Genomic DNA, 54,101 nt, shown 5'->3' with positions numbered 1-54,101 from the left:
TATGCCCTGTGTTCAAGATGGACCCAGGAGACGTTCGGTGGCCATCTCTTCTCCGCTACCTCATATAACCACTTCATCTCCAAGTTGTGCCAATTGTAACCTCCAGAGCATGTCCAAATGCCACTCATTTCTCTGCCTGCAGTGTCAGCTACCACCCTTGTCCTAGTGGTCATCACCCTTCACACTGCCTGGGCCCCCTCGGTGAGCTTTCCAATTCCATGCTTCCCCCTTGCAGGGACCAGACGACATTTTAAGATGTAAATCACATCAGCCACCTACTTAGAACCCTTCGATGACTTCCCATTTCCCTTAGAATAAAATACAGACTTCTCACCCAGCCTCAGGTAGCCTCCTGCGATCTGGCCCTAAGTATTTGTCCGCCACATTCCCTGCCTCCCTCTCCTCAACCAGATACCCTGGTCCTCTTTCTGTCTCTCTGATGGCCCACGTGCTGTCCTGCCGCAGGGCTACACACCGCTGCCCACTTTCTATTTTTTGGTTTTCTCTTACTGATCCTTCCTTTCTCCAGCTGTATCTTCCTTCTTTAGAGAGATGCTCCCTAACTACCTAATCAGAACTAGCTTCTCCCAGGCAATCTTTTTAGGATCAGTTTTTAGTTGTGGCAACCATCATCATTTGCAGTTGTATGTTAATTTGTGTGTAAGTGTTTAATGGCTGCCTCTCACACTCTGATGATAATGTGAGGGACTTTGGATCCAGTACCTAGAAGTGACTGGCACATAGTAGGTGTTCATGAAGCATGTGGTGAAGAACTGAATGCCATTTTCACCTGCATTCTTGGAAAGTATCTCAAGGATTTCTTTCTTGTCAGCAGGTGAATTTCCTATAATAGCCTTTCTATTCTTTACTGACTGCATACGGATTTTAATTCTGTTATTGCCTTAGGAATTTTCTTACAGTCTTCTTTGAGTCAACTACATTTTCAACTTTTGTTCTTCATGTACCTATGACCTTTTGCTCCTTGTGCACAGAGGTTATGGTTATTTGCAATCTTTTGAAGATGCCAAATAATTTGTACTTTTTCTTCTGGCTCTGAAAGCCAGTAATTTTCCAGAAGTATTTCCTTTCTTTCAATCTTCCAACTATTTCTTTTATGCCATAATCTTTGTTTGTAGACCCCAATTTGTTTTTTTTCTTTAATCCATACACAAATAGGGGAAGACCCTCCCAGACTCAGTGTGTCAACAGAATGTGTGGGTTGCCTTTAGTCCCAACTTGTATGCATTTGGGTAGTGTTTCCACCCCCTTGATAAATCTGCAGCTGGAAAGTGGGTTAGTTGATGGGCATGGCTTCCTGTCCGCCTTCCAGCTTCTAACAGGCTTTCCCTTATTGTACCTCCTTGTGCTCTTGTGGTTATCACCTTCCTCTTGTCGTCTTCGTCTATGGTACTGGGAGCCAATGACAGTAAGTGAAACAGTTCTTCCTATGTCTGTGGTTGCCTACAGTGAGTGAGTAATGGGGGAGGATACGTTTTATACCACGGCCAGTCTGCCCTTACTTCCTGCCTAGTTGATTAACAGTTTCAATGTAAAAATGTAAAAAGGCAGTGGGTAGACTAGAGGGCGTGGGGCCTGGGAGGCTAGAGTGGGCAGAGGGGATGGGACTAGAGGTGGGCAGAGGACACAGACAGGTTTCAAGCAAGGAGCAAAACTCGGGAACAAAACTTCCTGCCTCACAGTATAGCTCATTGGGATCAATAGCTAAGAATGACCAGTCCTCTGGCTAGTAAAGGCCCGAATTTCTGCACCAGGACACAGTTGGTGTAGTAAGAACAATGTACCTTAAAAAAACAAAACAAAACAAAAAAAACAACCACCTTTTTCTCCAGTTGTTGTCTTTCGTGAAGGGAAGCCTGAGTATTCCGTAGGAGGTGAAGTATGCATCTCTTTCTCAGTCTAACTCTGTTTGCCTTAAAATTATTTTCAAGGCTATTCACAATTTTATATTATGTTGTCCGTCAATCTCTCATTATTTTAATGAATTTTTATTATTTTTCTATAAGGTCATGGGATGTTTTAATGAAAAGTTGTGAGGAGTTTTACTGGTGGACTGTAAGATCCAATTTTTCTCTTATCCTCCTTCAACAAAGAAATCTGCAGATCCACAGAATATTCATGAATATATATATATATATTTTTTTTTTTTTTGCTTAACATCTGCTCCCATAGCTCTGTCAGTAAGGAATTCATCATTCCCAAAGCATTCCATATGCTTTTCCACTCTGCATTTACCCATGCAATTTCCCCTGGCACAAAACCTCTTCATTTCTTGGCCTCTAGCAACTCAAGAACAGGATGTTTCGATCCTCTTCTTGTTTTGAGCCCGAGGACACTGTGACTCCATGTTTGTTAGTACAAACATTCTAATCAGAATCATGCCAACACCGAAGAAATTTTAAGAGGAACATATTTTCCCAAGCAAACTCAAATCACTTTAATTCCTTGAGATCAATTCTCTACATAAGGCAGATAAAGTGTTTCTAGTACTTTTATTTGTATTTTAATGCAATTACTTTCATCTGGAAAATTCTTATTCATAAAAATGTCACTATGATTTGTTTTAAAATTTGTCCAAATAAAAAGTTTTACATTTTAACCTCTTACAAGTGATTTCACTTTTATGGCAATTAGGTCCCGTGTTGCAAATTTTGTGGGCCTAAATGTTGTCAAGAAAATGTGATTCTTCCAATTGTTTTGAATCATTAACACACGTAGTAGATAGTAGTGGTGATCCACCAATATCCCCCCAGCACTCACCCTTCAGTACACAAGAACGGTGGTTGGCTCCTGAGCACAAACACCTGCAACTCCCCACAATTCTAAGCCAATGACAGATGGAAGTTGGAGGGTAAATACCCCAGCTTCCATGTCCTCTGGTGGGATGACTCTCAGGTGTGTTCTACACGGTTTTTCCTAGTTCCCCGGGGGTGTGGGAGGAGGATCGAACCCAGTTACCTCCAGTGGGAAACTGCTTGAAGATGTACCCTTTACTGGCTCTTCCCCTTCCCGGTCTTACTACCCCCTCCCTAACTGATGATGCTTTCTGGAATGACCTCTTAAGTAAATTACTTGTATTCTCATTCCCCTCTAGGAGTCAGCTTCCAGGGCCTCCATCTTAAGACTACAAACGTATAAAGTTTTGCCATTGTCAGTTTTATTGTGTCATTTTTTATGGAGTCTAAATTTTCTATGGTCAGTGTTTTTTTTTTTATTAATTTAGTTCTCAGTTTAAAAAAATTTAATGAGTTAAAATAAGTCTTCAGCCATTTTTTTTCATTCATAACATATATCCTGTTTTATGTTGATTATTTCTACCAGTACTAGCATCCACTTGTAGAGAAGACTGATAGATTAGAGAAAGACATGTATCATATGACCTCACTGATATGAGGAATTCTTAATCTCAGGAAACAAACTGAGGGTTGCTGGAGGGGTGGGGGGGTGGGAGGGATGGGGTGGCTGGGTGACAGACATTGGGGAAGGTATGTGCTATGGTGAGCGCTGTGAATTGTGTGAGACTGATGAATCACAGACCTGTACCTCTGAAACAAATAATGCAATATGTTAAAAAAAAAAAAGAAGAAGAAGATAGCAGGAGGGGAAGAATGAAGGGGGGAAATCGGAGGGGGTGACGAACCATGAGAGACTGTGGACTCTGAAAAACAAACTGAGGGTTCAAGAGGGGAGGGGGGTGGGGGGATGGGTTAGCCTGGTGATGGGTATTAAAGAGGGCACATTCTGCATGGAGCACTGGGTGTTATGCACAAACAATGAATCATGGAACACTACATCAAAAACTAATGATGTAACGTATGGTGATTAACAACAAAATAAAAAAAAAATAAAAGGGCTTTAAAAAAAAAAAGAAGACTGATAGATTGGATCTGGGTGCATGCTTCATGTGACCTCCTGTGCTTTTTCTGCACATCCTTTCTTGAAACCCTTTTGTGTATTCTCCACCTAGAGAGATATTAATCGCCATGACGAAGTAGAAATGCCAATCCCTCCATGAACCTTTCCTTGATTCTCATCAACAGTAATTGTAACTTCGAGCTCCCACAGCATCCTGCTTTTCCCTCTAATTTACACCTTTTCTTGCCTTCAGTGATTGTTTCCCCATTACACTGAGAGCAGAGTGGATCTTGTTTGTTTTCACTCCCACCTAACTTCACTCCTACCAGCACACATTGAGGTGTTCAGCAAAAGTTTGAATGTAGGGGCGCCTGGGTGGCTCAGTCGGTTAAGCGGCTGCCGTTGGCTCAGGTCATGATCCCAGGGTCCTGGGATCGAGTCTCGCATTGGGCTCCTTGCTCAGCGGGGAGCCTGCTTTTCCCTCTCTCTCTGTAGCTCCCCCTGCTTGTGCTTGCTCTGTCAAATAAATAAATAAAATCTTAAAAAAGAAGTTTGAATATATGTTTCCATTACAGAAGATGGAACTCTTACCAAGAAAGCTCTCATACTCTTCATCTAAGAATGCTGTTTAACTTTTGAGGTCTTTTTAAATCTGTAATGTATACCATGCCTTTCTCACTATCTTTATCAGCCTATATCTATCTCTTAGATATATTTGATTGTTAATCATTTTGCTCTATCAATACAATTCCCATCTCTTTTGTTTTCTCTAAATTGTTTTATTTGCTTTTCACATTTACTGAAATTTAATTATATGATTTAATTGCTCCAGTATTTAAAGATACCTAGTCATCGTTTGGAATAGTATGCTCAAGCGTGGCAAAGCCTAGCTGATGAGGAATCCTTCCAAATCCATAACAAAACACCAAAATACCATTGAAAGATGCATAAACGCCATGTACAGGAATTCACAGAACATACGTAGCAAACAGATGTGAAAAATTACTCAACATTCACTGTAATCAAAGAAACTGAAAATATAATTTTCACCTATTACATTGCTTATGTGATTGATTTCTTTTAGTACAGGGTATGATAAAGAAACTCATATCCACTGCCGATGTGGGGTATGTTGTACAACTTTCCTGAGCTTAATCTAGCAATATTTCTCAGGGACTTTAAATAGTTCATTTTCAAGTTTCATCTTTAGGAAATTATATCAAGGAAATAATCAGAAGTTTGGACACTCTACATGCTTGTGTGTGTGTGTAATCAAATCAAAGAACTTTAAAATGTTGTCTCACAATAGAGGCATGGTTAAATTATGGTATAGCCACATTATGGAACACTAAACACTCACTAAAAATATTTTCAAAGAAATTTTAATGAGCTGTGAAATTGTTTCTAATAAAATTTTATGTGAAATAGAGGACACAAAACTATAATTATACTGATTTCCATGAACACTCTGATCCCTCAGAGCTTGTTTTCTATTGACTCCTTATCCTCCTAGGTATGGGTCACACTTTCCTGTTCTTTGCATGTCTCATAATTTTTCGTTGGAAACTTGACACTCTAGATAATATATGGTAGCTACTCTGGATTCCGTGTGGTGTTTTTGCTATTTTCTGGTTTGTAGTGTGCTTTGTGATCTGCCTGGAGGAATTCTGCTGACTCTGTTCCCCACCCATTGCCCCCTCCCCAACTCGTGTACAGTCATTGATGTCTCGGCTCAGCTTTTTAAAAATTTTTTTTCTTTTTAAGTTTGGATTCCCAGGGATCACCCAAGTCAGCATAGCTTAGTGGTCAGCCAGTGATTAATCAGAAGTTACACTTTAACACCTTGAGCCAATAAGGCTTCCACCCTTGGCTAATGAATTTGTGTGGCCTGGGGAATGCATTCAAAGTCCGAGTAGTTTCCAAGTCTATTCCAGCTTTTATTTTGTGTTTGCAAGACCTCACATCCATTCAGGGACAAGAAGCTTGCTTAGGGACCTCTTAGGTCTGTTAGGTGCACACAGCCTTGTCCATGAACACAGCCTTCTGGACCACCAGGGATAAAGTAGGCTGTCTCATTCCCAAGGTCTGTTCAATTTGTGGCTGGTCTGTCTGCCAGTCTCCTGCTAAAACCAAGCATTACTGAGACCTCAGGCTGGCTGCAGGGCTGGCAACAATGACATGGGCTTGTCATGCTCCAAATAAAGGCAGGTCCCTCTGAGGGCCCTGGTAGAACCTCTGTGCCACATAGCTAGGGGAAGGGGAGCTGAGATGGGAGTAGCCCAGGCTGAAATAGCACAGACTCTCACCATTCTTACAGCGGTTCCACCCATCTTCTTGAATAAATGCTTCTCCCATTTGTTGAATGCCTTTGATCAATTTCCAGAGTCTACATTTTTTGGGACAAGTTTGCTTAGTTTTATCATTGTTTTTTAGGGATAGGATCTGCTGAGCTCCTTAACTGGCCACTCTGGAAGTCCTGCTCTGCAAACCATACAAGTTGTACAGACTCATTATACAAATTCATCCTACTCCTTGGGGGAGAAAGTGGGACCTTCCCTGGGTTGTCACATCCCCAGGGTAATGTCACCTTGGCAAAATGTCGACTTCGGCCTGGAAACTAACTGGATCTGCAGGAAGAAATCCAATTGTACAGACCAGAGCACCTTAATTACTGGTCCTCTGTACTTGTTTTCTTCCAGTTAGTCCTTGGCCAGTCTTTTTCAAGAGCATTCAAGGATCATATACGTTGCATGGGGGGAAAAAAAAACCGAAAAGAGCTCTGTGGTCAACATTTGGTTTACACTAAGCTAAACAAAATCAAAAGGCGTTAACATCAGGACTTCTCAGAGCTTTTAATATGCTGTTTGTTGAGACTCTCTAGGCAAGAAAAAATATATGAAGTGCTTTCTCAACATTATTGTGATCAATGAACACGTCCCCCCCACCCCCCGCCCCAGAGAATTTCAAGGGATTAATGCTGTTTGAAACACGCTTTGGTGTGTTTTACTTGAAAATTTCTGCCTGGATCAGACATACTGAGATGTTAAGAAGTATGTTCACAACTATGATAGCTGTATGCATTACCCTTCTAGACAAGGGAATGGTGGGAGTGGAAATGAATGGAGGAAATCCCTCAGGGAGGTCAATTTCAGGAGACAATGGAGCTCTCCAATACAGCTGCCCCTCCTCACCAGGAGCATTTCATTGGTAACCTTCCAAGTTTCTGTTTTTAAGGAGGCCTTCCCATGTTCCTGGCTTAAGTCAGACCCTTGGAAAATAAAGACACGGTATCTGCCCTCAAGGAGTACAGTTAAGGGTGAGATAGAGAAGAGTTACAACCCGGGTATCAGAAGAGGCAGGATGTGGGTGTCCACAAGGTGCTGTGGTAAGACCAATGGCATAGTTAGCCTGGACCAAGGCATTCAAGAAGACTTGACAAAGGCCATGATGTCCAGGCTGATTCTTGCAGGCCAAAGAAGGCTTAGCCAGGAAAGGCAAAGGGGAAGAGCATGTGCAAAGGCAGAGAGGCCAGAGGAAACACATAATGCACTCAGGGGACTCCAAATTGCTTACGTAGCTAGGATGTGGGGTGTAGAGGAATGGACAGGTACAAAGGTAGCGAAACACAAAGGGCTTTGCCTGGCACACTGCAGAGTTTGGATCTTATTCTCAGAGTGAAGGGAGATTATGAAAGGCTGTTGAATCTCAGGATGATTTACCCTTCAAAAGCTCCCTCTGGCAGCAGTGTAGAAAAAGGATTGTGGAGGTAGATCAGAAAGCCAGCTCCCGGAGGCCAGCAAGAATAACGAGGGCCTGAACAAACCAAGATACTGGGGTGAAGTGGACAGAAGCAGTGGTAGAGCATTCCTGGGCTTCTGACTTAAACAGTCCCAGGCAATGGTACGGCCACGTAACGGAGGGAACACAGGACAAGGGGCAGGTGTTTGGGAAGGAGAAAACGCATTCAGGTTTGCACTTGTTCAGTTTGAAATTCTGACAAAACATGTGCGAGATGTTCAGGAGATGGGTGGAACTCTGGGTTGAGACAGATTTGACAGGTGTCAGGACAGAAGCTGTTTGAAGCCATAGGTGTGGAGAGAAAGGGCAGGGACTGTGTAGACTGAACAGCAGACAAAACTGAATCTGGTCTGTACAATAAACCGTATCTCCCTCTTCCAAACACCTACAGCATCTGCCTGTAGCTCAGATGGAATTTGTCACAGGGGGCAACATTTAGCTCCGTGCCTGGGGGGCACAAAAAGTATCATGCTAGATGTGAAGGTACAGAAGAATAAAAGAAGGTCCTTTCGTCCAAGGAGACTATGATGTCATTGTGGTGAAAGAATTCTACCCAACTCTTATGCAAAATGAAATGAAGAGCTATGAATATGTTGAGCGTAGAAGAGGCAATTAATCCAATGGAAGAGAGAACACAGGTTTCTGGAAGAGAGGAGAGCATGTGAGTTGGGGTGGGAAAATAAGTGAATTTTGCAAGCAGGGAAGGGGAAAGAAGGCAAGTAATTTGAGGCTGGAAACTAACAGAAATCACAACAGAATGGAGTGCGGGAAGTGACAGAGGGAAAGAGGCTGGAAAGGTGGCTTGAGGCCAGGATCCAGGGAATCCTGCTGAGATTTCTCAGGAGTCCATTTTAAAGAAGGCACACACGGGCCTATGTATATCCAAGGGCCTGTGATGTAGCAGCTTCATTTCTGCCTATTCACTAATTTCAGAAATGCCTTTAAGAACAATCGATCATAAATGCTAAAGGAAACCTACAAAATCGCCACACTGCATTTCCATTCTGCAAAACTCTGCGTTAGTGGAATTTTAATTACTTGGCTTCATTATAAAATTTCCATTGCATGTAAGTGTAAATAATTTCACTCTAATGCACTCATTTGAATCTGTGGCTGAAAGCATTGGTAGAAATCCCATTTTTGTGGCACTTCCTTGGCACATTGAAGGAAAACAAAATGTATACTGTTAATCAAGTCATGAGTGACTCTGAAAGTGACGGATTGCATAAAGAGAGCAAATAATAAGAGAAAAATAGATTTTAAAGATTAAAAATATTTTATTTAAACTTTTCTTCATAAACACTTTTAACATTTTTTTTTTCAATTTAAAAACAGAATGGATAGCATAAACATGTTTGAATAGATTATATTCACGGCTTGGGAAAAATTACCTGACAAAAATGTAAAGGCTTTCAAAACAGGTATAAAAGGCAAACCTTAAATTATTCTAAGATTTTTAAATCGGCCCTAGGATTATTTGACTACTGGCCCAAAATGTACCTAAAGGTCAAAATATTTTTCTATAGACAAAGTATGCCCAAGAGGTAGAGGGCATATACAAGTTAGGTAGAAAATAACCTCTCCGACCACCTCACTGGAACTCTCCTTCAGAAAGCAAACACCTAATCCTTACTGATATACTGATTAATAAGGTTTTTAATACAGTTGTTCCCAAAGATGTAGAACGAGAACCCAAGGATATTGAGGGGAACAAGCCGAGCTGATGGTGTTCTCTCAGCATTGCTCACACAACCCCCGAGGCACACGGGTACAGGTGCTGAAGGGCTAGGACTTCCACGAGCTTTCCTATGCCAGTCCACGTCTACTGAATATTTGACTTTATAAACTCTCAATAAACTAATTTTTCAGGATTTTCATTTTTAAGATAAATCTCTTTTTAGAAGATATTTATTCCCAAACCAACTCTAATCTGATTGAACATATGATCCCTAAAAATGTTCAGAGTACAAAAAAAATCAAAAATGTATAATAGGCAAAAAAGAAAAATGGCACTAGCAGTTTTACTGCCATATAGCCCTCAGTTATATCTAATTTACACTATTATCTATGTTGTGTTTTACTTCAGTCTAAAACTTTAAATTATGTATTCTCAAAAGAGCTAGTCTTTTCTGAGAGATAGCTTATAAACTGAAATATCAATTTATATTATAAACTGAAATGTTATGACCTACAACCACATATACATATATAAAAATAGTCCCACTGAACGTTTGACATGTTTAGATTATGCAGCTCAAATAATTTGTTATAAAATATTTTAAAGCTTAGTTTCATGTAATTAAGACAAAACTCTCCATTTTTACCACTTCTCCCCACACAAATGTGTGTGTCCTTTACTATGACTCGAGCAGGCTTCCCAGAATGAGGTGTCCAAAGGTGCTGCTTTAGAAAAGATAAGTGAAGGGCTCAGTCAATATTTCACAAATCAGAGTAACACGCACACAGAGCAGAGTAATGAGGACACAGAGAACGCTGTCTCAAGAAAAGCTAATAGTTCTATTAAGTTTTGCTTTTTTAAAAACCAGTAGTATTTCTTCCAATATAAAACCTCCAATGTGAGAATCTTCAATTTTATGAAATGGCTGTAGTGCAAGGATTTTCTTTAAGCAGACTAAAATCAAAACTGAGAAGGTCAAAGATATGGAAGAGAACAAACATTTCTAATTAAGATGCCATTAATGAAGATAGGCTACTTTTGTAAAGTCTGCTGTTTAAAATGTAAAGTGAAAACACAAAAGGATCACAACAGTTACACTGTATGGTTTCCAATCTGACTCTTTTTAAAACCACTATTTTGAGCACATACAATGTATATAAACAAAAATGGTTCCAAATGAAGCACACAAAAAATAAACTTGAAAAAAATTCTATGGAAAAATTTTCCATAGTTTAGTATAACAAAAATAAATCTCTTTCAGCAATTAAACCATAGTTTTAAAAGGGAATGTAAGTTAATCACAGATTTAAAATAACCTATATTAGCACTACATATAAACGGATGAGTTTTCTCAATACATTCAGAACCCAAGCAATAGCAACTATTCTTAAAGCTCAAAACTGATTACAGCTAACATCAGGTCAGACATGACTTACATGTGAAGCTGAACCCAGAGTTAGTTCAAGTTAAGATTTCACAAATTTTCTAAAACATGAACTTTGATCTTGGTCTTGTGTCTTGAGAATGGAAGACCAAGAATACGCAACTGTCTGCCCAGATTTTACCCTAACTAGGGCTATGAAGTCATATCTAAGCAATTAAAGAGAACCACCACTGGTGTGTGAAGTGTAAAAGCCTGATAGGGGTACCCTGTCTCGGTCTTTTCCAGCAAAAGACAACGATGAGGAAAATAATGAAGACATTATCGTTATTTTCTTTAAAGCAAGACAGCACACACACAAACAGTAAACCAACTAATGTATTAGAAAAAGAACTAAATGGCTAACCTAATTCCTAACTTTCAAAAGTAAAATGGTTAAAAATGATTTTTAAAAGGTAGAAAAAGCCTTTTACCCATATTACCATGGGAAACAAGATACTGAATTCCATTTTTAGAAAGTGAAAGCAAATGACACAACCACTTAATAAAAATTTAAGTCTCATATACAAAAGAATATCATTAACTTGATTTCTAAAACCAACGCCACTGTTTCTCTTTCTCAAAAACTACTTGTATACCTGACTGTTTCTTAAACTCAAACGCCTCCAGTTTTGGAGTTTTAAAATCAGGTGTTTTTTTCATAGTTATCTAATTACAAAAAAAAAAAAAAAAAAAGCAAAAGTCTTCACATTTCCATGACTTCACTCTTCCATTTTGTGTTCAGTGGTGGCAGCAGCAAAAAAAAAAAAAAAAAAAAGGTGAAACTAGAAATTTTATACAACAGCCATAGAAGAAGGCATTGCAATATTGCACCAATATCCTAAGACCTGGCAAGTTTTGCCAGTGTAGAACTAGTCTGTATCAGATAGACTTTACTCAGGAGAAAATGGCATCAATGTGAATGATCCACTCCCTGGTTATTCTTGCTTAATCTTGTCAACTACGTGTTCTTCCTTCGAGTTTAAAGAGTTGAAAGGTGCGCGGCTAATCCTAAAACACTTACTATATAAATGCTTTTCAACAGTTATTCTTGATCTGTTCTGAACTTCGAGGTTACTATCCTTCATGCTAGTAGCTTTCAGTAAATAAAACAAAGGCTGAGGGCTTACATCCCCAGTGCCATTAAGTATTCTGTACTAAATAAACAAGTAGATATGACCAGTAAGATTATAATTCTGTTTCTTACCTCTATGTCAAAAATGAGCTCAAATTTTCCACGAGTTGCTACTTTCCATTCAATAACAGATGCAGCAGCCTTACTGAGTGTAAAGAATGGGAGTTGCACTTACTTTCAAGGGGCCTCTATTTAGGAGTCTGGTATTACCTAAATGCTCTTTAAAAGTGCTTGCGCGCCGCAGGGCCCGGGCTGTGTCTACCACTCCGATTCTCACTAAAAACAGGGTAACGTTAAACAGACTGCAAAGAAAAACATTTTCAAAAACAAGACATACATTGATAAGGAACACTAACGTTTACTTTTGAAAAGAAAATATAAAATGTTAGTTTTCAGAAATCCATACATGTTTCAGGAATACACGGAGCTCAAATATTACTGAATCAGTATGGAGTGAAGATAGGCTACTTTGATACCAAATGAGGACTCCAGTTATTTTAACTTTCTAAAAATGTTAATACATGAAAAGACGTTACATCTAAAATTCAACAAGTATGGCAAACCGTGTGTGCAAGTGCACTAGCTTAAAAATATAGAATCCTAACCACGCATAAAAGGAGATGTGCCTTATATGTTCATAAGATGTATGCAAGTATGGATATGCTTTCACTAACACAATGCAGATAAGAGAAGGCAGCTTAGAAATAGTGTTTTGAATATAAAAAAGTTAATTTTGTAGAAAATTTATATTTTTGCATTTTCAGCAAAAAGCCATGCAAAAAGGTCAAGAGTTTTAAACTTAAATCATAAAACCAAAAGGTCTAACAGACTGTAATACACTGAAATAAACGTTCCAAAAGATTTCAGATCGAGAGAGGAACCGAAATTACATCCAGTGACACTTATCAGGTCTTCTCTTAGAAGATGCAGGACTCCTACGCTGACATCTGAAAAAAATGTTTAAAGCATAAAATCAACTTCCCAGATAAGTGGATCACTCTATTCAACTGCTTCTGGAAGTAGTTTCAAGAGCTAGCGCTTAGAATGAACTTATTGCATGAGTTTGAGGCCGCTAAAAAGAAAAAAAAAAAAAGGATGCTAGCACAGAATGAAAAATTTTTTACGGTATTAGACCAATGGCTTTGATAGTAAAACTGGTGAGGTTTTTCTTAATTAACTACTTTGTCACAAACAAATTTTTTGTTTGGCTTTTTTTAAAGGGAGAAAGATGTCATTAGTTGCAACGTCTGACCTCGTCCAGTATATATTCCGGGAAATGCAGGTTGCACACTTGTAAACCATCCAGCTTGCAGGGCATCCGCGGGTACTCATCTTCCTTCCACTTGTTTTCTTCCGGATCAAAAGTGAGGATGGAATCGCTGTAATGACCGTTGTAGCAAAGGCCTCCAAGAACCATTATTTGTTTGTCCAGCACAGTCACACCATGGCCACTTCTGCCAATTGGCATGGATGCCAAGATGGTCCACTGATCAGTCTCTGGGTTGTACACTTCTGTGGAAGGGCATCCCTGAGACTCAAAAGAGGCCCTCAAGATCACACAGACACCACCGAAGACATAAAGCTTGCCGTTGTAAGAAATCATCTTGTGAAAACATCTTGCGTAATTCATTTTGCTCTTATTCTCCCAACAGTTGGTAACCACTTGTGTTCTCCTGGTCCGCTGCTCTATGGTCCCTTCTTTACTGGGGTCGAACACGCATACTTGTTTGGAGGTGGAAGATGAGGTGATCCCACCGGTGATAAACAACTTGTTATTGAGCACTGTCCCTTCGTGTCCGTATTTGTTAACTGGATAAGGATCCACGAATTCCCATTTATCATTGGTGATGTCGTATCTCTCGGTGGAATAGAAAGTCTCATCTCTGGTTCTGCCAGCTACGGCGTAAATGAACTTCCCAATAACACCAACTGCAAACTCTGAACGTGGCACTGACATGTCTGCCATCCGGAGCCAAGAGTTCTGCCTCGGGTCATACCTGAACACTTTGGAAGAAGCATGGAATTCACCATCCGGGCCCAGTTCTTCCCCGCCCAACAAGAACACGAAGTTATTGACAATAGCAAGGCAGTCCGGGCGCAGAGGAACTTGGGGGCCCTCCAGTTCCCACCAGACTCTTGGTTTCTTTAAGAGAAGGATTTTACTGTTAACCATGCTATGTCCGATCATTCCTCGGAATACTGTAGTTTGGGGTTTGGCAGAGCGGATGCGGCTGGATTTCATGTCCAACAAAGGCTGCTGGTGAACGTTCTGAAAGTAATTCAGTGCTTGGTCAACTTCATAGCGCAGCTGTCGGGAGTATCTGTAAAATTCGGATGTCTTAACCTAAGAATACAAGTAGAAGAATTTAACCAAAAGAAAGAGCATCAACGGCAAACAAAATATCAAAGCCAACTAAGGTGATTAGTGTATGATTTGAGGCTTACTGTACTAAAACTGCTTTTCCTGTTAAGATCACATACTTTTTTTTTTAAACAAAGCTATCATATTTGTTTTTATAATAATCTATGCACACCCCCAAGCCTTTTAAAGTAAACAAGCTATTTTCCAGGAACAAGCTAAACTCCTCTAGCAAAATGTACTAATCATCTATTCTATGTCAGGCCCTGGGATACAAGTGGTGATTATGAGGACAAACAGAGGTTTCACAGCAGAGGGAATCACGGCCATGGTTTCCTTAACCACAAGGAACACTGTAAGAGCAACCATGACTGAATAACTTGGGCAATCAAGTTAGTGAGTTAGTAAAAATTTAAATAGACACGAAATTCTCATTAGGTTTTTGATATAAAGACTTGGTCGGATATCAGCAACTCCTACAACCATAATCCAGGTGATGAGGTCCAATTTTTTCCTCTTTGTTTTTGGAGCTGGAACTACCCCATTGTGATGATTTTTTTTACCAAGACTTTATGAAGCACTTTTAAGTATTGTGCTAAGTTCTACAGGGAGATAAAAATGTTAAGTATAAGATGGGGTCTGTTTCCTCAAAGAACTTCGAATATGTCTGGGGAAATGAAAATACAGATTTGCCAACAAGTAAATGAGGCGGTTGACGGTTGGGAATGAGAGTGTACAGCCCATCTTTGAGTGCTGCAGACGTGAAAATCTGAAACATACCAAACTGGCCCAAAACACCGACAGGCTCCCTTGTGGAAGAGGTAGGAAGCTGGACAACCATGACGAAAAAGCCTGTATCATAATGACAAGGTGAGAGTCTTCCATTTTGATGGGAAAATCAGATATTGAGAGAGCAAATGGGCAGAAGTGCGTAACTGACGTGAAGTAGCGATAAGGTGCAAAAGTCAGGGCCCGAAGTGATGTGAGGATTTAGACTTGAGGCACTCTGGAGAGTGGTGTCACTAAGGGACACTGGAGAGGCATTCACTTCACTGGTGATCAATCTGAACTGCTGGGAGGATGCGGACGTGGAAAGCTCTAGGAGCCTGTGGGGAATCCGGGGTGACTGCTTGGGAGGGAGCCAGCACCAGGCATATTTATTTAGGAGCTTCCTTTTCCTACCTCTCCTTGTTTTCCTCCCTCTTTCCTCACTTTCTCATGCACTACCCACCTTGGCCCAAAAAATGTCTGAAACAGAAAGGACCACAAATGTGTTTTAAGTATTTTGGTAACTGTATTTCAATATAATTGGCTTCCTTTGTAATCCCAAGCATTTAACTTTATGGATTTAAAATCATTATTCTGAGGAGTCCTTCCGTGGGTTTCACCAGGCTAGCAAAAGGGTAAACGTCACAAAAAAGGTTGAGAATTCCTTGCCTTACTAGTAAAAGAGAAAAAACGGACGTCAATACTGCACTGGGGCTTTACGTGTGATATCTCAAGTTAAATTATTCCTCCCATGAGAGAGTAATAATCATCCCTATTTTCCTGATGAAAAAATCGAGGCGTAGAACCTTAAGTGACTTGCCCAAATTGTTTACATGACTAAAACTGGCAGAGCTGGGATCTGAACCCTGATCCAGGACAGTCTTGCTCCAAAGCTATTTCCAATAGGTTACTGCACAGCTTCCACTACTCATTAGAAAACTCTAAATGACAAACTCATTTATTAAAACACTTAACATACATGTTCAACGAATTAGCCTAATGACCCTTCTCAAAGAAAAGATAGTATAATGGTCCTTGAAACAAAGAATCAATTGTATGGATCACAATGACTGGGCATCCAACCCCATTCTTCCTAGCAAAACGCTAAGCGTGGAAGAGATCAAATAATGAATAATGGTAAAGAAGTAATTTCAATAAACAGACTAATAATATAATAAAAACAGAAGATCTTAAGTCTCATCCTCTACTTTTACTTCACATATAAAAAGGTACAGAACAAAGGAAATGAAGTGAGCTTCAATCTCTTAAGAAAAACAATCGAAACCTGCACAGCCATCATCACTGAGTGTTTAGTAACATGGAATGATGTTCACAATATATTCAATTTTTAGAAAGCAATAGTACAGGGGCGCCTGGGTGGCTCAGTCGTTAAGCGTCTGCCTTCGGCTCAGGTCATGATCCCAGGGTCCTGGGATCGAGCCCCGCATTGGGCTCCCTGCTCAGAGGGAGTCTCCCTCTCCCACTCCCCCTGCTTGTGTTCCCACTCTCGTTGTCTCTGTCAAATAAGTAAATAAAATCCTTAAAAAAAAATAAAAAAATAAAAAGCAATAGTACACTGGTAGCCCAATTAAGATTTTGTGTATGCATGCTTGTGTTAATAGTGATTATCTCTGAAACTTCACAAACATCTTTGCATTCTTTTTCATGTATCATATTTATAAACAAAGAGTCTTGCCATTTAAAAACTGGGTCTCTTAAAACCATCAACAATATATTTGCTTAGGAAAAATGAGCATCTTTTCATCTTTCCATTTCTCCTATGAATTGCCTAACAGTATACCTCACCCATTTTCCACCTCTTTTTATTTGCAAGAGCTAAAAGGCAATACCCTGGAAATCAGCAAGAAACATAAACCTCAAATTAAATATTTAAGTGCCTACTGTGCACAGCCAGTGGTCTGAGAGCTACACAGATTTTGAAGTAATAGAATCCCGTCCAGCACTGTAATTAAGTACCACGTCAAGCTACCCAGTATGGCGATTAAGAATCCAGTTTAGAAAATATCCGACTTTGGCACTCACGAGTTGTGGGATCTTGGGCAAGTAACTCAACATCCTTATAGCCATTTCCTCATCTGTATTATTGGGAAAACAATAATAGCATCTATGCCTCATAACCCTAAGGTAGGAGACAGGCAGGATCATCTACGTGAAAAGGACAATATGGTGCCTGTCATGTGGCAGTGTACAACAAATAATAGCCGTTATTAGCTACTATCACTGACCAGTGGACACCTGTAGGCGTGTCAGCTTAAGTCGATGCATCTGATGATGTGTTTTTGGTCTGCATAAAAATTCAGTCTCAGAAATTAGAGAAAGGAGAGAAACTGTTACTCTGGACCTAATCTTCCCCCAAAAAACATGATTAGTAAGATGCAAGGAGGAGGAAGCTTTACAGAAAGCAGCCATGTCATTTGGAGATCGAGAAGGGAAGGGGAATGCTGCACATATTGGATAGGCAGATTTCAAGTTTTTTAAAGGAAAATTAGGATCAATTCCAAGATCGGAAACTGTGTAAAGAAGCTCAAGAAGGCTTGGAGGCTCTCAGAAGCATAATGCTGACTGCATAATTGCAAAACACACTGATGAGGGGAAGAAAAGGGGAAAGTATCTAAAAAATCTGATGTGCTGCACAGAGAGCTTTCTGGGATTCAGATGTTAAAAAACCACTTACAACAGATGGTAAAAAAAAAAAACAAGCACATAAAACAAGTATCACAAAGGGTGAAATGGAGCTGTAAGAATATTGTGAACAAGGCTAAAGCCTCAGGATGAACTGTGACTTAAAAAAGTGCCAGATAATGAATAAATGGCATCTTAGAGGTTAAAGTAAAAAGAAGTAGAGACAAACGTGAAGCCCCTCCTGGATGGGGTGGTTAATGTAATATTAACAAAGACTAATAGCCTTCTCCTATTTTATTTCCATTCTTGGCTAAGGATGTTTTATTCTTTCTAATCTGAAGATCAAACATAATGACTAAGAAGAAACTTAAATCCAAGATGGCTGAGAAAAAAAAAAGAAAAACTAGATAGATATTCTCACTAGGTTCAAGTTCTGTGATCTCAAAATCACATCCTGGGATCCTGAGAGGCTTCACAGATTAAGGCTGCTTAATCGCTTTCTGTAATCTGTGTGGAATCATGAAGAATGGGAAAGAACTAGAAGCCAGACTTCCAAACTACAGACTGGTTAGCCTGAGGCTGATCTGGATTATTAAAAAATACCACTTGTGATAAGAAAGCCTACATGCTGGGAAGCAGCATGGACTCACCCAGCAACGCCAAGGCTTGACCCGCTTCCAGTTGAATGTTTGAGGATGTAACAGAACTGACAGAGAATGAGAGAACGTATGACTTTGGCAAAGTAATCAACAAGCCTAATGATAAAGAGAAACACCAGGGACCCATGAACCACCCAAAACTAATTTTTTATTAAATAATTAATAAATGTGTTAATGCATTCCGGGGGGGAGGGGGGCAGGGTAAGATGAGATGGTGGGAAGTCCACAGCTTTTGTCAAATACTCCAGGGCTCCGTGAACTCCAAATGTAAAGCTATAACTGACTATCCTCAATACGAACTAACAATGTGATATGGCAGAATAAAATCATGGACTGAATTAAAACAGACAATCCCACCCTCTCTATTTGGTGAAACCACAGCTAAGAGGGCTAAGTTCCATCACTACAATTTAGACATCACAAAGTGGACCACATCCTGGACAGCAAAGGGATCCAAACCGTCGGAAAAAAATGGTAAAACTGACGAGGAATGTTTAAGCTCAAGAGAAGACTCAGGAGAAAGATGGCAACCGTTTTCAGGACCAGTCAGCAGAAGTTAGAGGGAAGATTTTAGGCCAGCAGAGGGAAAAGTTTTGTAATTAGAACTGTCAAGATAACGGATGTTCATCACATTATTCTAAGAGCACAGAAACTGGGAACAACTCAAATATCTAGCAATAAGACACTGGTTGAATAAACTCTTGTATGCAGTCTTTACCATATGCAGTCATTAAAAAGGAGGAGGTTAATCCACATGCACTAACACAGATGTTCAAAATGTCAAATGATAAAAACTGCAGAAAAAGCATATATAATACTCTCAAAAACTAAAAACGGACTATTTTACACAGCTGGCAGGACACCAAGAGGAAAACGTATGTATACACACACAACATGGAGTTGCCCCTTTTCAGGGTCTATACAGGTCTGTACTTGGCTTTTTTACAAGGACTGCAGTCAGAAAGGCATGGGTACATATTTTCCCCAAGTCAGGACTGTCTACCTCCGGACTCAGGGAACATCCCTGCCAGTGGAGGTAGTCCAGGTGTGACTGTGTATCAGGAGCACCGGAGAGGGGTCCTGGTGTCATGTGAGGACGAGGCACCATGGCCTGTGTGACAGCCTTCCACCTTCCGAACCCAGGCTCTTACAGACCCCATCAAACTGAGTCAGCTGAACTTCTTCTTACAGTCATTTTCCTGTCTCTCGTTTTCAACCTTCGGGTCCCTTTGCCCTCTTCTCCATTTATTCTATCATGTTCCTTTGAAACCCGAGTTCCAAAGAGTTTTAAAAGTTACTTCAAGTCTATGTCAAAATTCACATCACAGCTACGTATCTCTATCCAGCCTGTTCTACCTATAGGCCAGTAACGGAAGCTGTGCCTTTGAGATAGTTGATTATACCGTAGAACGTCTTCTAACCAAAGAAATTTAGCTCCTCCTCTCTGCCACAGCTAGAAGTTCTAGATCTACCTTGCCCTTTTCCCAGAGCTAGGATTTTCCTCTAAAACCAGACAATATCGATGAGCACAATTAGTTTCTTCTTTCATTATAGAAATGGAGAATTAATGCCTCTTTGATAATCCTGGACAAAGTAATTATAGATATAGTCTGCTTTAAAACAAAAAGCGGAGGGCTATGTAAATGGAGTCATTTGAATGCATTAACAAAGCCGAGCTATCAAAAACAAAACATGTGGCTCATCTTTAAGCATTTCTCCCATCATTCCCTCCTCACATAACAGTTTATCTGTAGATCAGGTGCTTCCAAAAGCAAGATATGGGGGAAAATGACATTTCTTTCATGTTTTAAAGAACTACTTCCCTTATCCTTCCATTGGATTAAAAAAAGCTGTCTTAACACTTAGAATATATTCATTATCACTTTTCTTACTTTGATACTGAAAAATATTACAAAAAAGCATTTTCTCTTATGCTGATTACAAAATTAAAGTTTGTTACCTCTTAAAAACAGTGATGTGAAAATCTTAAATTGGCCATTGCTTCCTCTGATCTTTTAGTTTGTGTATGTGCATATAAAGGAGAAAATGTGAGAAATTATTAATTTTGAATGTGGTTCCTATAAACATATATTAAATTGAAGAAATAATAGCTAGCCATTACCACTGGGCAAAAATTCCATGTTTCTCCCTCTACTGTCAAAATGTTACATCATCCATTCATTTAATTTTTAACTTTTAAAGGTTATTCGTATATGCCACTCTGAATTTTGAGAATTAAAACAGAACCGGCAATGTAACTAAAACAGCCATTTCCACAGAGCTTACTACCTTTGATTAAAAATCTGCAATTTAAAAAATCTACTAAAACTGGCTACAGTCTGGGGTGTCTGGCTGGCTCAGCCAGTAGAGCACATGACTCTTGATCTCGGAGTTATAAGTTCGAGCCCCACGCTAAGTGGAGAAATTACTGAAAAATAAAATAAGAAAAAATAGCTGGCTACAGTCTAAAATTATTTTAGGCTGTTAGCCAGCCAATTTAAGATATTTCAGCTATTTCACCTTTCAAAATGTTTTTTTAAATGCCCAATATACTTAAACTAAAACAAAACAAAAACCCATGCCTTTTATTAGTTTATCTGTCAGTGGAGGTAGGAGGTGCCACTGGGGACTAGAATAATCCCTGAACTAAAGATCCCAGATCTTAGGCTTGACATTGTCCCCAAGTCACTGTGTGATTATGGACAAGCCTCTGGCTTAGATATTTTCTCCTTATAAAAGGAATCAGTTGCATGAAGACACCTCTGGCCTTTCCTACATCCAAAAATGCTAACCTGATTTTCAGAATGATGAGTATAAGGTGTCATGTGGAAGGAAGACAGTCCTGGCTATCAGTTTTATCATCCCCTCTCCATGATTCAATTTGCTCAAAAGAAATATCCAGAAACAGGGGCGCCTGGGTGGTTCAGTTGGTTAAGCCTCTGCCTTTGGCTCAGGTCATGATCCCAGGTCCTGGGATCAAGCCCCGCATCCAGCTCCCTGCTCAGTGGGGAGCCTGCTTCTCCCTCTTCCTCTATCTACCGCTCTACCTACTTGTGCTCTCTCTGTCAAATAAATAAAACTTGAAAAAAAAGAGAAATATCCAGAAACAAAGCAGTTACTAAAACAAATTATACCTTTGGGAACCAGAGCTACATTTAATATTATTTTGATATTCAGCAAAATGTGCAGCAGTCTTTATGTGCTGTATTACAAAAGCATCAACCCTGGTATGAGAAGTCTATTTATAAAATCATGTTCAGAACTGAAGCTTATACTGATTTATGTTAAAATCATCACAAAAAAGCTAGGTACAAAATACCTTTATAATTAATCCCTTTGTCCTGAAAAACTGAGTTAATGACCAAGGATAAGGCTATAAAAAAATCAGTTCCTGTTAAGCACAAATCCTCTAATACTATAATTGCAGTCAAATACCAAACAGTAAAGACAAATTTTAATAAGGATTTACCTATCCTCTCTTCTTCAAGCAGGCAACAGTCTAAATTACCAAACAGAACTTCAGAAGTAACCAGTGTAAATGGGGGTGAGGGAGAGGACCCTCTTCAAGACTCTATCTGAGTTTCAGCACAATTTGGTTAGTCCTCTATCCCTTAAACTTTTCTAGAGTGAAAAATATGTAGTTCAAAAATAAGTATGCTCAGAAAGTCTAATTTGCTTCCAATTTCAGCACAATAGTCATAGAACACCACTAGAAATTAAATAAGTGTGCACAAGCCTAAAAGGTAGAAAATGATGTAATTTCTAGAAAGCCCCTTAAGACCTTATTTGATTATAGTAATATTTAGATAGTACAACTAAATTCTAGAATTTTTCCTATTTATGGAAATACTCTCAACTATGTAAATATATAATTTTATTTAAAAATATGGTAAAACAGAAGGAAAGCCAAAAAGGTTTAATCCTAAAACTAACTTCTGAATGAGCAAGGCTTACCCATGACACATGTAACATTTTCTGAGTAAATATTAAATTTGAGAATTAAAACTTTAAAGCCTAAAATCTTAGTATTTGCCCTTGTTCCTCTCCTGCTGCTAACCTTGTCTCCATTTTCGGACTTCTCTGATCCTGGTGGATTTCCGCTTATCATTTGGTTTCTCTCCGTCTTGCCCTCTGTTCATCAAAAAAAACGTTGTCCTTTTACAAGTCAATATAGCTGTCTGTACTGCATCTCTTCCTTCACTTTTACTTCACGGCTCATTTCCAATTCTAGGCTTTTGTTTTCATCTCCCATTTATTTTATTTAAAAGGAAAATCAACAAGACTGAATCTGTGAACTCCTGCTTTCAGTACTCCTGCCTGCTTCATACACCCCCCACCAAAGTCTCTTTCCCAGGGGATCTAACAGCAGTCAACACCCTGATTTAGCACACCCTCCAGGAACCTGCGACCCTGGGATGAACGCCAAGTCAAAGGTGGAAAACAAGAGCACTCTACTTCTCTACATAAAAGGCCAAAGACTTGAGGAGAAAACACCTTGGGTGATTTTTAAAGAACTGTGCACGTGTTAATTATAATCATCCAAGTCCACAGGGCTGGGAAGGAGGGGTGGGCAGAAAGGAGATGGATACAGAAAAAGACACTAAGTGAACTGCAGAAGTGTGCTTAACCTATTGACCTAGTTCCCACCAGAAAACCTGCTCATGTCTGTGCTTTCACTCCAAGGGGTGAGTGAGCTGATTGTTAATTTAAGCAATTTCAAGTTTATAGCTGTATTGGTACTATTTAATATACGAAGGCGATTTTAAACTTTTTCAAAAACAACTCAGACTTATTAGGAACTCTAACCAAATTTCACATTTTTAATCTAGGTTACTGGCTTTGTAAAAAACTTTGTATTGTCAAATACAGCACTGCTTATGTTTCTCATGTACTTTGGTGAGGGTTAGAAACAAATTTCTGTTTTTTCCTCTAGATTTGTCTGGCTGTAACTGAAGTTGTTAGAAATAATTAAACTTTTTTTTTAGTTTTCTGCTAAACTGTGGTAACACTACAGGTAATGGTCTGGTTGCTGGATAGAAATTTTGGATCGCTCAAGTGCTAGATTAGTCAAAACATGTCACAGTACCTAAGTAAAGGAATTCTGGAGGGCATATAGCACCTACACTTTACATAGATGTGTCCTTACCCATACAATGTTATTACAAGTGGTCTGCACCTCAATTAACTGGAATATCACACCATCCAAGCATGACATTAAGGACAATCAGTTTACTCATGTGTCATATAGTTCATTGCTAATGTTATCTACATCAACTGTGCTAATAGAGAAACTATTTGGAAGATTATCAGTGTTTTGTGAAGAGCAGTTCTGAGAGCTACTAATGTTCTTAAGTATCCAAGGTATACTTGGACACTTAATTTGTAATCCTTGAATTCTTTCCCTTTCAAGGTGAGTACAAGACACCTTATCCCATTTTAACATGTAGCTTTTAAAGCCACAAATTCTGCACCTTAAGTTAAAGACTTCTTTAAAAAAAGTATTTGGAAGCTCTTCTGAAGCATTTTTTAATTCTGATCCTAGGATTTTTACTAATAATGAAGCTTTGTTTTTTTTTCAGCAGACTATCAAAATTATCTCGAAGTTGTAAAAGTTTCTATAACAAGCTTTCATAAAATGCAGGTAATGGTTAAATCCAAAAATATTCTCAGTAAAAGAGAACTTTTTTCTCACTAAAACATTAGCTTTGCTCTTTAAAAGTTACATAAATGTGGGGTGCCTAGGTGGCTCAGATGGTTAAGTGTCCGCCTTCAGCTCAGGTCATGATCCCAGGGTCCTGGGATCGAGCCCCACATCAGGCTCCTGACTCAGCGGGGAACCTGCTTCTCCCTCTCCCTCTGCCTCTCCCCCTGCTCATGCTCTCTCTCTCCCTCTCTGTATCTCTGTGTCTCAAGTGAATAAATAAAATCTTTAAAAAAAAAAAGTTCCATAAATCCAAATTTGGGGGAATACGATGAATTACATTTAATATATGAGGGGAAGAAAGCACACTAGGGAGTCTGAATATCACGAGCTAGTTAACAAAACATTAGGAATAAAGCAGAATACATTTTTATAATCTGCTCCCTTACTGAACAGCCAATGAAAAACCAACTATAAAAGCCTAATTATAAGCTGAACAAATGTGTTTTTTTAATCTTTACAGGACTGAAAAGATTTTCTTTCCTTTTAAAAAATTGGAAGACTTTATGATTATGATTAATACAATTTCTAAGGGGATCACTGGTATGCTCTTACCTTATGCATATTTACAATACTGAAGGTGCCCTAGGTTCAAAAATATTAAAATGTCACTGTACTAAAGAATCAACATGAGTATTTTAATGAATAATGTAACAATTTTGCTAAAAAGATCTTTTCTATACAAAAAAAAAAGTATAATAGCATTTTGCCGAACATACATTTACTTCATGTTTTCAATAACACAGTAATTTTTTTAAAAAACCGAAAGACCAAAGAAAGCAAGGTTTAAACTATTTAAATCCTCACATCACTGAAATTCAAAATGACCAATGTCAGGCCTTATCTCTGTTAACAGATGCAAAGACCCTCAGAGCTAGTAAAAACAAACAAAAAAAAACACGCCAGACATTTGTGTAAAAACTGAAAATGAAGTCTAGTTTAAAAATCCACTATAGACAAACAGAATCCTAAGAACTCTTCAACAACTATATTAAAAGGACAAGATCCTTAAATTTATTTTTAGCTTTCTTTGATTATACGTTGAAATGCCCAGAATTGGGCATGCACATCTGGAAGTCTTCCCACACCTTGTACCTTTTTCAGTGCCATTAAATTTCTCAGGCTATATTTTGTTCATGCAAACACATTGGAACTTTCATGACTATACAACAACTTCTAAGCGACCCAAGCGGGCAGAGGGTTAAGTGCATGCTTCTGCACCTCAGGATCCTCTCTCCCTGCTCTAGCAGCTATCATAGGAAGCCCTTGGACTGGGAAGCGAGCAGACCTGGGTTCCACTCTGAGCAATACCACTTGTTCTGGAGTAAGATTCCTAACCTTTCCAAGCCTGTTTTCTTACCTATAAAATGGAAATAACCGGTAGACTCTACCTTTGTATAGAGCACTTGAGGCACAATCTGACATATATAAGGTGTTCAGGTAAGTAGAATCACTGTTTCTAAGGAACTCCGTGAGGAAATTCGGAAGCCATGAGCTCTTTGGTGACAGTCCCATAGAGTACTCAATACAAAAGTTAAGACGGTCTGTTTTCAGCTGGGGAGAAAAGTAGAGGACGAGGGGGAAAGATATTGCAGAAGAATAAACTCCAAGATTTCAGCATAGCTAGAGGGCGAGATTCAGGTCCCTACAATGAAGGAGGGCCATTCCCTGGGGAGAGCCAGAATGCCCAATTCCCTCACTGTGAAGCCTCTGCTCAGATCTGTTCGTTACTACCAAAGAAGAATTAAAGTCTATACAGGTTCCTTCCACCCAGCTTTGTTCCACTTGCTTTTTATTTTCCCGAGGCCAGGGTAAGGATCCTGACAGAGATGCCACACTCAAGTTAACTTCATCAGCCACTCTACAGGTAGGTAAGCTCATTTAACGCTAAACTGTGCAGAACATCTCGAATGGCTGAGAAACCAGAAGAGTTTAATATGTGAGAAAGGCTGTTGACCATACACATATTCAGAGAGTTTCTAATGAACAGCTTACTCCTTGAACTTCTAGAGCAGCGCTGTGCAACAGAAATATAAAGAGCCACAAATGTGAGCCAATGATTAGTTTTACACTTTCTGGTAGCCACATTTAAAAAAGTAAAAAGATGAAGTTGATTTTATTAATGTATTTTATTTAACCCAGTATACCCAAAATATCATCTCAAACTATAATCAACATAAAAATGAGTAATGAGATCATTTACACCCTTTTGTCATCCTAATTTTTGAAATCTCAATTCAGACTTGCCACATTTCAAGTATTCAGTAGCCACAAGCAGTAACCGTATTGAACAGCGCAGTTCTAGAGTCATAGATATAATTTTTTTTATTATAGAGTAATCTTTTGATCTTGACTTCAGCTGGTTTTAATCTCATTAAATTGAATGGAAAGGTTCTCAGTGTTTTTGTTTTTGTTTTTTTAAAGATTTTATTTATTTGAGAGAGAGAGAGAGAGCGCACAAGAGGGGGGAGGGTCAGAGGGAGAAGCAGACTCCCTGCTAAGCAGGGAGCCCGATGTGGGACTGGATCCCAGGACTCCAGGATCATGACCTGAGCCGAAGGCAGTCGCTTAACCAACTGAGCTACCCAGGCGCCCCAGGGTTCTCAGTTTTTTTTTAAAGGAGGGAAATTTTAAGACTCTAAAACAAATCTAACAGAATACTATGAATAAAACTCTTGATTATCTTAGTCATAGGATCAGGCTACTTAGCCTCCTAATACAAAAAAAGGATGTAAATTCTAAGTTTGATTAGAGTTGCTAAGTGCCAAGACTTCTTCGGCATTACAACAATATTTTCCCATAACTGTTCCTGAAAAAACACAATGCTGAACAGCAGATGTGTTAACAGGACACATAAGGAAAAGAGGAACTAAGTTAATACCAACATAAAGAAATACTCCGATAAATCCAGAATATGGAACACACTAAGACAATCAGTGATCTTATCTTTCTCAAAAAAAGAGGGGGACTGTTTTAGATTAAGAAAGATTAGACAGATGTGATAACCAAAAGCAATGCATAAGTAACAACTACATTCTAGGGCATTTTGAGAAATGGGAAAATTTGAATATGGACTATTAGATGATGATATGTTAATTTACTTAGGTGGAATGGCAGTGAACTTGGGTAGGAAAGAGTCCTTATTCATAGGAGAGGCGTGTTAAGTTTTTAGGGATGAAGTATTATGTTTGCAATTATTTCTGAAGGTTCAGCAAAGAAAAAAAGATCTAGATAAAGCAAATATGGTAAAATGTTAACAGTTCTTGAATCTAGGTGACAGCTACACAGGTATCCATTATACTACTCTTCCAACTTTTTGTTTGAACATTCTCATCATAAGAAAAAGGAGACAGTTCTAGATTCAAAGGGAGACATAATAACCCAATATACTGTACGAACTTTGATTAAATCCTTAAAAAAAAAAAACAGCTGAAAAAAGACATTTAGGGGACAAATGAGAAAAATCAGAAAATGAAGTGCCTATTACATGACATTAAGGAATGATTGTTAATTTCAACAATGGTATTACGGTTATGTTGAATTTCCTCACTGTTGGGAAATGAGCTGCTCAATCAAGCAGTGAGGGATGAAGTATCATAATGTCTACAACGTTCTTTGAAATGGTTTTACATAGCTAAAGCCAATGTGGTAAGATGATAACAATATTAACCTACAGGATATGTTTATGGGTGACCATTCCACTATTCTTTCAGACACTTTTTTATGTTTAGTAAGTCATAAGAAGTTTTTAATAATTTAAAGCTAAAAATAAGAAGTACCTATCAATATTCCATTTTTCTAAATTTCAGCCTATAGGATAAAACCACAAATCAAAACTGCCTACACTTTTCCCCATGTAGATTCTCGTACTAAAAAAGGACGAGCACAGATGTAACATGTCTTTATTTCTGTGCCCTTTCTGTCACCGTGCGTATATAATGGATATTAAAAAGGCTTTGTTTGAGACCTGCAGTGTACTAAGTAAAGGAAAAATAGATGGGCCCTATTTGCAAGGGAGCTCAAATTAGTACGGTGCAAAATAGTTTAAATTCTTATTTCCCAACCCAATTTTCCATTTTAGTTTGGTTTATGAAGTTTTATTTCTAGAGATAAGCTCTCAAAAATCTGCTTAAGCAGTGTTTTCAAAATTTAGAAAGCCATACATCCCTCCTGAAACTAGTATTACAATGTATGTTAAACTCTATTGGAATTTTAAGAGAAAGCCACAGATTCCTTTGATAAGCATTAACTTTCATACATCGCTAAGAATCACTGACTACCTTCCATTTATCTTACCAGTATTACTAAAATAAAACTAAAAGATTTCTAATATTACAAAAAATAAAGATTCCTCTGTGGCCAGGGCCTTATTAAGTTTTCCTAAGAAATTAACTCAAGAAGGAAGCCTTAACATTTTTATTCTGAGGAAATCTACCCAATACCTGGCCAGTGGTGAATAACCACCTCCTATGCTATTTAAGCAAACAAAATCCATCAGAAGGTACAAGTGATGTTTCATATAATTTACAAAACTACCCAATGGTATTAACTTTCACTTCAGCCACTGTCACTACTGACCAGCTTGAACTGGTAATTAGAATATAAAAAGGCTCGGCACTGAGCATTTAAAAATCATTTACTGCTAACAATTTCATCATATTGTCCCACAGAAGGAGAAATTTTATTTATTTCACCAGTACTTCCATCTAGACTAAAGTTGGAGGGTTTTTGTTTTAGTAGTGGGAGTGCAGTTGCATCTAATGTATAAAGACAAAACAGGATTCCCCAAGGAAAGAGAGCAATAAAAACAATAGTAAGGAAAAAAATCAAATCAGAGACAAATGATTTACATAGTTGATGTGGGGCCGATTATCACCCAACAAAAAGTAATTAAGAAATGTATTCTTTAGTTTCAATGATTTCTGCCAGATCAAGTACATTCTGAGAATAAAGATAAAATCCCATAAAATTGGGTTCTCTATTGAAAGTATAAGTTAATGACACTTCACAGCATTTGGGGGGGGGGGGGGGGAGGAACATGCCAGGCTGCTGAGTGTGATCTGAAGGCACAAATTTGTTTATTTTTCAAACGGTGTAAACAGCCCTCCTTTGCAAATATTGTATTTTAATCACCAGCTGTGGTAACTAAAGCTGAAGAACTATTTAACATGAAGGGTGTCGAACCAAAGCTTTAAGTGTGCTTTCTAGAAAGAAGAAAAGATGCAAGAGGTAAACAGAGCCCCAGAGGTAACCATGTGATTAGAAACCAATTAAGTTAAGCAATTACTGAAACTGCTTTCTCTCCTTTCAGCAAGAAAGGATCACAAGTGAGACTCTGATACAAAAACGAAATATGCTTTCATGCAAAAAGGCCAAGGTTGTTTTGGAGAAAGACTATTTTTCAGATAGCAGAACTATTACATGGTAAAATGTGCACAGGGATGTTTGATCAACGTAGGCAGAGGATTTATAGTCTATTTAGTTAGAAATGCCAAAACAATGGTTTTAGACATAAACATGTCTTCATGGTTAAATTTAGTTAGTATTCATAGTGCAACAGGGGAAAAAACAGAACTACTTAAGAGTAGGGAAGAAAATCAACTAGGTAAGGGTAGGGAAGCATCACCACTAGGGCCTACTGCTTTTCAAGAGCTATTTTATGTTTACTCACTACATTTTAGAGGAATACGAAACTGCATTAATGTACATCATTCAAAACTACAAAAACTCCTCTCAACTCTAATTTCAGCATGTATTACTTAAATTAATTTTTAAAAACAGAGCTAATCCGACCCAGTTTAGATTTAATTACTTTATGGAAAGAAAAAGCTAAAGCAAACTTGGAATATTTTGGGTTAAATAATTATGCTTCAACTTTAAAAGTACTTTCAAAACAAAACTACTCTACTACCTACCTGGTTCATCTTTCACCCACAAAATGTGTTTTTAAAAACCTAAATGCACAAGCTACAACAAATTAGACTGCTTATCCATGAACTATTCTTATAAACTCTTCTCTTTTTTGCTCCTGACCAAGCCTGGGAATCTTACCTACAAAAACATACTGCCTTAACTGAACGATGAGTCCTGTCTATTGCTTTCAAATGCACTAACCTTCTCAAAAACACTGGATGGGGTCATCAAACAAAACCTGATGTTCTGAATGATGGTATCGGTATGTCTCCAGCGTCTTCTATCATGCCGCAGCCAAGACTGCACAGCCTCGTACAGCTCTATCTCTGGGAACCTGCTCAGATGATCATTATCCAAATAAGACATGAGCTTGTCAAAGCTCAGGTAAGACAGGAAGTCAGGCCTGGACATGAGTGGCACAAAGTTGTCTAGCAGAAAGGCGTCCAACTTCTCCCTGACTCCCTCGATGTTTACACCAAAATCATCTAAGAGTCTCATAATTTCTGCACAATTTTCTAAGCAGATTTTCGCTAATAGAAAAGAGCAGCAGAACTTCACCACTTCTATAAGTTGAACATACATGGCAGCCTGAAGGATCTCATGAACAGTATTCATACTCAGTTCTATAGTTCCATAATACATAAATTGAAGGACGTGGCTGAAACCAGTAGCAGTGAGACCTTTTAAATGAATTTTGTCCTGATCTCGCTCCCTCATGTCTGCAGTAAACATAATTCTGAAGTAATCACTCTGGGTGGCCAAGAGTGCTTTATGGGCCTGGAACTGATGATCTTCAATAACCAGAGTGACATCAAGAAGCAATCCCTCCTCATACAGTGCTCTGAACCCAGCAGAGACACTGGTGTCATGGATGGAGGAACAGAATCCTTCCACGTCCCCTGCCATGAATCACCTGGAAAAAAGGTAATCAAAGAAAACTGTGTTAATCATTTCCATGCATTCTGAAGACATTATTAAGAGCTTAAACAATTTTTCATAATTATCTCAATTCCACTGCCTAAGTCTTAAATGTACAAGCCCTTTGGGAGAAGACAATCTAAAGGTTTGCAGGCTAATGTTTTTGGCTTCCCTACCTGGGGAAAAAAGTCTATTGCATATCTTACAAACAATATATGCCTAGCCCACTGATTTTACACTGTTCACCAAATATATTTCAGTATGTCCCCAAATAGTCAACACAAAAAGGATTTTTCAGCCAAATGCTAAATTACGAGAAAAAGCAACAAAAAAGAAATCGAACCAAAGAGTACCACTGTTGACCTTGAAAAAACCTGGGAACTTACCCAAAGGAAATAATCAGATAAATATGCCAAATTGTACACACAAGATTTTTAGTTCTAGCCTTACTTATAATAAAAAAATGGAAAACGTTCAAAAGCCCAACAACAGATTATTAAATAAATGTGGTGTAGTTCTCTAATGGATTACTATAACAACTAAAAACGATGGCAGCAATCTACCTATTCTGACAAAGGATGTTTATTAGGTATTATTATGTGAAAAAACAATGAAGCAGACAACTGCAGTTTACTCGGTGAATTTTCCAAAATTAAATACACATGTGTATGTTGAGAGGAGAAAAGTCTGGAGGAATATATACCAAAATGATATCCCCGGGTGGTAAGATTTCAAGAAACTGAGGTTTACTCCTTTTCCTTTTTACTTACCTCATTAACCTTATTCTAAAAAACAGTGATCACACATTGCTTATATATTTAAAATATAAATATACAATTTTTGAAGGGAATGAAACCACATTTTTGCATACCCAAGAAATGAAGCCAAGATAGTAGAACGATAATGAGATCTCCTAACCAGAATAAACTAATTCAGTTTCTTAGACTGTTTATGAAGCAAAGTAATTTTCTCCTTTTCACACAACTACCCTCCCTCCCACGCTGCTGGCCAGGCCAAGGGCCGCTTATCCTCTCCTCTCACCCTCACGCAGCTCCGCCCCCCATCCCCCAGTTCCCTCCCCACCCTTTAGTCTGTGCCCTGTGGAACCAGGCTTCAGAGTCAACAAACTCCCCTACCAGCTCCCGCCGGTCACAAAGTTTTCTCCACAGTCAGATTTAAATACAAAAAAATACTCCTTGATAGCTTATTAAACCTACCTTCTAAGTCTTCTTTTAGGTTGCTACTGTCCTTTTTCTAAAACATGGCCTTTTGCTCAGATAAAAATCCATCTTCTATTGCTCCTTCTCACTGATCACTTACCCACATCCTGATCAATGACTCTCGCCCACATGTTCACGGACAACTTCGGCACCCAGCTAAGACTCATGTTCTCCACGTCTTCAGTGTTCACATAAGATCACTTGTACAAAACCCACGAAGTCCAATTTTCCTGGTCGCCTCAACTCCTACAACCTCTCCCCTTACTCCATTTTAAAACCGTATTCCCACACGTACTAGATCTCACCACAATCTAAAACTGGTCCCCATCTAAAATCTAAACTGTCAACTTTTCACTCTGGCTTAACCTTTGCCTCTCTTTTCACTTGGCTTATCATTTCCAAACTTTACTTTCCGTCCTTTTCCAGCTCAGACCTTCTGGTATTAGACCCAATCTCCCAAGTGCTTTCCTTTCCAATCTCCCCACTCTATTACCAATGCCTCCTCCTCTGCTTGCCGCAAGAGCGCCTCCGGCATTATGTTAGGCATGGAGGTATGTGCCTTTCGGGAATCCCCTCTGCACCCTGGATTTGGCAGTGAAAAGGCAGCTTCCATGGCCATGCGAAAAGCACTACTTCTCCACTCTTGCGAGTAGGCTATCACTGTTTTTTTCTACTTTGTATCATCAATATGTTATCTGTGACACCCTATGTTTAATTTCTTGATCTATTAACCCATTGATTCAGCAGTTATCCCAGTCTAAAGTCATCTTAAAGAAAAGAAAACCCTTTGTTAATCAGCAAGAAAAAAGTCTGAAAGGATAATATACCATAATGTTAAAAATGGTTATCTTGGGATGGTAGAATACCAAGCAGTTCTAATTTTTTCCCTTTTGCTAAACTGTTTTCTAATCTATCTGCCACAAAAGTGTACTATTATTTTGAAAGTTCATTTTTAAAAATCTTTAAAAAAAACTTTAATTGCCATATCCAATGATTATATCCTAGCCCCTTATTTCTCAGAATCCTTCTGCAGCATGACTGCCTTCCTTGGCTCATCACTCGCTCAGTTTCACGATACTATTTCCCTGATTGTCCTCCTATTCCTAGGCTGCTTATTTCTCAATCTCCTTCCTGGGCTCACTTTTCTTGAATGAACACTGGCATTCCCCAGAATTCTGTTCTCAGACCTTTTCTCTTCTCATCTAAACTCTGCGTCTCCTTAAATGACTTCATCTAAACCCATGATTTCTCCTATTACCTACCTTTACCCTACACTGACCATCTCTGTCCAAGTGGTGAATGGTCCACTAAATACCTCTGGGTGCCCCACTGGGATCTCAAAATCATGTCTAAAAATAGTCAATGATCATGTCTAAAAACAGTCATAACTCTACCCTCTCCCAATCAGTTCTTTCTTCCGCATTCCCCATCTTACCAAGAGGCATTCTAGGTGCCTCTTGCCCCAGTTTGTCCCTAACTTACCTTCAAGTCTTATTGGTTAAATGACACAGTATGTTTACTTACCTAAGACAGCAAAGTATGCACAAGGTGAAATTATTATCAAGTTTTTTATTAGTACTCCATTAATCCAAAAGCTATACTTTCATTTTGGAAAGGCAGAACACAAGAGGGCTGTTTATCATTTGGAAAAGAGATATAAAATATTTTAGACTCTGTAAGCAATGCTTGGCAGAACAACTTTACTAATACATTCAAGATGAAAGTAAGCTACTGGGTTTTTTTCCTGAATTATTTTTAAAATTAGAATTAGAACTTAGAATTTTCCAAGTGATATGAGGCATATGTACACAACTGCGTACCAGGAACAAAAGGAACATCACACAGTGTGGTATCTGAATAACCAACCATTATTGTTAATAGAGGACTACCCACATCACACTAATGATCAATTTTCAAAATAAGTGGAATTAGAAAACACAATAAGTTAAACCAGATGAAATATTTGATATTTCATTATCTTTCTCAGGATCACCAATTATCACTCTGACTTATCAAGATATAAGTCACATTTAATGGAGATTCAGTAGTACAAGACTGGACATTAACGTTCATATGCTTGAGAGCAGACTGCTTTGTTTTATATTAATCTGTTATTTTGATAGTGCCTAAAATACCATATATTTCACTTGTCAAAGTAACCCTCTCTATTCAACAGCTATCACTATCTAATAAGGTCTCAAACAGCTATTACTGACCTTCCTGAAAAAGGTTCCATCTAAAGGACATTTTTAAAAGGAGATACTATGCTGCAATAAACACAGAGATGCATATATCTTCTTGAATTCATGTTTTCATTTTCTTTGGGCAAATACTCAGAAGTGGAATTACTGGATCATATGGTAATTCTATTTTTTTTTTAAGATTTTATTTATTTGAGAGAGAGAGAATGAAAGAGAGAGAGACAGCACAAGAGGGGGGAGGGTCAGAGGGAGAGGCAGACTCCCCGCTAAGCAGGGAGCCCAATGTGGGACTCGATCCCGGGATTCCAGGATCATGACCTGAACCGAAGGCAGTCGCTTAACCAACTGAGCCACCCAGGTGCCCTGGTAATTCTATTTTTAATTTTTTACAGAAGCTCCATACTGTTTTCCACAGTGAGCACTCTTAATTTCAAAAGTTTTGCCCAAAGAAATGAAAACATGAATTCAAGAAGATATATGCATCTCTGTGTTTATTGCAGCATAGTATCTCCTTTTAAAAATGTCCTTTAGATGGAACCTTTTTCAGGAAGGTCAGTAATAGCTGTTTGAGACCTTATTAGATAGTGATAGCTGTTGAATAGAGAGGGTTACTTTGACAAGTGAAATATATGGTATTTTAGGCACTATCAAAATAACAGATTAATATAAATCTGCAATAGCCAAGATATGGAAGCAACCCAAGTGTCTACAGACTGATGAATGGATAAAGAATGTGGAGATGTATATATATCACACACACACACACACACACACACACACACACACACACACACACCCCACACACACATCGGAATATTACTCAGCCATAAAAAAGAAAAAAAGAATGAAATCTTGCCATTTGCAACAAGATGGATGGACCTAGAGGGTATAATGCCAAGTAAGTCAAAGAAAGACAAATACCATATGATTTCACTCATATGCAGAATTTAAAAAACAAATGAACAAGGAAAAAAAGAGACAACAGACTCTTAAATACAGAGAACAAACTGATGGTTGCCAGAGGGGAAGTTGGTGGGGGGAATGGGTGAAATGAAGAGGATTAAGAGTACACTTCTCTTGATGAACACTGAGAAATGCATAAAATTGTTGAATCATTATATCGTATACCTGAAACCAATATAAGGCTGTATTGTTAACTGTGCTTGAATAAAAAAATTAATAATTCAAAAAAAAATAAAAGGAGAAACTATGCTTTCTCAAAAGAAGCAATCTAATGGTTCCAGATACTTACTATGGTAGAAACACCATAGAGCAAAGAAGGGGGGGAGGAAGAAAAGGAGAATGACTGGTAAACTGGGAGTCAAAAGACCCTAAAAATTTAAGGACAGCACCAGTACTCCTCTGGGCACCCAGCCCACTAAGGGGGACTCCAAGCAGGCAGGCTTCCACTCTGTGATCCTGTCCGGTCACATAAGGTCAGACTGGGGTGAGAAATAGGCATTAAGATGAACTCTCTCTCGTCAAGAATTTAGAAAAGGGAAAAAGAGATGTGCACTGTGTAGGACTAGAACTGGAACATGTCAAAGAGCAGCTGTGGGCACCAACTTCTGCCTGCCATGCGGGTTGAGTATCAGAGAAAGCCAGTGAAATGAGAAAGAAGAATAAAGCTAAGACAAGAGGACAGGGAGTGCTCCCCAACATCCTCATTTTTCCAGTTGCTAGGCCAACCTCTATTCCTGTCCCCAGGTTCTAAGAGAAGTCCTTCCATGCTTAGAATGAATTCCTTTTTTACTACCTTAGGTGGGTTTTTCCTTGGTATTATAGTCAAGGTCCCTAACTAACAGGGTTTTAGAACAGAGATTACTACACTTTAAGTTACCCAAACCTTCTTGGTCTTATTCTGCATCTGTAAAATTGAGAGCATTGAACATGATGAACTCAAAAATTTTCGTCATAAATCTGTCACTTATTCTCCGACAGAGGTATAATGCAGTTACGTAGGCATGCAGACTAAATAAACTATAGTTATTTTTCAAGTCTTAGCAATGCATTTGTCAAGTTTACTTGATCTAAATTGACTTCTAAAACTAATTTGTGATAGCTGGGACATCTCAGTAACTTCTTTTCTACATGAAAAAGCTTGGTGCATCTATCAATAAAACTAACAGCTTTAGAGCGGCAGCAGTATTTTACATTTTAATGGGAAGCATGTGTACAAGCAGAAAATGATAAAATGCTCGGTGATTAACTGACCAACATTTAATCTCTAAATGGAAGTAGTGAGTTAAAGAGTACAGGTGTGGAGTTAGGGGCCATATTTGAATCCCAGTTCTACCTCTTACCAGCTGTGTGACCTTGGGGCAAGCTATTTACCCTCTCTGTGCTCTAACGTCCTCATCTGTAAAAAGTGACATCAATATCAGTGGAATCTTCCTCATAAGGGTGTGGTGAGGATTACATGAATTAATACTTACATGAATTAATACACATAAAGACTCAAGAACAATATGTGGCCCTTAAGGACACCATAATGTTAGGGCTTACTATGCCCCTTCTGTTGGTGCTACTGGAACCAATATAATAGACCTGACCCTTTAAGAGTCTGGTTGTCTCTGGAAAAATCCTTCTCCTTAGCCACAGCACTTCCTTCAAACCCCAACCTGCCTTAACAGCGAAGTCTCTTAGGACCCAGGCCAACTCTAACCTGATAAAGACACTAAGGTTGACAGGTGAAAAATTTCAAGGTCATACAACTATTTAGAGAGATAAAACTAGAATCCGATTTGCAAAAAAATACAAAGAAATTTGTATTCTGTTGGAAAGAGCAAAACTTTTGAAATTAAGAGTGCTCACTAGTACTTACCACTGCGTGACCTGGAGAATTTCAGTTAACTCCTGACTTCAGTTTCCATCTACACATTAGGAATTATCATCACCACCTTATTATTGAGTTGCGGTGGTGATTAAATGAATTCATTTAAATGCCTAGCCCAGAGCAAGGCACTCCACCAGAGGTCACTCAATCTTGGCTTCCATTGTCCACTTCTTGCCTATTGCTCCTTTATCATTCACAAAACCAAAGGAACCAAAGGAACTTGATACCCCTCAAAATCACTGCTACAGATCCCACACCTCCCTAGGTAAGTTTATAAGAGATTAGGAGATGTACTGGTAGTCAAAACACTGGACTTCATTTGGCAATGGCATTATTTCCCATTTTTTCTCATCACACAAGTATGATTTTCTAGCTTTTACGGGCTGTTCAAGTTCTTCCGCCCTAACCAGAGTAGCTACTCTACATCTGTGCTGTTCAATACACAAGCCACTAGCCACCGGGCTATGGGGCACCTGAAATGTGGCTAGTCCAAATTGACATGTGCTGTAAGTATAAAATGGATGCCAGATTTTGAAGAGTTAGTCCAAAAAAGAAAGGGTCAATTATCTCAATTTACAAATTTTTCTACTGATCACATGTTGAAATAATATTTTGGATATAATGGGTTAAATAAGATATACTAAAAGTAATCTCACCTGTTTTTTACTTAAAAAAAAGTGACTATGAGAAAATTTAAAATTACACATATCTTGTATTATATTCTATTGAACAGCACAGATCTACATCAATGCTTAAGGCATCAAAGAGCCAAACTTACAAATGAACACGTGAAACAAAACCAACTTGTTCACAATCCATACCCCGGAAGCTACAAAGGAAAGAAAAAAAAAGTGAGGCTTAAATTAAAATAAAAACACAAAACACATATATAAGCAAAAAAACATTAATTAGAAAAAGGAAAGTATAGGAATACAAAAACATATAAAAACTTATGCATAAGAATTCTGTAAGAATTATAGCAATTTATGGAATAATCATAAAAATGAATCACTGTAAAACTAAGCTCAAATAAGAACTATAAATCAATGAAGGATGGTGAAAAAAAATCCATTAAGGGGCTCTGATTTACTGACATACAAAATGTTCAATGTACAGAAATTCTGTACCCTCACTTTTCAAAAATGGACCATCAGATTAAAGGAAATCATGGTTTATAAACCCACATATGTATATATTTGAAACTTGGCCTCTAGAATTTCAAATGGCTGTTTTTTTTCAAAAGCGGAACCAACTTAAACTAGTGACAAGACATACACTACTAGGAAAGAAATATTGAAGAGTTTGTCTTGTTTCATCAACTTGGCACTGATTAGGAAAAAAAAGAAAGCCTCATATTTTCTACACATAAAAATGATTAATACAGCAATTTCCAAAGTGTAGTCCAGGGACAAATGGGGTCCTCATCCCCTTAAAGGACTCCACAAAGTCAAAACTATTTTCATAGTAATAATTTTAAAAGTTTTTTTTCACTTTCATTCTCTCAGTGTATTCCAGAAGCTACATGTGTGATAATGGTAACAGATTAAATGCAGAGGCTGATAAGAAGCCCATTGTCTTCCATTAAGTCAGACATTAATTAGATCTGCAAAAAGGTAAAAATTAGATCTTCTCACCAAGTTTTATATGGTTTTGGAAAACGTTTAATTTTCATCAAAAATGCTACTTAGATTAACGTGTAATGGGTTTTTAAATACTCCAGTTTTAATTTCTATTATGGTAAATATAAACAGATAAAACCCACATAAACAAAAGCTCTTTAGGATCTCCAAAATTTTTAGGAGAATAATGAGGTCTTGAGACCAAAAGGTTTGAGTACCACTGATGGTATGATCAAGAGATCAATGACAACACATGCATATACACAAAACATACTCTTCCTACCTCTGCCCTGGAAGACTATTACTGCTATTTATATCACAGAAATTTCTAACAGTTCAAACTCTCTAGTGACCAGCAAAGAAAGAAGTCTGGTGGGGGTAAAATTGGACAGGAAATTAAAGGCAAAGAAATTAATGCTTCCTTTTCAGTTAGAAGGCTGCCATTCCGATTTGAAGGCAAAATTCTAGGCAAATAGAAGATGTTTCAAAATTAACCTCCATGTTTATGCCATAAGCATTAATTTAATGTTTTCACATTCCTCCCAAAGGTCCTTAAAAATTCATACAAAATCCTAAGCCATTTGGAACAAAAGCTAGATTCTCAGAGCTTGATATACTTCTTTTCAATGAAAAATTTAAATTGTCATACTACCTTCACCCTCAAACAGGTAGCTTACCAAAGTTGGTGCCTAATGCAGAAAACCCCATACTCACACACTGAAAAGAAAATGCAAGGCTTACTACGGATAAAAATAGAATTAATTTCTGAGTCATAAAGTTTCTCACCATTTCTGTAACTTATAAAGAAAAAATTTTAAGTTTGGCAATCTCAAAGTGGCTAACTTCTCAATCTAAAAGGCAAGAAAATTTTAAAAACAGACTCACTGTATTAGCTCTATTAGCAGTCATTTTACTCTTGGACACACTATTCAAATTGAGAAACAACTCAGTTTAATATGGGAGGAAAGGCTGCATAACTTTAATTTGTTTAATACTGGAAATTCTTTCTTGTCTATCTAAATGTTTTTATAACTCAGTACCAAATTGCAAATGACCGTTTAAGCTTTTAGGAAGGCTCTTGGGTTCTCCAGCCCCAGGTTGGCACCTATTACCCAAATTACTTCACTTTTCAGGTATGTTTAGCATTTAATCGTTCTATAATACAAGAAACCTTGCGAGAAAAAAATCACTCCTGCTTCAATGCTATTTTTTCATCAGAAGATTTTCATTTAATGCTCCTCTGCCTATTCCTCAGTACGAGCAGTAGTCCAAGAGTGATGTCATGGAAAACAGCTTCCCTAGCCTTTAGAGATTGGATCCAGTGAGAATTCTAGGAAAAGCCTCTATTGGGCAATAAAACCCCAAATCTTCTAAGTTATATCCTAACAAGAAATCATCAACATTATAATGTTAACATTCTAGTTTTCTATAAAAATTATATAATCAAACTAAATCTTTCAGAAGGTCTTGATGTTCTGATACAGATTTACTGTAAATCTTTAAATGATGTAAAATCATTAACTAAATTCATTTATTTCATCAGAGACAAAGGAATAAATTTTCTATCTGTTCTTATTTGCTTCAATGATTCAGCCAGATGAGCTTTAAAGGCCTTATATTAAAAACAGAGTATCTGAGGAAATACCTTGCCTTTTCTAGTTTCTTCCAAAGTAAAAATTTCTAATTCTGAAAAGGCCTTCCACTTTTGGACCAGTAGCAGTACAACATATACCCACAGCAAAGATGAACCATGAAGGCCCCTCCAACGATTCTTAAGATCGTAATAATAATTATCTCCCATTACTCTCCCCCCTTGTTCACCCTGCCCCAGATACTGGCCTCTTTTGCTGTTTCTTAGAAACAGTCACACACCCACCTTAAGACTTCTACACTCGCTGTTCCCTCTGCCTGATCACTACATCCCCAGATATATATGGCTGCCTTCAAGTCTTTACTCCCTTCAAGTCTTTACTCCAGTGAGGCCTTGCTCGAACCCCATCTTTTAAAAAAACAAAACAAAAACCAAACAAACAAAAACCAAAAACCTCACCCACCCCCACAACCAGAAATCCTCACTTTCCCTTTCTGCTTTATTTTCCACTATAGTACATTAAAATAGAGATAACAGGCTCTTTTCCTTAATTAGTTTGCTTTTTATGTTTCTTTTTCTTTTTTTCAGTTTTGCTTTGACTGTTGTATCCCTCACAACCTAGAAATAACAGCACTTGGCACATAATAAGTGCTTAATAAATATTTGTTGGATGAAGAGATAAATTTAGTCTTCATAGCGCTCCATGTTCTGTAACCATCCCTGATTTAAAGATGAGAAGAATCAAAAGCTCACAGAGGTTATAAGGAACTTGCCCAAGGCTATGATTCTTAAGTGGTGGAGTTGGGGTCTGCCCCACTTCAGAGCCTCTGTGTTTAACCAGTATCCTACAATGCTTCACCAATGACTCATTTCTCTTCAATAAAAAACCCCACACCAACTATAGCATTCCAGTTCAGGGAAAATATATACTAATAAATTAATTCAACCCCTTAAATATTCATTCTTCTCCCAGTTAATGTTATTTACCCTTAAAATATTTACAACGTGAGGAGCAAGCTGACAAGAGGCAAGCTAATTTTGGGAGTCCAAGTGAAATGAAAATTTGGGCCCCCTTATCCGAAAGCAGGAAAAAAATGTTGTTAAAGGTACTAAAATAAAAAGCTCTCTCCTTTCTTCTGTGGTCTCTCTCAACTTGTCATGGTGTTTTTTTATTTGTTGTTTAATGCGTTCTAAGTGAAGAAAAATTAAAAATTAAAATTAGCATGAATTTTACCGTTCACCTTTATATTGTACAATGCCAGTTTTACATGCAGATTATTACACCAACTTCAGGGCCCTTCTGAACACCCATGAAGCCAAGCCAGCCCTGGTTCCAAGATTTTAGCCCCAGATAACCCAAATCAAGGCAGAGAGAAGGTCAAACCTTGAAATTCCCAATAAAGCAGTGATTTGCCAAAATTTTATCTTCAGGACAAATGATAAGTCCAGTGTATAAAAGCTAGCACATTAAAATAGGCTCTTCCATTTGCTAATTTAATCGTGCCCGCTTATATCTTTGTCTTTTTACAAAACACAAAAGTATACTCTAAAAAACAACTGGTATTGGGTTATAAAATATTTCAGAAAAAACTCAGAAAACCATTTTTTGCCTAAAAATAACAATATACTATGAAAAATCCTTCTCTTTCACTTTTTGTGGACCATTTTTAAGCCAAACCATACTACATTTTTGATGTACCCAATAGGAATTATTCCATACTGATCTGTTACACACATATCTTAGTTCTGACAAATAATAAATCCCATTTCTCAAGCCACAAATATTTACTCTTCTATTATTCCTAAGTTAAATCAGCAATAGAGTGCAAATTAACACCAATTCCCACTGAAGAACTGGTTCTAAGCACCTACTAAGTGCTGATGATTTAAAAGAGATTTATGTTATATAAACACTATTACATTGTCAAAAAGTTGAAAATTTCTATACATTTCTAGATCTGTTAAGAATTACAGAAATCTGAATGCATTTGTAAGCTCTTAAAAAACAATTTTCAAATTAGTAGATATATTCAGGCATCCTGTTCCCTAGATATGAAAAATACCATTAAAATTAGAGAATATATCTTAGAAGCATTTTCTAAATTACCATTAAATCAGATCAACAAAAATAAATTCGGAAAATACATAAGACTAAACATCAAGTGTTAAATAAATATTCCGAGTAAGAAAAAGGGCATAAGCGGCCTAGAAAAATGAAAAGCAAAGCACCACAGTAACGTTAAATTTGAATTAAAGAATACCGTTATTTAAATAAGCAGTTAGCATTTCGTAGGAAGGCCAAGCAACGTGACTATTATATATCCAGTCGATTCACAGCACTCCTTCGCTATTCCATACTTATTGCTTACACTTATAATACACGAAAGAAAAAAAAAAGAGGCAGCAACAGTTAGCCACTACAACATTAACCACTCTGGCAAGGGTTACTTAAAAAATCGCTTTGCATTTTTACAACACTTTACAGCTATAGGTTATTTTCACGTATATGACCTCATATAGTCCTCACTACCCTGTGATGTGGCTATTACTGCCTAGATTTCATAGATAAGAAACCGATGTTCGGTAAGCGATTTTCTCAGCGTCACCCAGTCGAACCCAGACCTTCTGATTCCACGTTTTATGCCTCGCATTTCGCATAGTTCTATTTCAGGCATAAACAGAATTTTTAAAGGGAAGGAACGGGTTAGGGAGAAAATAATCATGGTACCTGCAGCTGTGTGCTGCAAAAAATGGCTGAATTATGCTTCTTCCGTTTTTTTTCCCCCCTCCTTGAAAAAAATATTTCAAACAATTTAAGTAAACTCAAAGACAAATTAGGTCCCGGCGTCTACCAAATGTTTGACTCGGGTCTGTGCAGAAAACGCTACCGAATCCGTGCCGAGCGCGGGGCCGCGGACGAAGCCCGGGCTCCCGCAGGCCGGAGGGCCAGGGGCGGCTACGCACCTCGGGGGTCTGTCCAACCTCTAGTGGACGGCAGTCTGCATCAGGAAGAAGCGGGCCGGCGGGCCGGGCGGTGGGCGGTCGGGCGCCGGGATGGCACTCGGCAGGATCCTCGAACCTCTACAAGGGGCCGCTCCCGGGCCGGGCCGGGACGCTCCGGCGGGGGGCGAGTCTGCGCGCCTGTGGGCCCCTCGGAACCAGTCCTGGGAAAGAAGACAGCACTGAGTCGCGAGTCGAGACAGTCGGGCTCGGCGCAAGGCGGCGCGGCGTCGGGGCCGGGCCCGGCCTTGCCAACGCCAGGGGCCTCGCGGCGCCTGGCGGGGCTCGGCCGGAGGGCCGACTCGGGGCCACGGGCGGGGGAGAGGGCTGGGGGGCCGCGGGCAGCAGCAAAAGCACCGGCGGTAGCGGCGTCGACGACGGCGTCTCCGGGCTTCTGCCCCGAAGCGCGCCGAGCCTCAGGATCACCCACGCCGGGGGTGGAGGAAGGCGGGAAAGGGGCGGGCAAGGGGCGGAGCGTGCGGGGCCACGAGCCAGGGGCCGCTCCGGGCCGCGCGCCCCCTGCGGGCCGCGGGAGCCGCCCGGGGCCGGCCCAGGGAGGCGGGGCCCGCCGGCAGGGGGTTCCATGCGCCGTCGTCGCAACGCGGAAGCCTGCCACGCGGGTAGGAAGGTCGAAGGGCGGGAAGACGAGAGTTGGAAAGCAGGCCTCGGTGGCGCTCTCGGCCCCCATCGGCGCCTCGAGGGGGCCCGCGGGCGGGCCGCGGCCCGGAGGGTGTTTACCTTCCCCCTGGTCGAGCGCCAATGCCGCCATGTTTCAGCCAGCGCGCGTCACTTCCGGCGCCGGGGGAGCGGGAGCGGGTGTGGGAGCGGGGTGGGGGCAGGGCTGTCCCACGCCCGCGGGGCCCCACGTTCAGGCCGGCCACGCCGGCGGGCCCCACCGAGGGAATAATGCGGCCGGGCGCTGCACTGCGGGCCCGGCCCAACGCGGTTTCCCTCGTGGCGTCGCCGTCGGGGCTGGGAACGCTCGGTGGTGCTTGTCTCCCCGCAGCGGTCCCGCTTAGTCTGCACGAGCGGTGGGCTCAAGCTACCGCGATGCGCCCACCCTCGACAAGTTGAGGACTGGGACGCCGGGAAAATGTCTTTTTGCATCTTGAACACCACGGTGGGGGTGGGGGAATCTGCGACGACGGGGAGGAAGCCTTGCCATAGCTACCTGTTATAAAATTGACTACATCTGCGCCAAATGACATCATTTTTGTAAGGCAATTTGCAGGGGATTATTGCGTCATAGTTCCACTTGGCTTATTACACAACAATTACACGTTTCGGAAATGCATTTCCCAGAGGTGGGAAAATTCATAGAAAACGGCGTGTCTGCACCAGACAGAAATGTCGGATCTAAAAACGCTGTTCTATTTGCGTCAAAATAAGATGGCAAGGACGAACATTCAGAGAGCAGTGATTTTGGGGGTGGTTATTCTTTTTAAGTAAATCAGCTGTAGAATTCTAGTTAATGCTTTTAAAATATCGCCTTTTTTGATTTAAGAATATTAAAACTAGGACGGTTCTGTAAATTTGTTATTGTGAAATCTCTGTGAGAAAAATGTAAATGACAGAAATACACAGCTGGAGGCCAGTGGTTCTACAACTAACCTTGAGTTAAGCCATCCATTGCCCATTTCTAATCCTAAACTGAGGAATTTCTCCTACTCCCACCCCCCACCCCCCGCCGCCATTTTCTCTCTAGACCAATATCCCGATGAATTTACAGTGAGGTGTGTGGCTAAAAGCGATCATTATCTCTCTCTAGCAAACTTGAACATGTCATGTTTCCCAAGAGGCCAGGATAGCACACGGTGTACTGTTTTGCTGAAGTAGACTAGTTCGTGGGAAAAAATAGAGAATCACCTGAATCCTTTGGAAACAGGGAAATAAGCTTACCTTTTCTGACTTAAACTATAAAACGAGCTTTAAAAAACTGTAAGCCCTAAAATATGGCATACATTCAACTTTAAACATTTCAGTTTTCATACATTATTCTTGAACATTTAAAAGTGCTGAATTTTGATTTTTGTGTATTAGCCAACATACATTTTGAGGTATACATTACATAGTGTAGCACTGAGCTGTCGACTTAGGTTCTTGATTCAAGCAGGAACCGAAATGTGTCTGTGTTCTGTGTAGCTGGTATGTATACCTACAGTGAGTGATGTCCTAAACCACTGTGATTAGTACACCCTTATTATGACATTACGTGGCCTCATATCTGGCATTTTGTTATGTCCAAAAGGTTCTTTTTTTTTTTTTTTAAATACTGTTTCTGAAACTGGGCTGTGTCTTTTCAGCAATCTGTATATTTACTGTGTAGAGTCCATGGGGGGGAGTTCTATTTAATCAATATCTCTTTCACTCTCATTTTTTTAAAAAGTGTTTTATAGAAGGGTCTAGTACAGTAAGGAGCATTCTGTTTCTCTCAGACCAAGCCAAAGTAAAACCAGGTCATTTAAATAAATAACTCCTCCAGGTAATTCCTGTATTCAATTACTTTTCCCACCAATTACTGGAAAGTAATGGGAGCTCCCAAATACCTTGAGGGCATCCTTTCACACTGGTAGAGTCCCACAGGGCAAATGGAAGCTGTCTTTTCCTAGCCCTCTAACTTAAGTGTTTGAGAATACTCCTCAAATCAGCTTTTTCGCAGCTGAAATGTCCCAAGGCATGCTAGAGGCTTGGGGTCTAAGAATGGTGGTAGAGTTGGAAGAAAGTTCCTACCTGGAGGTTCTGAGGATTTAGGACACTGTATAATCATACCCTGCCCACTTTTTTTTTTTTTTTTTTTTTTTAAGATGTCAAGGCTTTTTAGAAACCCAGAGTCTGCAGTAAGTTAATTGTCTTGGTAATCACTTTGCACGTAAGTGGCTCCCACCTTAATCTCTGGGAATCAAAGAGTTTTATCTTCAGTGAACTCTGATAAGGTTACATATGCATCTCTTCCCTCATGAACACTGTTTTGACAGATGCTCTGTATCTGTTCAAGGGTTTTAAGGCATCTTGTTGAGGTCCAGTCCATTTCAGTCCCTCAGGGCCCACCAGCATTCGCCCCCCCCCCCCCCCCGCAATCAGTACCAACTTCTGCCAGTACACACCAAGACCTGTACACTGACACATTCCAACAGGATGGTGGCTTTTGTCCTAAACATTATTTTTTGGTCCGTATACCACATGGAACCTTCAAAATGCAGTCTGAGGGGCCCCTGGCTGGCTCAGTTGGAGGAGCATGCAACTCCTGATCTGAGGATCACGAGTTTGAGCCCCATGTTGGGTGTAGTGATTACTAAAAAAAAAAATAAACTTTTTTAAAAAGTGCAATCTGAGAGTCCCCAAATTTTCCAGCCTTTAAAGTTTGTTGTTTTTACAGCCCAATAGAATAACTTGAGCCTTGGAGTGCCTGGGTGGCTCAGTCAGTTAAGCGTCTGCCTTCCACTCAGGTCATGATTCCAGGGTCCTGGGATCGAGCCCCCGTATCGAGCCCTGCGTCAAGCCCTGCATCGGGCTCCCTGCTCTGCAGGGAGCATGCTTCTCCCTCTTCCTCTGCTGCTCCCCCTGCTTGTGTGCTCACGCTCTCTCTCTTTTTCTCTGTCAAATAAGTAAATAAAATCTTTTTTTTTTTTTAAGTAACTTGAGCCTTTATGTTGCATGACTAACAGGAAATGCGTGTCTTCATGAATGTTGGAGGATTCCTGGCTAATGCCTACACACGTTGGTTGTTCCTGGTCACCTGTCACTTGGAATGGCTCCTTGTAGCTTCTCTCCTATTATCTCTAGCCTTCTGGTCTGTCACCACCTCTCCACGTTTCTCCCACTCTCCCTGTGTACGTCCCAACTCACAAACTTGACTCTCCCTCCAGTTTTCTAGCAAAGCAAACCCTAAGGTCATCACAAGGAAACTTCAATCCTTTAAACAGGGCATGGCTTCTAGAGATCCCTAGACAGGGATGTCTTCTCTGGTCATCTCTAAGTCAGATCTGTTGCCATTAGGTGGGAACCCTTTCCTAAGCATAGTAAAGGGTTTGTCCCATCTCTCTTCCCCAATCTCATGAGCCTTTAAACCCACCCCCTGGGCCCAGGTAGGAAAGTACCAGGTCCCTAAACATCCAAAAGGAATGTGGACACACACACAGAACACCGTCAAAGGGTACTCCCCCTCCATGACACAGAGTGTATTTTAAGTATTTACATTCATGTTAGTTCATCAATGTGGGGAGTTACCTCAATGAAAATGAATTAATAACTTTGTATGGCCAAGAGGACTCAACAATGTGATTCTTTCTGGAACCAAATGCTTCTTCATATTTCACTTCCATCCATAAAGCCCTAGCAAGCAATTCACTGCTGGCAGTTGTGAGAATAACTGCTTTGTGCTTGCAGCTAGCATCTGACAAGGGTTTAGAAACATTCAGGTTTGGTCTCAGAGTCCCCAACACATTGTGACAGGTTTAGACAACATGGGGTGCCATGTGAGCGAGCACAAAGGTAGGGGGATGTAATCCAGGCTTGAGATGGTCAAGCAAGACTTCTCAGAGGCAGTAATTTCTAAATACAGTCCAAAGGGAAGAAGTACAGGGGAAAGGGAAGAGAATAAAGGACCTCCTGCAGCACAGTCTGTTCCAGGCTGAGGAGAGGCAGCAAGGCAGCTTTATTTAGAGAACTGCTGATAATTTAGTAGGATTACAGTGTAGGACAAGAAGGGGAGAGGGAAAAGAAGAAAAACCACAAAGGCTGCTGAATATAGACTGAGGCAGTGAAGGCTTCAGCCCTCCTGTGTGGCCTCTCATGCCATGCTCGCTCTTTCTTTCTTTCCCTCTTTCTTTTTCTTTCTTTCCCTCTTTTTCTTTCTTTCTTTCTTTCTTTAGATTTTATTTATCTATTTGACACGGGGAGAGAGAGAGAGAGAGCACAAGTAGGCAGAGTGGCAGGCAGAGGGAGAGGGAGAAGCAGGCTCTTCGCTGAGCAGAGAGCCCGATGCAGGGCTTGATTCCAGGACCCTGGGATCATGACCTGAGCCGAAGGCAGATGCTTAACCGACTGAGCCACCCAGGCGCCCCACGCCATGCTCCTTCAACCGTACCATGCTATTATACTAATGAACATACTAAATGATCTTGCATTTTTACTCCTATATAATTCCATAAATTGTTCATTTACTACAGTAATCTACTAGTAATCTAATCTGTACTAATCTATGCTAATTTATTTGTTCATTCCATTAGTATTTATGAGTGCCTACTGTGCGCCAAGTCCTGTACTAAGCACTGGGGATCTGTCAGTGACCAAAACATATGACAATCCTAGCCATCTCAAAGATTAAATAAATGAGGTAATAAATAAGCAAATTATGTGGCCTATTAGAATGTGATGAGTGCTATAGGGAAGAACAGCAGGATTAGAGATTAGGAGTGTTGAGGAGGAGAGCTCTTCCAGTTTTAACTAGGATGGTCAAGTTGGAGGTTGCACTTGACTTAAAGGAGGTGAAGGACCAGACTGTGTAAAGCTTTGTAGACCACTGTAAGGGCTTTGGCCATTGAGAAATTGGGAACCATTGGAAGCTCTTGAGAAGAGGAGCAATATAGTTCACATTAAGGCTGCTGTGTAAATAATAAGAGTTTAGGGGCGCCTGGGTGGTTCAGATGGTTAAGTGTCTGCCTTCAGCTCAGGTCATGATCCGAGGGTCCTGGAATCGAGTCCCGCATCGGGCTCCCTGCTCCTTGGGAGCCTGCTTCTCCCTCTGCCTCTCTCTCTCTCTGTCTTTCATGAATAAAATAAAATCTTTAAAAAATAATAAGAGTTTAGGCATAATGTAATGTACAACATGATGACTGTAGTTAACACTACTATATGTGATATTTGAAAGTTGCTAAGAGAGTAAATCCTAAAAGTTCTCATCACAAGGAAAAAACATTTTTTCTCTTCTATCTGTATGAGATGATGGATGTTAACTTATTATGGTCATCATTTCACAATATATTTATGCCAAGTCATTATGCTGTACACCTTCAAGTTATACAGTGCTGTATGTCTAAAACTGGAAGGAAAAAAAACCCACCCACACAAAACACACACACACACACACACATAAATAATAAAATAGGCTATTTAAAAATTTAAGTGGACAAATGTGGAAGCAGGGAGATGGGTAAGGAAACTTGTCTAACAACGGAATAGAATGGAGGCTAAAGGAGAGACTGTAGAAAGTGGCCAGACTGCAAATATTCTGAAGGTAAAGCCAACAGGGTTTCCTGGATGTAGGAATAAAGGAAAGAGAGGAGTCAAGGATGTCACCTAGGTTTCCAGCCTGAGTGACCGGAAGGATGGAACTGGCATTTCCTGAGATGGGGAAGACCTCAAGAGGAACAAGTTTGAAAGGGGTGGAAGAGAAAGGAGAAGGGGGCACGCCAAGGGGAGGGAGCTGTCCAGGAGAACAGGGAGCCGTTGTAAGGAGACCAGAGTGTGCTATGCTACCAGGTGGAGAGACAGGTACTAGAAGTTGCTAAACATCTGCCAGCAATAAAAGATCCAGTGAATGTCGCCATTTTAACTGAATGGATTTGAAATGCAGTGTAGACAATGTCCCCTTGAAAATGAAAACATCAAAAAGAACAAATGTTTAAAAAGTTAATCATTTTTGTGCTCCTTCTGAAACAATGAAAAATAACACTATGCTTCAGAAGCCTCAACATTGCAAGCCACATATTCATGAGGTGTTTATGAAATTACCAGGGGGCTCAATGAAGTAGAGCAAGGACTAGGCCCTGGGGCACTCCCATTAGGGAGTCATGGAGGGGGGCGGAAAGATAGAGAACTGTCAAGGAGATAGAGGAGTAGTCAGTGAGAGACCGGTAAAAACAAAGAATGTGGTATGCCAAGTGAGATAAAGTATTGTAAGTTGTTAAACATCCACTATCTATAAAAGATGAAATGAATGTCACCATTTTAATGGAATATGTTTACTTTGAAGCACAGTGTAGAAAATGCCCCCTTGTAAATGAAAATGTTAAAAAGAACACATTTCCTCCAAAGTTAATCATTTTTATTCTTTGTGAACCGATGAAAAGCAACACTATACTTTAGAAGCCTCAAGGTACAAGCCACATATTCATAAGCACTGCATTTCAGTAGATGTGCATGCAAACACACACACACACACTCTCTCTCTCTCTCTCTCTCTCTAATGTGAGCGCCAGAGTTGAGGTGAGTGGGAGCAATGAAGAGCTGCTATATGGTGTTTGCTCAATGAAAGAAGTGAAAAAAAGCCTTCAGTAATAACTGTTGCCAGAAGCACAGCTTTAGGGTTTGGGGAGTGTGGTTAAGGATAGAGACGGGATTGAATCCAGGCTCTGAGGTTATTTACTGCTTCTAAAATGAAGTTCTTAAAAAAAAAACAGTGATTGCATAGCTCTCTTGGGACAATATGTCTTTGCTGATACAGGGCAGAGAGGGACTTGAGGTAAGTCAGTACTGGCTGCCACAGCTTGTGGTGGTGGTAGCTGAAGTAGAAGCAGGGGAAACATTACATGAACAACAGGGTCCAGGCCTGGCTGAAAGGACCGCTAGCTTCATGCTTTCCAGTGACTTGAGAGAGGAGCAGCACTGTTTTGGTGAGGGGCACTGGAATGCCAAGTATAGGTGAGACAGGTAACCCTGTGGGATTGAAGCCGCAATACTGTCAAGATGGTGATTCTCCCTAAATTGATCTACAGATTCAAAACAATCCATATCAAAAACCCAGCAGGATTTTTTTTTTCTTTTTTGGCAGAAATTGACAGGCTGATCCTGAAATTTATATGGAAATGCAAAAGCTCTAGAAGGGCCAAAACGGTTTTGAAAAAGGACATAGTTAAAAGACTTATACTTTCCAGTTTCACAATGTACTATAAAACTACAGAAATCAAGACAGTGTTGTACTGGCATAAGTACAGACATAGAGATCAACGAGAGTCCAGAAATAAACCCTTTTATGGTCAGTTTATTTTCTACAAAGATACCAAGGCAATTCAATAGGGAAGGGATTGTCTTTTCAACAAATGGTGCTGGGACAATTGCATATCTGCAACTGTCCAAAATTTGGGATGGAGTTAAACCCTTTACTCACACTTTACACAAAAATTAACTAAAAATAGATTATAGGCCTAAATATAAGAGCTGAAACTAGCAACTTTTAAGAAGAAAACCTAGGAGTAAATCTTTGTGAACTTGAGCTAGGTAAAGTGTTCTTAAGTATGATACCAAAAGCATGATTCGTAAATGAAGAAATAAATTGGACTTTGTCAAAGTTAAAAACTTTTGCTCTTCAAAGATACCGTTAAGAAAATGAAAAGACAAGCAACCGACTGGAAGAAAACATTTGCAAATCATGTGTCTGATAGAGACTTGTATCCAGAATATATAAAGAACTCTTGCAACTCAATAATAAGAAAATAAGCAACCCAATTTAAGAATGGGCTGGAATAGCTTTTTTACCAAAGAGGAAATATGAATGGCTAATAAGTACATAAAATGATGCTCAATACATCATTAGTCATTAGAGAAATGCAAATGAAAACACCTACTAGAATGTCTATAATAAAAAGAAAAAAAAACAGTATCAAACATTGGTGAGGATGTGGAGAAACTGGAGCCCTCATAAATTGCTGGTAGGAATGTAAAATGGTGCAGCCACTTTAGAAAAGTTTGACTGTTTCACAAAATGTTAAACATAGATTTACCATTGGACTCAGCAATTGCACAACTAGGTATTTACCAAGAGAAATGAAGACATGTTTTCATAAAAATGTGTACAGAAATGTTCATAGGAGCATTATTCACAACAAAAACTTGTACACCATTGTTCATAGTATTATTCACAATAGCCAAAAGTGCAAACAATCCAAATATCCATCAACTGGTGAAAGGATTAACAAAATGTGGTATGCCCATGCGATGGAATTTACTCAGGAATAAAAAGGAATGAACTACTATTGATAGATGCTATAACATGGATGAACCTCAAAACTACTATGCTCAAGTGAAAGAAGCCAGACGCAAAAGACTACATATTATGTGATTCCAATTACGTGAAATGTCCAGAAATTGTCCGTAGAGACAAAGACTTTAAGTGGTTGCCTGGGGCCAGAGATGGAAAGGGGGACTGACTGCAGATAGACATGAGGGATCTCTTTGGGGTGATGGAAATATTCAAAATCTGGATTGTGGTTACACAGCTCTGCAAATTTAGTAAAAATCACTGAATTGTATACTTAAAGTGGGTGAATTTCATGGTATGCAAATTTTACCTCAAAGCTAACTTTTTTTAAAAAGAGATTTGGGGAGAAGTTTTCTTTTTTTTTAATCTTTTTATTTATTTATTTGAGAGAGAGAATAAGAGAGCTAGAGCACGAGCGGGGGGGAGGGTCAGAGGGAGAAGCAGACTCCCTGCCGAGCAGGGAGCCTGATGCGGGACTCGATCACAGGACTCCAGGATCATGACCTGAGCCGAACGCAGTCGCTTAACCGAGCCACCCAAGCGCCCACCTCAAAGCAAACTTTTTAAAGAGTATACTTGTAATTGTCTATGAATTCCACCTCTGCTACTTACAAGCTGTGGGATTGTGGGCATGTTATGTAATATTTTAGGGACTCAGTTTCCTCACCTGTAAAAATGGGAATTATACTATCCACCTCATCAGATTGTTGTGAGGAGTAAATAAATTAATATTTGTCAAGTCAGTGCCAATATTTAACTATAATTTTTAATTAATAACATTTCTTGTGACATTTCTACTTTCAGTACACGTTTCTGACAATGAAGCATATTATGTTCTATTATCAATGAATTCTATTTTTCATTGAGATATAATTCACATACCATAAGATTCACTCTTTTAAACTGTACAGTTTATTGGTTTTTAGTATATTCAGAAAGTTGTGCAACCATTACCACTAGTTCAACATTTTTTTAAATTGAAGTATAGTTGAAAAAAATTGAAGTATAGTTGACATACAATATTACATTAGTTTCAGGTGTATGACATAATGATTCGACATTTCTACATTTTTATCACCTCAATGGGTTTTCTGAATTGGCTGGCATAACTCTTTAGAATGTAAGATAAATTCTAAATTTATTAACTTACAGATTTGTAAGTTAATAAATTTAGGAACTAAATGCCTCCATTCAAATACAACTGTACAGTACCATCACTTAACCAATGAATGCCTTTATTGAAATAGAACTTCCTATGTTAGGTAAACTGTTGTAACCTAAAACTTATGTGATAGAAAACATATTCCTTTTAATCTTACTTCAGTATTCTATCAACACAGGTAATTTAAAGTATTCTTCACCTCTTCTTATATTTTTTGCTGGCCAGAAAAGAACACTTGTTCGTGACAGAAAATTTGTAAAGTATAGAAATGCATGGGGAGAAACAAAAATTACTCGACTTCTTGTTGATACACCGTGAAAAAAAAGGAAATTCCCCGAAGTCTTTAAATTGTAAAACACCGATTTAGTGGTAATCTTTCCATTAAAGAAGTGAGTTTTCCTGTATGGGCTTAAAAACAAACAAACAAACAAACAAAAAATGCCTCCTTGGGCTCTTACAACACCTAGCTTCCATCCTATGCTAACTCCATGCTGTGCGGTTGTAGAGCCACTACCGACCGCCTCCCGGGCCCTAGAAACCTGTCTCTGGGACCAAGTTAGGGACTTTGCTCTTCCCATCCCTGGGCCGCTGACCACTTCATCAAACCTCCGCGCGAGGGCGCCCTCCCCG

The 54,101-nt window shown here is 39.3% G+C and overlaps 1 protein-coding gene across 2 annotated transcripts; it reads right to left on the bottom strand.

Annotated features, from left to right (window-relative positions):
• Nucleotides 1–8,928: 8,928 nt before the first annotated feature.
• On the bottom strand, nucleotides 8,929–44,118 carry KLHL15 (kelch like family member 15). Of its 2 annotated transcripts, none has more exons than XM_028122552.2 (4): nucleotides 44,071–44,118; nucleotides 43,297–43,496; nucleotides 30,149–30,860; nucleotides 8,929–14,248 (listed from the first exon to the last, which is right to left on the bottom strand). In XM_028122552.2, exons 3-4 carry the CDS (start codon nucleotides 30,851–30,853, stop codon nucleotides 13,139–13,141), a joined length of 1,815 nt encoding a protein of 604 aa, XP_027978353.1. In that variant the 5' UTR covers nucleotides 30,854–30,860; nucleotides 43,297–43,496; nucleotides 44,071–44,118; the 3' UTR covers nucleotides 8,929–13,138. The 2 variants fall into 2 exon arrangements, with proteins under 2 accessions (XP_027978353.1, XP_027978354.1); XM_028122553.2 differs by lacking the exon at nucleotides 44,071–44,118 and having other exon boundaries at nucleotides 8,929–12,851; nucleotides 13,157–14,248; nucleotides 43,297–43,547.
• Between the last annotated feature and the right edge of the window lie 9,983 nt (nucleotides 44,119–54,101).

Source organism: Eumetopias jubatus, unplaced genomic scaffold, assembly GCF_037043125.1.
Source record: "Eumetopias jubatus isolate StellerSeaLion01/CBP00866 unplaced genomic scaffold, mEumJub1_p1.0 scaffold_11, whole genome shotgun sequence".
In the NCBI taxonomy this organism is placed as follows: domain Eukaryota; kingdom Metazoa; phylum Chordata; class Mammalia; order Carnivora; family Otariidae; genus Eumetopias; species Eumetopias jubatus.
Note: the sequence above shows the minus strand (reverse complement) of the source record. Positions and strands in the feature narration are given on the sequence as shown.

Excerpts from the sequence above, each read along its gene's own strand:
- KLHL15 (XM_028122552.2), bottom strand. The coding sequence starts at position 30,853 with ATGGCAGGGGACGTGGAAGGATTCTGTTCCTCCATCCATGACACCAGT. Across the intron at positions 14,249-30,148 it reads CATCCAGTGTTTTTGAGAAG|GTTAAGACATCCGAATTTTA; the intron begins GTTAGTGCATTT and ends TTGTATTCTTAG.